A 72,089-nucleotide genomic window follows, 5' to 3' on the forward strand; every position below is an offset into this window, starting at 1 on the left:
AGGAGGAAAACAAACTGATAATCAAATAAAGATGATTTGAGGACTAAAGAGCACTAATGACTAGACATATCACCAAAAACTTCCTAAAAGAAAGAAATGCCTCCTGACTTAAACCTTGAAGCTTCAGATTCTAAAATTTGGAGGTAAGGGGGGGGGTGAGGTCTGGTCAATTCATTCAGGATATCCTTTGCAAAGGAAAGGTTTAGATGAAATACTGGGCTCTGAAACTGCAAGTAGGTACCAATTTGACTGAATGCAGAGTAAGTGAAATGAGAATAGAAATATAATTTAGAGTGAAACTATGAAGGGTTTTAAATGCTAGATTGAAGAATTTGTATTAGATCCTAGCAGGAATGGGGAGCCATTTATGATCCTTCATCAAGGGAGAGAGAGAGGTAGTCTGACTTTTCTTTAGGAAGATTACTTTGGCAGATGTGCAGAAGTTCTGACAATTCATCTCATTGGCTCAGTCACTGAAGTAATACTAATACAATAGTGGTTATCATAAACATCCTTGTATTCTCATTTCCATCTAGTTCTTATCTCTGTGATAGGGATGGGGGCCCCCCAAAAAGGAAGAAAAACCATTCTATCAAAAGTATATGTTAGTCAAAAGACTGTAAGAATTTATTAAGTACTTATTATATGAGGTTATTTGGGATATTCAAGGAGGATTAACGTTTCTGGTGTGAGGGCTTGCCCAGTCCTTTTCAGTAATGCCCATCCACCTCTGGTGTTCTATCAACTCAATTCTCATCTATGGTTCCAAGAAGCTATAGCATATACAGCAACCACACCTCTATAAAACCATATCAGCAGATGGGCTAAACCAGGAAGTGGGCAACCAGTAGATCTCAAACCCTTCAGTAAGTTAGGGAGATGTCTACCCCAAGCATGTGAAGATGGACAGGGTGAGACATTTGTTCCAACCTCCTAGAAGGCAGTTGAAGCAGTCTCTATGGAACACTTAGAGTTTGGTCAGACAGCAAAGATTGCCAAGGTCATCATTTGCATCCCAGGCCACAGTCAGCCATCCTAAGATTTTTGTCTTGCCATTGTCCTTCAATTACTCTTGAAAAGAGGCTGTCAACTTTATGCAGTCTCACTTAAATCCAATTCATATCCAAGTCCAAAATCAACCAATTATGTTATTGGTCCTCTTTGAAAACAAAGGATGACCCACAACTATGTATCAAGTATACTTTTTTTTAGGTTTTTTACAAGGCAATGGGGTTAAGTGACTTGCCCAAGGCCACACAGCTAGGTAATTATTAAGTGTCTGAGGTCAGATTTTAACTCAGGTACTCCTGACTCCAGGGCTGCTGCTCTATCCACTATGCCACTTAGCTGCCCCTCAAGTATACTTCTTAAGTAATTGCTAACCTCTTTTCCTGTGAAAGGAGGGTAATGGGTAGACAATGGAAAATCCTCTGAGTTCCTCAATTAAAGGAAAGGGTCCCCTGGCAGTCATCCCATCATTTCTCAAACTCCAGGTTTTAACTGTCTGATTCTTGTGAAGCATGTCTATCCAAGCATCAGGAGTGGTCAAGGTGTCCTCAGTTTTGTGGGCTGCTCAGCATAAGATGGAAATATTGGAAGGGAAGGGAATTTAATAAATAGAATAAATAAAATATTATCTGCTGAGTCACTATAGCAAGGACTCTAAATATGCTGAAGTAATTAGCATTAATTTCAAGAATAAGGAAAGCTATTCTTTAATTTCATTTATTTTAATCCTCCTTCCTTTATGATAAACAAGATCTTATCAAGGAGCACCATGTACTTCTCCTCCCATTTTGTAGTCTTTAAATCTTTACTTATTTTTCCAATTACATATAAAGGAAGTTTTCAACATTCTTCAGATTTATAAGTTCCATCCACATTTTTCTTCTACCCTCCCTTCTCCACATGACGTCCAAGAATCTGGTAAAAGTTGCACATATACTGTCATGTTTAGTACGTTTCCATTTTAGCTCTGTTGTGAATGAGGAAGTAGAGCTAAGGAGGCAAAAACTATGAGTAAGAAAGAAAAAATATGAAAGAAGTTTTTAAAGAAGTGAATATGTTATGCTTTCCCCTACATTCAGACTTCATAGTTTTTTCTCTGGCTTTATATACTGTTTTCCATAAAAGATCTCTCTAAATTGTCCTTGATCTGGGCAGTTAGGTGGCACAGTGGATACAGCACCAGCCCTGGAGTCTGGAGGACCTGACTTCAAATCAGGTCTCAGACACAAACTAGCTATGTGACCTTTGGCAAGTCATTCAATCCCATTGTCTTACCAAAAACAAAACAAAAACAAGATTGTCTTTGATCATTGAAATGCTAAGAGGAGGCTCATCCACCATCATCTCATAATGTTATTGTAAATGTATACAATGTTCTCTTGGTTCCACTCCTTTCACTCAGCATTGGTTCATGCAAGTCTTTCCAGGTTTTTCTAAAGTCACTTGATTTCTTACAGAACACTAGAACTCCAATACAATCATATGCCATAATATGTATTGTCATTCCCCAATTGATGGGTATCCCCTCAATTTCCAATTCTTTGCCACTATAAAAAGAGCTGCTTTAAATATTTTTGAACATGTAAATTCTTCCCTTTATTCCATGAGAATTCAGTTTGAGGATAAATCTTGAGGATAAACCAGTGTAGTATAGTGAATAGAGTACTAGACTTGGGGTGAAGAAGTCCTAATTTGAACATTACCACAAATATTTATTATCTTCCTGACTCTTGGTCAATCATTTGACCTCTCTAAGTCTAAGGTTTCTTATCCATAAATGGAAATAAATATAGTATTTTCCTCATAAGACTATAATATGACAACATGAAATTGTACATGTAATTGCCCTGCCTTGGTACTGCCCAAGATGCTGGAGATGAATAGGTGGGTCATTCTTCTGCAAAAGTAGTCCAACATTTTCCCTTTTTTTGACTGTGAAAAATTGCCCTAATTTGTGGACTACTTTTAAGGAACTGTTGAGACATGAACATTATTACCCTTTGACTCCCAGGTTAGACATTGTGGCAAATTTGAGACACTCAAGAGACAAAGTATATGCCAGGTCCATCAGAAAATGAAATAATGGAAGAGAAGGGAATAAGGATAAGGACTTACACCAACAAAAGAAGAGTTACAGACCAGGAGCTTACAGTTACAGACTGTCCCAAACCTCATACAATAGCAAAGTTGAAGTGACATCCAAAGAAGAAGAGAGAAATTCATGAAAAAAAATGAAGAGCTGGGCTACAAAGTAGATAGTATAGCAGTTGAAGGTTTGAGACATCCACCAGGCAGGACACTAGAAGGGTATATAAACCTTATTTCTTTGAACAAATCTCAGCCCCAGTTGTCTGTGAATGACAGGCTGTAAGAACAATTCTATGAGGTGGCCTACAAGAAGTGATATAACAAGAAGTAAGACAATGATACTAAAAAGTTAAAGTGTAAGCTCCTGGAAAGCACCTATTCTTAAGACAATGGCAGAAATCAAAAGTATGTAGTGGAAAGTTGTTGTTGTAGTTGTTGCTGTTGTTGTTTTTTCCCATCCCCAACACAGAGCTAAGGACTAGATCAGAGGTAGGGAAACTTTTTTCTGACAAAGGCCAAAACTTAAAAATTAGTCTCCTATATTTGATCAAACATTTAATTAATCCCCCCCCAAAATAAGTTCCTAGATTTATTGAATTTCAGGTCCTACATGTGGTTGCCTTGGAAACTCTAGACCACATGATTTTGAGGGTTTTAGAAGCCCAATTAGCTTGAGGTTACCCACTCCTGACCTAGATAGCACAGTGACTTGTTTTATCAGTAACAGTCAGTTAATGGTTCCACATGTTGTACCAGGAAGCAGGGTATTGATAACAAGGCATATGAAGACCTTTTGGCCATGAAAGTTTGACAGGATGTCTTTGGACAAGGATCAAGAAAGGACCTTAGATTAAATAAGAAACTTTTACTGATAAGAAAATTTTACTGATTCCTGATGATTGCAGATACCACTAAAAAGTGTGAAGTAGGGGCAGCTAGATGGTACAGCAGATAGAGCACTGGCCCTGGAGTCAGGAGGACCCAAGTTCAAATTCAGCTTCAGACGCTTAATAATTACCTAGCTGTGTGATCTCGGGCAAGTCACTTAACCCCATTGCCTTAAATAAATTTTTTAAAAAGTGTGAAGATGCTTCCAACTTAAAGGTAAACATTGGAAAATATAAGAACTAAGAAACCTTAGGAACTTGTTTCCATTCACTTGCTATCACTATAAGAAAATAAGAAGAATATTAACTATGTTTTGGTGATGACTATTTCTTTCATATATATTTAGGCATGACCATTCTGGAGTTCAAAAATTTCTAGGGAACTAAAATATATGTGGATTCCCACCCAGATCCATTTGACTGAGGTAGAAACTGTGAAAGAATTCTGGTTAGATATTTGTTTTGACTAGCCTCAAGAAGTCTAAAAGTGTACCTTACAATCTCAAAGATATCCATAGTTTCAATGTTTTATCCCTACGGAGCATGTTGTGGACTCTGAAACTGGAACAAAAAAACTCAGTGGAGCCAACATATGATATCCTAATTCATATGTACAATTCCAACAGGAATGTAGCCATAGACTTCATATTGTATCTGTATCTGTATCTGTATCTGTATCTGTATCTGTATCTGTATCTGTATCTGCATCCGTATCTCTATCCGTATCTCTATCCGTATCTCTATCTGTATCCATATCCGTATCCATATCTGTGTCTGTATCCGTATCTGTAACTGTATCTGTATCACCTGTTGATGTTGATGTTGATGCTGATGTTGATGTTGATGTTGATGTTGATGTTGATGTTGATGTTGATGTTGATGTTGATGTTGATGTTGGGTAAGAACCAAAACCACCTATTGGCATGTGCACTGGAGTCTAAAAGATTAGAGAGAACACAGATACAACCAAGAAATCTTTTGCCTGAGAGAGACTACCTACCTATGACTTGACTTCAAGGGAGCTCTGACAGCAAAAAATGAAGGTATAGTGACAAAAATTCATTGTCAAATATTCAATAAGTGCAAAGTTTGGCTAAAAAACCTGGATGTTTGTGGTATTGCCAAGGATGCTGAAGATAGATACATGGGTCATTTTTATGCAAAAATGATCCAGCATTTTCTCTTTTTTTCTTTTTTCTTTTATTTTTTAACTGTGGACTGGTTTTAAGAAGCTGCTAAGACATGGATATTACTTTTTGACCCTCAGGTTAGGCATTATGGAAAACCTGAGGCAACCAAGAGATAAAGAACATGACAGCTTTGATGTAAAGCTACTTTATTCCTAACCTAGCCTTACCCAATTATAGAGTAATAAACTCTTTTCCATCATACTACTAGCCAACTTGGATCTGCTAAAAATTCAAATTTAGATATCCATGATTAGAGTTCTATTGGAGAATTGTAACCTTTCTGTGCTAGTGTCATGCTGATATATCTGTTAAGTATTTCTAATTTTCCAGTTTATTTCATAATGTTACATGCAAAGTACCATTTGTGACTGACTTGCTTTTTTATTATTCTGTAAGCCTACTGATGTTGCTAATTACTTGTTTGTTTATTTTTATGCACATTTTCTAGTGTCCTGTGGAACTGCATGGACCACTGGGCTATGTGCATGTAACACACCCTGATTTTAATTTAGACCTAAATTAAATTTAGATACTGAAACAGTCTGCCAAATGATGCTTTATCTTGTGCTATGTATATTGAATGAATTGTTGAATTTGAGATGATTATCTGGTCTACTGAGTTAATCATCCTTATTCTGTTAAGGGCTGGTGCTTATTTTGATGATATGATGCATAATTGTAGATGTCAAGTGTACTTGTAATGATTTTTCAAGGGACTATGAAATTTATGACCCTGGGAAGAAATATAATATTGCATTAGTTTTCCCAGAAAGATCAGGGCACTGGCAATGAATGTGTGATGGTTTTCAAGCAAGAGTGTCCCAATACTTTATCTTCTCTTGACACCCACCTTCCTCACCTCTCCCTTTCCTCCAGGATTTGCCCTAAACTAGGGGTTGGTTGAAAGGAGATGGACGTGACTGATATACCTACTCTCTCAGCAAGAGACTATGAATAGATGAAGTCATCTAAGAGAACAAAAATATACAAGCACCAGTGTGCCAAAGTAGGAAAGGAACAGGTGTTGCTGGGATGAGAGCTAACAAGCAGCAGAGCTAAAGACAAGAAGATCAGATACCTCAGAGGGGAGCAGCAGTCATAATGCTACCTTGGCAGATAATGTACAAAATGTTTTTGTATGAATGCTATGCCACTGAAATGATTCCATGGACTACAGATCAGCAAGAGGTAATTCTTTCATATACTGCTAGTCAAACTTTCAAATGCTACATAAATGCCATAATATATTATAATGTATTAGTATGAAAGGCAACATGGTATAATGGAAAGATAACTAGTCTGACAAGCAGAAGACCTGGGCTCAAGTCCTGCCTCTGATACCTACTGGTTCTGTGATCCTGAATAAATCATTTAATGTCTTAGTGCCCCCAGGAAACTGTTAGACTTTAATTTACAGAATAGGTTCTGATTTTCATTGGTAGAAGATTCTTCACCAGGAATTCCCAAACCAATAAAGTCACCAATTAAGTCTCAGCTTCTCCATTAGTATTTTGACAGAATTATTCAGTATATGTACCTTTTTTTTAACAGGTGCATAAAATGAAGTAGTTTATTAAGAAAGATAATTATGTTCCTTATTTTTCATACACATCTTCTTCATCAGTTGTAGAAATAATGTGGAAAGTATAGACACATTATCAGAGTAATATTAACTGACTTTTTTATAACTTGTTACAGTTTGTGAATCGCTCTACAATCTCATTTGAACTTCAAAACAATGCTTGGAGATAGGTATTATTTTCCTCATTTTTACAGAAGAGAAAATTGAGGCAAACAAAAGCTAAATTACCTGGGGTCATACAGTATCTGGGGTCAGATTGCACTACCTCTCCCGTTCACCAAAAAAAAAAAAAAACCAGAACCTTAGAGAAGATGAATAAATGGTCCACAATTCATGAGGCAAAGCATTTTCTTACTTTCTTTCCTCCAGATAAAAAAGTCTTTGCCCCTCTACCATCCTCTCTAGCTGATAAAGATAGCTTCTTACTTGTTTTAGGGCAGTCCCTCTCCCAGTCACAGCTCTGGGAGATTTGTCCTTAATCTCACTTACTCTCAAGCCATGTAAGACTCTGAACTGAGATTCCCCTCCCACTTCTGAGTTTAAACTTGAGCTGATATCTCTGCTTGAGGCATCTTCAAAAATACTGCAATTTTCTCTTCAGTCATCTGTACCCAATGTAACTTGGTTGGTTTTTTTAAAGGCAGATTTATCTCCAAAATTGTTATTAATGGAGGTACTAAGAGTAGCTCTGCCTGAATAACTGTATTATCATTTAAATTTTTCTTATCAAAACAGAAATCTGACTGCTTTCAATGGGAAGTTAACAAATGTTCAAGAAATCAAAGGGCTGGCTACTCTGGTTAAGTATATACTAAATAAATTATGATCAATTATATAATTTAGAGCCAGATCACTAAGAGAAAGAGGAGATACCAGCATGTTATCTGCTACCCCTCCTTGGGAGGACAAGAGGAGAAAAGGGAAAGTAATCCCACCAAACCAAAGAAAGGCCATTTCACAATCACATTTCCTTTAGTATAGCATAAGGCTACAAGGGATGAATGGTTTTTCTTAGTAAGTAATTTAAATGATGTATTGCTTGCTAAATTGTTTATAGTTTTTAATGGGTTATTGTGAGATATTATGCAAATTAAAAGTTATTGGTCTCCTGTAAATAACAAAAAGGTTCTCAAAATATTTATCCAGTGATTTATAACTCCTCAGGTGATCGAAGAAGGTAATTTGGTTCATTCCTTGAGTTTTATGAATTGGGACAATTTTTTTAAGTTGGTTTTTACATGCCAAAAATAGCCAAAAATGAAAGTCATTCCATCCTTGTATATTATGTTCCACTGCTATTTCAAATATTCAGGATATGCTTTTTATTTTATTTGTAATGCAGCTCAGATCAATGAAATAACTTTTGCTTGAAGGTCATTTGCTGGTAATGCACAATAAATACTACTAATCAAAAATCTTTTTTAATTTGAACCCACAAAATGTAATCTCAAGTAGTTGGAAATTTCAGGTTTTTTTAATGCTTTACTTTTTAAAGGAATTTGTTTTATTTTATAACATTGACTTCTATATCACTGGGACACAGTTTTCCAACAATACCCTTGATTTTTTCCTCTGCTGTCCTAACAAACAACCTTACCTTCATAGTGACTGGAAGATGATTGGTTGCTTAGTGAACTTCCATTTATCCAGGACTTTGTAAAACCCAACCTCATGGCATCAATAAAGGAAGGAGTGCCTATTTTTTTGACATTAGCCCTTTTCCATTCACTGAACAATGTCTTCAGGTTATCAGAGCTGACACCTGGACAAAAAGGATGTTTTTCTTCTAGTATTAATACTGCATACCCACCTTCCCAAAAATATAGAATATCTAAACTAATTTGATGATAGTGAAGACCCACTTACATTGCCTTGACCCCCAAAATCTTTTAGATGCTTGCCCAAAGAGTTCATAGCTATGGCAGATATGCCAGGAAACTTCAAACTCTTCTTTAGCTTTTATAAATGATGGTGTCCACATCTACCTTATTTCATCTTAATCTTTATAACCCCATGCCTACCAAATTGTCCCACAAAGGATCATATGTAGCACTTGGTATTGCTAAGTAGACAGGATACTGAAGATGGATGCTCATGGACTTCGAACAGAAATGGACTGGTGGAATCTGACTTTGACTGATAAGATAACCCCTCCCATCCTAAATTATTGGAAGGTGGGAGGATGAGAAGCCAAGGTGAGGGAGGTCAGGATGCACAGGAACTAGAGAAACAGCATTTGGAAGCCAGGAGAGTCAAGAAAGTAGAAGAAATATCAATTCAGGAATTAAAAAAAAATCACTGAGAATAGTTTCCATGGCAGCAAAAAGATTGCTAGCATGTGAATCTGGAGACCTGAAGCATGCCTTGGGTGATCCTGTTTTGTGAGGTTTGAACCAAGGTGGAATATTTCTTTTTACCTTTTTTTCCCTCCTTCTCTTTTTTTTTTGAGAAGTGTGTGCCTGATATTTCCTGATGACTTATCTCAATTTCTTAAAAATTTGTTTACCTTACTTTTTACTTTGTCACTTGAGCAGTGAATTGTGATTAATAGTGCTAACATAATCTATGTGTGGCATTGGTCAAATATAGTAGATAGACAATTGTGTTGAGAAGGGTAGATAGAGGGAAAACTTTTCCAGAATGTTATCTATGGCTGAGGGCTCAGAGATGTAGTAGAATACTATTGTTGCATTTTTATAACTTCTCAGGACAGAAAGCTTATAACACTAGAACTCCTTTAGGTCAAGACCTCTTAACCTTTTTTTATGTCATGGACCCCTTTGACAATCTGGTGAAGCCTGTGGATTCCTTCTAAGAATCATGTTTTTAAACTTATAAAATAAAATAAAATAGATCTCAAAGGAAAACAATTATATTAAAAATAATTATCAAAAAAATTTTTAAAACAAATTCATATAGATTGTAAGTTGAGAACCCCTGCTCAATGATCCTCTGATAATTTCAGAAAAATCTAGGAAAACATATGAACTGATGTAAAGTGAAATGAGCAGAAAAAGAAAACATTGTGTAGCAGCAATCTTGCAACAAAAATTAATTTTGGAAATGAACTACTCTGATCAAGACAATGATCCAAGACAATTCCAAAGGACCATGATGAAAAATGCTTATCCACCTCCAGAAAGAGAACTGATGAGCTTTGACTACATATCAAAGCATAATTTTTAAACTTTTTTTCTTGTTGTGCATATGTACTTTCTTTTGTAACATGGCTAATATGGAAATATGTTTTGCTTGAATTCACATGTATAATCCATATCATATTGCTTGCCTTCTTAAGGGATGGGGGAGAGATGGCAGGTCATTAATTATACTTCATTCTCACAAGATAACTTGTTCACCTCATTTTTCCAATCACATATGTCTCTGATTAAATACATACACCACACATAAAATATACTGTGGTCTAATCACATCCACTATATACTTCTCCATTGTCCTTTGGGTGACATTCTTCATTCTATTCCATGACTCAAAGCATCACCACAATATTGATGTTTAAAAAGTGGACCTTTGTTTCAGGGAAAAACTTGGGAGGTTATTAAAAGTATAATGAAATTACCAAAGGGAAGCCAAATTGTTCTTTTGCTATATTAGAAGGATTTCAGTGTCAGCTAGGTGGCGTAGTGGATAGAGCACTGGTCTTGAAGTCAGGAGTACATGAGTTCAAATCCAACCTCAGACACTTAATAATTACCTAGCTGTGTGATCTTGGGCAAGTCACTTAACCCCATTGCCTTGCAAATAAAAAAAAAAGATTTTGCCATCTATAAGAAATCATTCTTTCATTTGGACTATACACTGAATATTCTCCAAGACTTTGTCAAGCATATATTTCCCTGTCTTATACCTTGTTTTAAATCAATCAACAGAAGACCATTGATCAAAATTACCCTTGTTATATTTCCAAAGGATCTTTTATAGTCAACATGTTTATAACGGGATGTACTATGGTCTTTATCAGTCATGACCATACTAGAATCTATGGGTCAATTCTGACCTGCTGCCTATTGCCTATACAAAAATAGATGGAAACAAATCTCATGTGGTGGGTCTTATGAGAACAAGCAGCAGTTTGGATTTGGCCCCTGGACCATAGTTTGCTGACCCCTAGTCTACTTCTCTCAGACAAATTGCATGACAATAAAAATCTGGCTTTTTGCAGAGTATCGTTTGAGAAAATTGCCCAGTTTCTTCTCAGTTCATCTTTAAGGAAGCCCAAGATTCTGCATATGTATAAATTTATCACAGACTCAATAAAGATGGAAAATTAAATATGTGAGTTCTTAATCAGGGGTATTTTCTCAGTCATCTTTTTTGAGCAATAATAAAGGTTATTTTTTCCCCCAAGAATTCAATGTCATGTCATCTTTCAGACATCTGGGGAACTGATCCCCAGATTTTTATGTCCTCAAAATTTTGTTGCTTCCTACATAGCAATTCTTCTGGGTGTAATTGGTCTGATTTAGTTGCTCCTTTTCTGGTTTCTTTAGTGCAATTTCTACTTTTTCATGGTTTGTAAAGTTTTTATTACATAAGCTCTTGAACAAACACTTCTTGGCTCTGTTAGAGCCATGATCCTTTAAAAATTGGGATGAGAGATGACAAAGTAAAGAGGATTTCTAAAAGGCCCTTTGTTAGGAAAAAAAGGACTTCTTTTTCTTCTGGAAATTCAGGAATCACTCAGAAAAGAGATTCAATTGTGAAACTTTCTATGATCCTGAGTATGCAATAATAGCTGAAATTCTACTCACAAAAGTTCCTCAAAGAAGATGAAGAAGTCACGGAGTGCCTTTCCTGCCTCTGAAGTCTGACATTTGTTTGTTCTACAAAGGCACAACAACTAAAGTAAACTGATAGTATCACATTTTAGCTTGAATGGTAGATTTGCATGCATTTGTCTCATTCCCCCCCTTCTAATTCTTTGAAAATATCAACTATAATATATCTTTCAATAATAATAAGTGCTAGTATTCATACAATGCCTGAAGATTTATAAAGTGCTTCACAAATATCATATTTGATTCTCATGACACCTCCAGGAGACACGACTATAATTTCCTTTTTACAAATGAGGAAACTGAATCAGTCAGTGTCTAAATGACTTGCTCAGAGTCCCACAGCTAGTAAGTATCTGAGACCAAATTTTACCTCAGGTCTTCCTAACTCCAGACTCAGTTCTCTATCTACTGTACCCCAAAACTGCCTCCTACCACCCATCATACTAAGCCTTAAAGAGAGTAGTAACTTAAATGTAGTAGGCATACACCAAGAATTTATTGAATAGAAGAAAATTATTTTCTCAGCTTCAAGACTGAAAAAAAAAATCTGATATTCTGTTACTGGTATAAGTCCTCTTTTAATTGAAGGTAGATGAGATTCCCCTCACACACCTGCCTAATAATTTTATGAAAAGTCTAGAGAGCTGCTGTTGCACCCACCACCACCAAAAAAATTAATCCCTGCTGTCAATGCACTGAATTTAGCCAGATTTTATTTTTGACAACACACACATACACACACACACACACACACACACACACACACACATAAACAATCCATCACCTGGCCCATACTTGAAATCTTTCTAACCTGGTAGGCCCTCTAGCAAAAACTCAGAGAACCCAACATCATCTCCACACCAATAAGAGGCATTGTAGAAGGTCCTTAGGGGAGAATAATCTCCAAATCAAGCCCATTGCCAATTACTGAGTCCAAAATTTATCTTCTCAATTAGTATTCTTATGTTTTAATTACTTTGCCTGACTTTGATTTTGTAAGCCCTCCAGTCAGGGATCAGATCCAGGTCTCTTCTTAACATCTTATAAGTAATGCTCATTAGATGCTATTCCTTTTTGTTATTCTAGAGATTCTCAGGTTGAAGATCTATAGTGAATACTTCACATCCCTCTACTATTTTGGCCTTAGCGGTTGTGCCCAATTCTTGCAGACCTCAACAGAATGTTTGAGTTTTTCTAGTGGTTTATTTCCATTCTAGAATTAATTTGGCAATAGTATTTGAGGTGTTCACAGCTATCTCAGCAAAACATGCTTCATCATCAACCCTTTTGAAAGCCAAGTTGACACTATGCTGTACCTGCTTTAACATAATTTTTAAATAACTTATACTATTTGAAAGTTAGGAAAAGATTATATTTTAAGTATTTAAGAACTGACACTCAAAAGGATCAATATTTTTAAGCTAAAAAAGGATGTAGAAACTTTTTTTTTAAAGCATCAAGTTAGGAGCAGCTAGATGGTGCAGTGGATAGAGCACCATACCTGGAGTCAGGAGTACCTGAGTTCAAATTTGACCTCAGACACTTAATAATTACCTAGCTGTGTGAACTTGGTTAAGTCACTAACCACATTGCCTTAAACAAATAAAAAAATTTTTGTAAAGCATCAAGTTATAAAATGTGGTTAGAGCAAAAGCTACATGTATATGTATGTGTGTGAGTATATAGAGATATATACAATATGTTTTATATATAGTATGATGTGATATGACAACAAAATATGTCATGACATAATTTATATAATAATATTAATAGTAATGATAATTATAATAGTAAGATTATATTATGCTATATTATTTTGTTGTTATATTATACCATATTTATAATTATATATAAAATACATTATGAGTATATGTATGTAGGATGCTTGCCTTCCTCATATCTGACTCCTGGTTTCCCTGGTTTTCTTCAAGTTCAAGATAAAATTTCACCTTCTATAGACAGCCTTTTCCAATGCCCCTTAATTCTAGGATCTTCTCTTTATTGCTTATTTCCAATTTATCCTGTGGACACCTATTTCTCTCCCCATTAGACTGTGAGCTCTTTGAAAATAAGTGACTCTCTTTTCCCTTTCTCTATATCCCCAGTGTTAATCACAATGGCTAATACAAGCACTTAGTGATGCTCATTGACCAGTTGACTGATAGATAAGTAGCCTTGGAGTAAAGTAGACTTGGATTTAAATTCGACCTCTGGCACAAAAGGGGCAGCTCAATGGTATAATGGAGAAAGCACTGGTCCTGAAGTTATGAAATCTCATTTTTCTGAGTTCAAATCTGACCTCAGACTCTTACTAGCTGTCATTTAACCCTGTTTTCCTCAGTTTCCCCATCTGTAAAATGAATTGGAAAAGGAATTGGCAAACCAGTCCAGTATCTTTGCAAAAAGTCCCAAATGAGGTGATAAAGAGTCAGACACAACTGAACAACAACTAAATTTAACACAAATGTGATCATGTGTAAGTCATTTAAGTTTTCAGGGTTCCATGTAACTATAAATAAATGAGCATTTTAAAGTATATATTATTGACAAAGCATTCTGCCAGGAATAGAGGATACAGATACAAGGAAAATACCTGCCATGAAGAAATCTACATTCTAATAAAGGAATATAGAAGAAATGTGGATCTATACAAGGAGTTCCTCACACTGATAAAATTTGAATTACAAATTAAAAAAAGAAATAGTATGGATGCATGTGCATGGCTCATCCATATATGTATATGTACACGTGTACATTTGTATGCCTATGGTATGTATGTATACATACACATATACATGTATCTGTTACATATATGAATGAACTGTTTACACAAAAAGAGACATTCATATGGAATATCTTTATTTTACCTAAAGTTTACTTCACCTCTTACCTTATTGAAATGAAAGGCATCTGATGTGAGTTTCAGTTATATTCTTCCATTCTATCTCAAGACTAATTTCCAGGTCCCATACAACTCCAAGATGTTATGAAGACTAGGAAAGAAGCACTAGACTTAAAAGTCAGAAGAGTCTCTTTTTGAATTCTTGTTCTACCATTCACAACTTGTGTAGCCATGGGCAAGCCAATTAATCTCTCTGTACCTCAGTTTCTCTATCCATAAAATGGGGATAAAAATACTTACCCTATCTAACTCATAGAGTTCTTGTAATACTCTTTGTAATTATAAACTGATTCATAAATGTGAATTATTAACTAAATCACAATATCTTAACAACATAAGCTGTATAGCTAGTAGAGAGACTTTAGAGGTCATTGTATCAGAATCTTTTATGCTTTAGATGAAGAAATTGAAGCTTAGAGAATTGAAATGACTTTAGCAAGGTCACACAACTAGAAAAAGAGACAGAACTAGGATTCAAACCCAAACCATTACATTCCAAATCCAATTCTCTTAAATATTTCCCACCATGGTTTTTAAGTTCTCTGCTTGATGTCATGAGCCATAATCATAAGAGGTAGAATGATTTCCACTCTGAAGAGATGCTATGGTTAATAGAGGCACCTAATCCTGGGAAAAATAATAATAATAAATCATAGCCAGACCAAAGTGTGAAAAGGGTAGAAAATGGAGAGTAGAGAATTTCTCCCAGATCATCCATTGAGAAGGGCACCCCCAGAAACCATCTCAGAGTTTCCTAGGTAGTGACATTTATTATGTCCTGGTCAGGTAACTTCTCCCTGACCCAACCCCAACTACCTTTCAATTTCCTCCATTAGACTATGAACCCCATAAGAGCAGGGACTTACTTTTGCTTTTCTTTAAATCCCAGGATTTAGCAAATTATCTGACCCATATTACGTTCTTCATAAATGATCATTAATTGACTGACTATAATCAAATCAATTGTTCTTGGATAGGTTCTGTCAGTCTACCCCCAACTAAGGTTTCACTCCTTAAATTTTCAACCAAAATACTACAGTCATGTCTCCCCTGTATATGCACTCTCTCTTTCTTAGAATAGAACTTCCTTAAGTTCAAGTACTAAATTTGCTTTTGGTTTTGTATATTCCTATCTCCACTGCCCAGTGGTAAGGGCATAAAAACACTGTGGAAGAAGTAAATGGTGAGTTTACTCCTCAGAAAAAGGAAGTTTGGAAGGTCAAGAAAACTGGATTTTATAAATACCTTCAGGTTGTATTTTATTCAGTCATAGAATAAGCCTGTCAGAATCTAGCTTGAATGGACCAAGGGTGAGACAGATTATTTAATGAAGAATTACTCAACAACATTTAATAAATTTTTTTTCATTCATCATCATATAGGTCTCTCTGGATTGCTCTCTACTGGTTCTAACTGGTCATTCTATCATATCATATGTTTCTTATTGGATATTGCACCTTTGAGATTTCCCTCCTTTCTTTTCTGGACTCCAGATGTACTCAGCAAAGAGATTCTTCCTCTGAAAAGGGACAAAGGGTTCTTACATCTTTCTTTTAGTTTTACCACCCTACCTAAATTTCAGTCCTCCTAGAAAACCTGAGTTCTCATACATTGTCAACAGATTATGAAAGAAAAAAATGAGTCTTTGATTCTCAAAATACAAAATAGTCATAGGGTCTAAAGGCTTTCTTTAAAATTAATCTTTAAAATCCTCTCTCCTTTTAATAGTAGCAATATTGATATCCCAAACTTCTAGCTATCTTGGAGTTAGATAGTTCTTAATTCTTTTTAAGTTCTTGATTACCAACCTATATCTCCCTCAAATAATTTCAGAAATTTCAACCATATGCTAAGTTGATCCAAAAGGGTTGCTGATATTGTTGTTGTTGCTATTGTTATTTCAGTAATGTTGGATTTTTTTATTAGCCCTTTGGGGAATTTTCTTGGTAAAGATATAAAATGGTTTGTCATTTCCTTCTCCAGCTTATTTTATTCAACTATACATAAAAATATCATATCATTAAAATAGAAGAATGAATAAAAAAAAGTCTACTGTCTCTTTCCTGGCTTATTTTTTTATCCCTTCCTTTATTATATGCAATTATATACATTTATAGATATTTACATATATACACATGCACAGATATGTATATAATGTTATATCTAATACTATAATATTATATATTAAAATACATAATATTTTATGTGCCAATAGATAGATAGATAGATAGATAGATAGATAGATAGATAGATAGATAGATAGATAGAGATATATTTGGGAGATACCCTGTTACCTGAAGACCAAACATGTGACACTTCATCACTCCTCTTGGGATCCAAACCAAGTTTGGGAGTGCCTAGTTCCTTTGCTCTTGCTCTGGCCCTTACTGATAGTATTCCATCAATTCCCAGAGATCCATTGCATCTCAGTTCTATTTAACTACTTAAAATATTTATTATTTTGGAATATCAACTTATTGGGAATTCATGAATTTTGTATGTATAATATCTTTAATATACCCGAGCTAAATGGCAACCACAAAAGTTCATCACCTACTTGACTTTCAGACAATGACACTAATTGTAGAGAGAGGATGAAAATGAATACTTCGAAACCATATATCAATTTATAAAATTAGCTTTTACTACTGCATGGCTAAGAGATGATTTTTTCAATATATCAACAAGTATTTATCATGTGCCCCCCCATATTTCTAGTGAATATTCATATTGAATCCTCTGGGGGATTTAGAACTGTTTAACATGGTCATTGCTCTAAAGACACTTACAATCTAAGGAAGCAAAATTAGAATATATGGGGGGGGCGGAGAATAGAACCAGCCTCACACAAAGTTTGGATTTCTTCTTTCAGTAGGATCTTGAGTTTTCTCTAAAGTTTCTTCTAGGTCTAGGATCCTCTGATGTCCTGAAGCAGGAATCACCTTCCTCCCTTATAGCATCCTCCCCCAAAAGAAACTTTTCCAATATTTGAAATTCCTTTAACAAGAATCTTTTATTATTATTATTATAATCACAGAGAAAACATAATTCCAGCTCTGGTTTTATACTGACTAGGTTCAATCTTGGGAAAAATATCTCAAATCATATTCTTTAATGCATACCCTCTATAGTCTGGGTTAACAAGAATGAAGGAGGTTATTGAAGATGTCTCCCTAAAGAATATCTTCATGAACACTATATTTGGGATTTTGATGGTGTTTCCTTGATAGAATGTGAGCAAATGCCCTTATCCTGTGCAACCAAAGGCCTATGGACATCATATTTAAGACAACGAATTGAACCAGTGGTAACTAAGACAAGGATATTTTTTCATATCCTTTCAAAAAGTCTTCAAATTCTCAAATAAAGCTTCAATAAGGATATTCACACCCTAAGGAGAAAGTGAGATATCTTATCTGTTAACTGTGTCAATCCAGATCAGACTCTTTTTTTGGACATACCTTCTACTCTCAAAATGCAAATAATTCTAGAAAATGAGACACATTTAAAACTCATTCATAGGGTGCCTAGGTGGCTCAGTGGATAGAGCACAGGCCCTGGATTCAGGAGCACCTGAGTTCAAATCCGGCCTCAGACACTTAATAATTGCCTAGTTGTGTGACCTTGGGCAAGTCACTTAACCCCATTGCCTTAAATTTAAAAAAAATCATTCATACTAGGTTAACAATGACTGATACTGGGGGCAACCAGGTGGCACAGTGGACAGAGCACCAGCCTTGGAGTCAGGAGGACCTGAGTTCAAATAAGACCTTAGACACTTAAGAATTGCCTAGCTATGGGCCTTGAGTAAGTCACTTAACCCCATTGCCTTAAATAAATAAATTTTTTTGGAATGACTGATATCAGATCTTTGGGAGACAGGAAAAAAGCAGAGGGAACAAGCTATCAGATAAAAGATATAGGAGGTGTTAGGGAATAAAAAGAAGAAAAAAAGAGTAGATTGGGAGCACTGATGTAACATCTCATCTATTTCACAATTTTGTTTGAGTACTCAAAATTAGAGAACAATAAAGTGATCAATTGTGTTTAATTAAATCCTTTCATGCTTTCAAGTGACAAGACTTTTCAAACTGTCCAAACTGTCTTCCAATTCACTTTCCATGATTGACAGTTTTTACTCTGAGCTCTCTTTCCTTAATAGCATTCTCTATTTCATTAATTTCCATTCTTCTATTTTGTCCTTTCAGATTCCTTTCTTTAGTATTTGCCCTCCACACCCTCTCCATTATTCCTTCTAACTACATTCTGACTGGCTGTTTTCAGCAGCCTCCCCTGCTGCCATATGAAGGCCTATGGACAGTGTCTGGCCCATAGTAGGTACTGAATAAATGATTATTGACTAACTGACTAAAGAAAAATCCATATGTTTGCCTCTATCACAAGCTCAGCAACTAGAAAATAAGTAGCATTTGCCCAGTTTCTTTTAGCAAAGAACCTTAAAAGGTTAATGATCAAGGCAGCTAGGTGGCACAGTGGATAGAGCACTGGCCCTAGAGTCAGGAGTACCTGAGTTCAGGTCTGGCCTCAGACACTTAATAATTACCTAGCTGTGTGGCCTTGGGCAAGCCACTTAACTCCATTTGCCTTGCAAAAAAAAAAAAAAAACCTAAAAAAAAACAAGTTAATGATCAATTAGAATTTATTAGTTAACTTTTTCTGTTGCTATTGTTTAGTCTTTTCAGTCATATCAGACTCTTGGTTATACTATTTGGGGGTTTTCTTGGCAAAGATACTGAAGTAACCTGCCATTTCCTTCTCCAACTCATTTTACAGTTGAGGAAACTCAAGCAAAAATTGTTAAGTAACTTGTCCAGGGTCATACAACTATTAAGTGAGGCCATAGTGCAGATAAGTCTTATTAACTCCACATCCTACATCCTATGCACTGCACTATTAAAAACTGTGTTTCGTAGAGTTTTGGAATATGAAGACAAAAACAAAATCATTCCTGCCATTGAGGAGCTTACATTCTAACATGGAACTCACCATACATATACAAAATATCGATCATTTTATTAGAGTGTAGGGAATATGAAGGAATGGGGGGGGTATTGAAAGACATTGTGTGATGAAATAATTTCATTCTTTTTAAAAAAGGTCTTTTTTCAACAAAAATCAACAAGAACAACTTTGTAAGGAAATGCTTCAGATCCCAAGCATAGAGAAGCATGAAAAGAAAAATCTCTGTTTGTTCTGTTAAGTCAATAATAATCAGAATGTGCTGGCCTAAGGAAGTGGCAAACCTTATGGGGCTTTCTAGGGATATCATTCTCTACAGGAGTTCCTCTTCTAGTTTTGTGGTTTCTAGATGCTGACTCTTGTGATCTAGAATAATCTATTATCAAAGCAGTCTAGAGGACAGCAGAGCTTTGGAGAGAAGCTCAAAGAACTGGGAAAGGAGTGTTAGAAAAGAATCCTAAGCCTCTGGGAGCAATGCCAATATCTGCTTTTAATAAGCAGTCTTAGTGACTGGGAAACAGAAGTTAGAAAGCCAAATTTTCCCCCACTCTCCTGATTTTTTTTCCTCTGACCTTCATTTTTAAAGTTTCATTTTTTATTTTTCCCCTTAGTTAGGGATATTAAAGCCACCTTGACACCTTAAGAAGCTATGGTGATTTAGTGAGCACATAAATCTGAGCTTAATAGCCAAAAGAACAGTTTTTTAAAGCCTTGGGGATTTAAGACTAAAAATGACAGTACATCTTTTTTGCTTGCTCTTCCACTACCGCCTGGATGAGAGACTGACCCCTCAGGATTAGGTAGGTGGTAGGGAATGTTCAACATTCTCCATAAAAATCCAAATAGATATTAGACCTCAAGATTAATCACTGAACCAAACAGGGAGATTAAATGATTTTTGATCATATTTTAGAAACCAAACATCCTCAAAACTTCTTCACATTGTAGACTGTATGATGTACAATGAAAAACACATAGTATCTTAATTGTGGGAATATTAATTAATTCTCATTAATCTTATATGGGAAATATAATTAATAGAATAACATGCAAAAAGAATTCATCATAATGATGACAGGGAAATTGATAGTGCCATCATAACAATGAGAGTTCTTTTGAAAGTGAAAAACTAGGCATAGATCCACATCTTACATCCTATACCAAAACAAGGTCAAAATAGATACAGGATTTGACATAAAGAGCAACATCATAGATAAATTAAAAGACCAAGAAACACTCTTATCTATCAGATCTATGGAAAGGGGATATATTTTGACCAAACAAGAATTAGAGCACATTATAAACTGCAAAATGAAGGATTTTGACTCTACTAAATTAAAAAGCTTTGGCACTAAATAAAATCAATGCTGCCAAAATCAGAAGGAAAGCAGACAACTGGGAAACAATCTTCACAACTAGGAGTTCTGATAAAGGTCTCATTTCTAAAATATAGAGAGAGTTGTATCAAACTTTTAAGGTCACAAGTCATTCCCTAATTGATAAATGGTCAAAGGATATGGAATAGACAATTTTCAAATGAAGAATTTAAAGTTATGTATAATCATATGAAAAAATGCTCCAAATCACTACTGATTAGAGAAATGCTAATTAAAACAGCAATGAGATATCTTCTCACACCTATCAGATTGGCCAAGATGAGAAAAAAGGGAAATGATCAATGTTGGAGAAGTTGTTGGAGGATTGGGACATTGATGCGTTGCTGGTGGAGTTTTGAACAGATCCAACCTTTCTAGAGAGCAATATGGAACTACGCCCAAAGAGCAATAAAACTGTTCATACAGAAATTATAAAAATATAAAAATTATAGAAAAAAGAGAAAATTCCTACATGTTCCAAAATATTCATAGCAGCTCTTTTTTGTAGGGGCAAAGAACTGGAAATTGAGGGGATGCCCATCTATTGGGGAATGGCTAAACAAGTTATGGTACATGAATACTATGTAATATTATTGTTCTATAAGAAACTATAAATGGTCAGACTCTAGGGAAGCATGGAATGACTTAAAGGATCTGATGTTGAGCGAAGGGAGCAGAACCAAGAGAACAATGTGCACATTAACAGCCTTATGAGATGAACAACCTTGATGGAAGCAGCAACTCTCAGCAGTTCAGAGAGCTAGGACAACTGTAATAGACTGACTATGGATAATTTTATCCCCCTCCAGAGGAAGAAAAACAAAACAAAACAAAAAAAAAAACCTTCAAAAGCTGATGAACACTTTATAAACATTTTCTCTTATGTATCTCTTTCCCTTAATCCTAATTCCTCATACCAAAAATAACTAATCTGTAAATTTATTTACCAAACTATGTATATACAATGCTAACCTGACTGGAGGGAAGGGAGGGTGGAAGGAAATTTTGTAACTTAAAAATATACATAAGCATATGGATGAAAATAAAATTTTAAAATATTAAATTAAATTAAAAATTAAAAAACAACACCAAGATCAAAAAAAGAAAAAAATTAAAATTAAAAACTCACTGGTAGCCCTGGAGGTAAGAAAGTTCAGGATTTTTATTTCATAAACCTGCAAAATACATAGATTAAACTTTTTCCTGGAGAGACAGTAAACTGCTTGAGGATAGGTTGAATAACAAAGGATTAGGTGAGAATGCCTGAGGGGAAGAGAAAAAGGAAAACAGCCACAAAAACTGACTGGGCTTAAACTGGAGTGGGTCTAGCCACATGGAACTGAGGTCATATCACTCCAGTAGCATAAATCACATAGTTCTAGCTTAGCAAGAGAAAATGACCATCCTGCAAAGAAGAAAAGAGAGGAGAGAAAGAGCCTCTCCTTCTGGAAGACCTTGCTTAATTATATTTCCATAGTGGGTTGGACAAGGGTAGTGCTTGGGGAATGGTTGAGCACCTGGCTCTAGGTATTCTCCCATGCTATGCCACAGGGGCATTTTTCCTATCATGAAGGCTGTGACCTTCTGGTTCAATATGGACATTTCCTCCATGGCTTTTAAGTCCAACATGGCTGTTTCCCTGTGCCCTGCCTCAATAAGGTCACAAAATTTAGTGTTTAAATGACATCTTTCTTTTACAGCAGTTTTTAGACCTTCTAGGAAAATTAGTCCTGTCCCTATTCCATAGAGCACTAGGATGATGAAGGGGCCAATCACATGCAAAACAGCAGCAAAAATTGTAATATCAGGGATAGAATATCAAGACTTTGGCTATTCTCAAATTTAGCACAGCAAGATAGTTCAGTTTCTGCTATACAATATCTCAAGTTCCCTAGTAAAATGGGGTGAATTCTTCCCATTTCAGATAAGTTAATGGAGTAGAAAGAAGGGCCACTACTGAGTACAATGATGTTTAGAAAATAGAATAAGACAAATGTGATACTAAATGCCTTAGTTTCCCATTTTGTTATAGAATAGGAAAAGATGGGTTTTTTTCCAAAGCAATATGAAAAAGGGCAAAGAAAAAAACACATAGGAATGATGAAAAGAAAAACCTGGGTTTGAATCCTAACTCTGACAATAACTCTGTGACTGTGGGCAAGTCTCTGAATCAGATATCATCTATAAATGGGAACAGAGTCAACAGTCAACAGAGTCCTAAGCATTTGGGAATACAAATACAGAACAGACTCTTCCCTCAAGGAGCTCACATTCAAATGAGGGAAGAAAACAATATAAACTGAAAAGGTGGAGGGGAAGAACAGGAAAGGTATTGAGTCCCTGTTCAGGTGCCATATGTTGAGTCCCTTTCCGGACATCATATGATGAGTCCCTTTCTGTACTCCCTCAATCTTTCCCCAGGTGAGTGTTGAAGGGGAAACAAGGAAGACAAGTTCTCCCTTTGTACACCAAGGTCTCCATTTATTCACCAAAATATAAGTGCTTAAATATCCTTCCCAGTCTTTAATCCACTTCCACTCCCATGGCACTTAGTAAAATAAGGTTCCATTGCTCAAGGACACCAGGTAATGAAGGTATACAACACTCCCACACACAACAGTCCCTACCAGAAAGGAAAGGTACTCTGCATTGGGGACCATAATGTAGAAATCCAAAGGAGTGAAACTAGGTGGGAATGAAGACATGGCTGGTTTGGGAGCCTCCTTAAATGGAGGTTCATAGAGATGCTCTCAACATTCCATTCAAAGAGAGGGTCTCCTGAGTCAGGTCATACTGATGAGATGTGATTTCCAGAGTTCAAGTGATATTCCAAGGACATGATAGAGAAGTTGAAAGGCATACATCCAAGATGGAATAAATAGTTAATAATAAAAGATAACATCAATAGTTTCTATCTCTCATGAGACTCAGAATCAAATAAGATAATAAAATATATATATATATATATATATATATATATATAAAGTCCTTCATAAATTTAAATCACTACTAATAATGCAAGCCAATTATTACATTTGTGGGTTTTGCATTTTTTTTTAATTTTCCTTTCAAATCTTAATTGACCTGAATTCACACTTAGTTTCGATTAAACCTTCCCAAATGAAATAGCTGAGTGGTCAACTGTAGTGGTAAGTGGTAAGAAAGAGAGAGAATAAAACTATTAAAAATCCATTTAATGAAATCAGGAATTCAAACCACAAGAAAGTTGCTCTTTTGTGCCTAGTGAGGGAAGTTCATAAGTTCATACATTTAGAAGTATGCACTTCAACCCTTTTAGCTAGGTGGCCCACTAAATAGATTGCTAGACTTAGAGTGTGAAGGACTTCCCCTAGAAGTAAAGTGTACTCCACCTGTAGACTGCTCACACTGGAAGTACCCTACCCTCCTGTGATGTCTCCCTCTGACTGACTGATTCCTAACAGCACCCCCTAGTCAAAATGAACTCAACACTGCCATGTCTTTATTCCTCTCCAGGCTGCACCTTAGTCTCTATGCTTTCTCTATAATTTTCTATCCTCCACTCCTTTACCAGTATTCTCATTGCCATCTCCTATTCAGTTCCTTTTCTGTTGTCTTTCCTCATTCCATTGTAAGCTCTTTGAGTGTCAGGATCTCTTTCTTTTCACTTATTTTTGTATCCCTAATGATTAATAATGTGCCAGACACATAATAAGAATTTAAAAAAATATTCGCTGGGGTTGTTATGCTGCTGTGGTCTCACTCTAGACTATTTTACAGTTTAAAAAATGCAAAAACACTCCTAAAAATTTTGCCCAATAAAAGTGAATTCCTATTTCTAGTTGTCCTGAGACAGCAAGAATTTCCAACATTGTCTTACCATTAAAATATAATTCAACTCAAGAGGAAGCCTGGAAACTCTACAGTGTTTTGAAAAAAAAAAACGTCATCCAACTTCCATTTATTGAAAATGAAAAAAATCCTTTACCCTAAAACTCCCCTGCCCCATGAGTTGACATATGTTACCATGCAGTGCAATTAACCACAGGAAGAGATGAATAGGATTACAGGGAGATCAAGTTTGAGATCTTTGAGGAAGATGATTTAACTGACATTGTATAAAAATCCAACCTATACTTAACAGTTTGGCTGTATACAGGGGAGAAAGGAAATATACAGTAACTTCACAAAAAATTTAAAAAAGACAAATCTAGTCTTTATTTACTACATAGAAATTCAGACTGAGAAAAGGAACATTGGGAATTGAGAAAAAAGAAAAGGCAAGACCATCTCAGTCTACATGTTCCACTTTTTTTGTCCTAAAACAGACTTTATATGTATCCATTAAAAATTTGAAAAGAACTTAGCTATGTTTTTAAATGCATGTGTAGAATACTTAAAGTAACTCAAAAAAAAGGCAAGGTTCAAACAAGTATGTAGTTTGGTGTCCTTCACCTATTATTTAATTTTCCCTTCAAATATCCTTTAATAAAAGTGCTGTGGTGTTAATTAGTTGATTGAAATTGAAGGCAAAACAACTGATCAAATGGCTAATTAATATTTGAAGTAGTAAACACTGGCTGGATGATGTTAGAGAAATATGTAATAGTTCATTGGCAGGGAGGAAGCAGTAATATACCAGAAGAAAGCTTGAGAATTATGTTATTAGACAGAAAATTCATAGTCCCTAAGACCTAATAGAGTCTAAAGAGAGCATTAATAGTGGCCCTCTGAGCACCCACCTCCTTACTGGGGATTGGAAGGGTAAGCCTGTAGCTTATGTGCTGCAGAAAAATTTTCAGTAACCAATAGATAGTATCCAGTGGTTAGATTTCTGCCTAATATATCAAATAATACAAAGTACAAGTTAGTATGTCTTAAAGAAGACACTGAAATAATTGGAGGGGGACAGCTAGATGGTGCAGTGGATAGAGCACCATCCCTGGAGTCAGGAGGACCTGAGTTCAAATCTGACCTCAAACATTTAATAATTACCTAGCTGTGTGACCTTGGGCAAGTCACTTAAACCCATTGCCTTAAATAAATTTTAAAAATTTAATTTAATTTAAAAAAGAAATGATTGGAGGAACATATTTCTGTTCTTCAAGTTATAAAGAAGAATAACAAATTCCTAAAAAGAATTAAGAAAGAACTTAAAGGAGGCAGAAATAAAAGAAAGTCATATGAAAAACAGAGGAATTATGACCTATATCAGAATACTAGAAGGTCTTAAAATGTGACACAGAGGAAAAAAGCTAAGGGCGGGGGAAGTTGTAGCTTGTATTCCACAAAGTTATGGTTTTTATAAAGTAATGGTCAGAGGGTGACAAAATAAGTAGAGAATGGTTATTCTCTGCTGAGAGGTACTGAGACAGTCATATATCAGACTGCTTTTGAGAAGGGTGCTATCATCATCAGAAATGGAGAGCTTTCCAATGAGTATCAAACTTGGTGACCTCTACCCACACCTAGTGATGAAGGGAGTGATAAATGATGCTGTAACAAAACAAAACAAAGCACAAACTAGAAAATATTGTTAAGAATTACTGTATAGGGGCGGCTAGGTGGCACAGTAGATAGAGCACTAGCCCCTGGAGTCAGGAGTACCTGAGTTCAAATCTGGCCTCAAACACTTAAAAATTACCTGGCTGTTTGGCCTTGGGCAAACCACTTAACCCCATTGCCTTGCAAAAACTAAAAAAAAAAAAAAAAAAAAAAAGAATTACTATATAGGGGAGTGGAGCCAAGATAGTGGCATGAGGACAGCATTTACCAGAAAGTCCATCCCCCCAAAATTCCAAAAGCTGTCAAATTATGATTCTAGTCAACATTTAGAGGGGCAGAACCCACAGAAAGACTGAGTGATACATTTTCTCAGTCCAAGATAACTTAGAAGTTCCACTGGAAAGGTGTGTTGCAAGGACCAGGAGTTGGAAAAAAGCCCTGGCTTCAGCGCAGCCCAGTCCAGCCCAGACCAACCCAGGGATCACTGGGAACAGCTTAAAGGGACAATGAAAGAACTCTGCTACACCAGAATGAGTGTGGAGTGAGGAGTACCGGCTGCAGAACCTGCAGCAAAAATCTGGGGAAACCAGCCTGTACCTCCAGAGCACAAGTCCACAGATGGTAAGGGGCTCAAGGGAGACTGCAGAAATCTCTCTGCTCTCCCTGGGGCAGGACTGTGCTGTTTACCCACACTCATTCAGGTTACAGTTTGAGCTTCCATACTAAGATAGCCCAGCAGGAATCCCCATCACAGCTCCAGGGCAGAGGGGAGCACCTGTGGTCATTCACATATCAAAGCACAGGCAAGAGAGCATAAGACCTTGGAGAAATAAAGGTCCCAGTGGGGTAACCCCCCCCCCAAAAAAACCCAAAGCCTTGGAAGTACTGTAAATTAGTCTTGGGCTGAGGAAATGAGTAAACAACATAAAAAGAAGAATCTGGTCATAGAAAATTACTTTGGGCCATGGAAAATCAAAACACATACTCAGATGATGACAAAATCAAAGCTTCCATATCCAAAACCTCAAAAAAATAGAAAATGAGTTCACACTATGGATGAGCTCAAACAAGCCTTTGAAAAGCAATTAAGGGAAGTGGAGGAAAAATTGGGAGGAGAAATGAGAGCACTGCAGAAAAATCATAAAAACCAAATCAGCAGCTTGGTGAAAGAAATACAAAAAAATGTTGAAGAAAATAATATGTTAAAAATCAGTTTAAGGGGCAGCTAGGTGGCATAGTGGATAAAGCACCGACCTTGGAGTCAGGAGTACCTGGGTTCAAATCCAGTCTCAGACACTTAATAATTACCTAGCTGTGTGGCCTTGGGCAAGCCACTTAACCCCATTTAGCAAAAAAAAAATCAGGTTAGTCCAAATGGGAAAATCAAAACAAAAGGCAAATGAGGTGAAAAGTGCCTTAAAAAACAGAATTGGCCAGCTGTAATAAGAGATAAAAAAGCTCTCTGAAGAAAATAACTCCTTCAAATGCAGAATGGAACTAAAGGAAGCTTATGACTTTGCAAGAAATCAGGAAGAAATAAAATTCTTCCCAAAATAGCCAAAATTAGAAGAAAATATGAAATATTTCATTGGAAAAACAACCAACCTCGAAAACAGATCCAGAATAAATAATTTTAAAATTATTGGGCTACCTGAAAGTCATGACCAGGAAAAGAGCTTAGACTTCATTTTTCAAGAAATAATGCAGTAAAATTGCCCTGAGACCCTAGAAGCAGAGGGTAAAATAGAAATTGAGGGAATGTACCAGTCACCTCCTGAAAAAAATCCCAAAAGAAAAACCTCCAGGAATGTTATAGCCAAATTCCAAAATTCCCTAGTCAAAGAGAATATACTAAAATCTGCCAGAAACAATTTAACTACCATAGCTCCATAGTCAGGATTACACAGGATCTGGCAGCATCTACATTAAGGGCTTGTAGGGATTGGAATAAAATATTCTGGAAGGAAAAAGATCTTGGTTTACAACTGAGAATCAACTACCCAGCAAAACTGAATATCCTCTTTCAAGGGAAAAGATGAACTTTCAATGAAACAGGGGACTTTCAAACTTTCATATTGAAACAATCAGAGCTGAACAGAAAATTTGATCTTCAAGTACAGGACTCTGGTGAACCATAGAGGGGGTGGAGAAGGACTAACTATGAGGAACTTAATGATATTGAACTGTTGTCTGACTAAGATTTGTATTTTTGAATGATGACTTAAACTATAGGATAGATAACATGGACCAGTGAAAATATATTTAACAGAGTTTTAAACTATAAAGAGAAGGCAGTAGAAAACTTTCATAAAGATTTTACAAGTCAGATAGCATTAACAATAGCAGGTACAACATAGGAAGAAGAATAACAGAAGAGAAAATGAAAAATTCCTGGGAAAGGATAGTCAGGGAGAGAGCCATCAATAAAACCTATGGCTTCAGATAGCTCCATACAAATCAACAATGTATGAGTAAAAGAGTGAACTAGAGATTTACAAAGAGCAAAAATACCATCTTTTCCAGAAGGATACTCGTAACTAGAATATGAATTTTGAACAGTAAAATTTATTGAAAAGAAATAGAATTTATTAAAAAAGCAATGGTGGAATAGCACTGTATATTAAGCAAATATACATATTTCAAGGAATTCAGAAAGCTAATAAGGATTTGATGGAGATTATTTTTAGTTAAGCTCAATGAAAGAAGAAACAAAAATAATAATATTAGAGTATACTACTGACCAAACTATATGGAATAAGTAATTAGATGGGATATTCAGAAACCATTAACAAATGTGACACATGATGATTAATTGAGAACCTGAATTATTCTCCTTGTCTTTCCTTCTCTTTTTCTCTTTTTATGCTCCTGTTTCTCTCTTACTCTCACTATCACTGTCTCTGTTTCTTTCCTTGTCTGTGTCTCTGTGTCTCTATACCACTGTCCACACACACACACACACACACACACACACAAATTTTGAAAAATTTGTGATTTATGTTATGAATAATTCTATCCTTCAAAAGTTGCAAGATAGAGAGGGGCTGCTATTCTGAGCCCAATTCTAACTATCAAAAAGGAAGTAGCTGATTTAATTAAAATGAAGTACCCACTCCATCAAATAGTCCATTACAAAGAAAAGAAAAACCATACATAATTCTATGGTCAATGTCGATTTTGAGGGAATGGAATGATTTCAAGCATTCAGAGAATAATTAAGTGGGATACAGTGACCAAAAATTCTTCAAGGATGTCAGGCCAGAAAAAAATAGAGACTTCTTGAAGTTACAAGTAGAAAAAAAAAACAATGTGGCTAGAGAAGGAACTGATCTGCCCACTCATATTTTTAAACATGTATAGAAGTTAGAAGCAAGAGTAGATAAATAATTCTGAGTACAAAATAGTAGCAAGATCCTATATAAATAATATCAAAAGACTAGAATAAGCTGAGACTGGTGAAGAATGTTAAGAATAACAAATAGAGGTTTTTAAACGGTGTTATAGGCAAGAAGATCAAAGAAGAGAGAATTGCTGCTCGGGGTGGAAAAATAAATAATAATAGATGAGACTGAGATCAAACTACACTGCTATTTCATTTGTGTTTTCTCTTCCACTGAAACATAGATTTATACTCAGAAGCACTGAACAAAAATGGTTAACAGAAAATGCATTTAAACCTAATGGTTAAAGAATACTCATCAAACTCAATGAGCAAGTTACTAAGTCTGGACAAACTTTATCTTATGATATTGGGAACTGGAAGATTATGCTTATTGAGCTTTTATTTTTCATTTTTGTGACATTGTGCATAAAAAGAGAAGTGTCTGTGTTTAGTTGTATCTTTATGTCCAAATCTTCATGAACTCATTTCTGGCTTTCTTTGGCAAAAAAAAAATATTAGAATTGTTTGCAATTTCCTTTCCCATCTCATTTTGCAGATGAGGAAACTGAGACAAACAGGATTAAGTGACTGACCCAGAGTCACACAGCTAATGTCTTACACCAGATTTTAACAGGAAAATGTCTTTCATTCAGGAAGATGATAGTTACCCCTGTCACAAGAATACTATGATTTACATAAAAGGGAGAGGCAGAAAATGATTAACCAGTGAAGCTGTATTAGGGATCAAATTTTTGACACATGATTAAAGGAAAATTTTATGTGGATTTAGAATGTTAAGCAATATAATCACTAAAAGTCAGCAGACTTCATCAAGATCATTATACCAGACTAACTCCATTTTCTTTTTTTGATAGAGCTACTAAACTGCTAAATTAAAGGAATAATGAAGACATAAAATACTTAGGTTTCAGCATAGTATTTGATTAAGTCTCTAATATTATCCTTATGAAGAAAATATGGGCATGTGAAGTTAAGACAATTAGGACCTAGTTGAAAAACTAGACTCAAAGAGTGCTCATAAATGGATTGTTGTCAATTTGGAAGGAGATCACCAATGAATAGTTCAGGAATCTGTTCTTAGTGGTGTTCTGATTATCATTTTTATCAATGATTTAGTTAAAGGCATAAAAAATAATGCTTCTTAAATTTGCATATGATATGAAACTTGGAGGAATAACATACTTTACATGACAGAGTCAGAATTCAAAAATGTCTTGACAGGCTACTCAAGATGGATAAAAATCTATTAAGATGAAATTTAATAGAAACATAGAGTCATATAATTGAGTAAAGATAGCAAATTATACAAAAGCAGTTTAGCTTTATTAAATAATATTTCCTGAAAAAAAGATCTAGAGGTTTTAGTGAACAAGCCTAGTATAAATCAGCAGTGTGAAACAGTAAATTAAAGCTAATGCTATTTTGGGCAATATTTAGAGATACACAGTATACAAATCTCCAGAGAACTTCTGTATTGATTCATCAAGATGTGGAAGTGATCATTGAATCTCAAATACAGTGTCAATATACTATAAGGTCAGGCAAATTCTACCATTCTAAACAGACTTTGAGTTCAGTCACAATATGCCAGGCTAATTAAATATGACAAAACTCATCACCAATAGGCCAGTGATAAATTATTTTATTGTGGCTACCTATGAATCAAGGAAAAATTCAAACTGGTCCTCAGTTTTATGCAGTCCTCCTTCAACTTTTGTAAGAATGATTGCAGAATGTCAGAATAAGGTATTAAAAATGCAGAGTATTAAGAATTCCAAATTAAGAATTCCAAAGATTTTAGATGATTTGTAAGCACTAAATTAAGCATCAATATAAAAATGTAAAATTCTTCTTCATTTTTTTTCTTTTGAGAAACTTTGTCCATCTCTTTTCACCATTTATCAAGTAGGTAATTATTTTTATTTTAATAGTTATGCTAATTCCTAGTGTAGATCATATTCTGAGGAGCTTTGGTATTGATTGTGAGACATGACAGATAATGGCACAGTATCATCCAGTATGGCAGGCCTGCATCAAGGAAGGCCCTGTCCTTTATGAGCAAAACAAAATTGCGGTAGCTCAAAAGGAATATGAGATGCATAAATTTAGAGATATCTCCCTACCAAATGGCCACACAGACTATTTGTACTCAAGCTGTGATAGAACCTTCCATGATCACAGACAGACATACTGTACATGGACCCCAAAATCATCATTTTGGTAGTCTACAAGCACAAAGGACAAACAATATATATCTTTAATATCATACCCTTATTGAAAGATATTTGAAGGGAGAGACTTCTGGGGCAGAACCAAGATGGTGGCATGAAGCTAACATACTCCCAGAGCCTTTCCACCACCAAAGATAAATGAAGCCTCTACTCTGACATTTGCACTACAAATACCACCAAGTAAAAGAGAAGATCCAAAGAAGTTTTTAATTGTAGACACTGTAGAGGACCTTCAGTGAAGGTCCGTCTCTTTGGGGGGACAGAGGAAGAAAAGTCAAGGAGGCTGGAGAGCAGGGAACAACAGCAGGAGGCTTTTAGCCACAGTGCAATCCAGGTCCTGACGGTTTAACAACAGTAGAGGTTCCAGCAGCTAGATAGCAAGCCAGCAGGGAGGATCCCAACCCCAAGCAAAGTCTGAATGCTGAGAACACCAGGGTAAAAGATAAGACTGAGTTGGGCAAACCACTGTTAAGTCAGAACCTGGACATAAAGGAGGAAAAAATCCTTTGCAAAGGCAAGGCTTGGGCTGCATAGGCAACATCTTGGCCAATGACAAGCCAGGGATCAGACCCCAACCCCAGAAAAAAAAAAAAAAAAACCTTGTATCTATACTCCCTATACCCCAGGAACAGAGCTAAATCAAGAAAGATGAACAAAAAAGCTAAAAGAGTGCTCACTATAGAAAACTACTTATAAACAAAGATGATACAATGCCATGTCTGAAGAACAAAACAGTGAAAAAAATCATTCACAGGGAAAGTATCAAAACAGTTTACAAACTGGACTCAAATACAAAAGCTCATCAAAGTGTTTAAAAAAGAATTTAAAAACCAAAGAAGTGAAAAAGAAAAATGGAAAAAAGATATGACAGTCATGCAGGAAAATTATGAAAACTTGACCAAAAAAATCAACTCCATTAAAAGTTAAAAGTTTAAAAAAAAAGCAGCTGGAAAAGGAAACACAGAAGCTAATTGAAGAAAATAAAACCCCCCAAATTAGAATTGAACAAGTAGAAACCAATGAATCTGTGAGATTACAAGATTCCATCAAACAAAATAAAAAGGCTGAAAAAAACTGAAGAAAATGGAAAGTACCTTTTAGGGAAAATGGATGACCTGGAAAATAGATCCAGCTGAGACAATCTATGAATCATCAGACTATTAGAAAGCCTGGATCAAAAAAAGAGCCTGGAAAAATCATACAAGAAATTAAAAGGGAAAACTATCCAAATCCACTAGAACAAGATAACAATATAACCATTGAAAGAATCCACAGAACCCCTCCAGAAAGAGACCCCAGGAGCTGTAATAATCAAATTCTAGAACTCTCAAAGAAAGGAGAGAATATTGCAAGCAGCAAAAAGAACATAATTCAAGCACAAAGGAAACACAATCAGAATCAGGCAGGATCTAACAATATCAACACTTTCTCATCTTTCGGAGGGCATATTTTGGAGATCAAAGGACCTGGGATAACAACCCAGAATGTATTACCTTGCAAAATTCAGCATAAACTGTCATGGGAAAATCTTAGAAAAATCTAAGTTTTCTCATGGTGGGGGTGGGTAGAGCCAAGATGGCGAGAGGAGAAAAGTCTCTCTTAGGTGCTCTCTCTAAAACTTACAAAATAAGGACTCTAACTCAATTTTTAAGAGTCAGAACCCACAAAGGGATCCAATGAAGCAGTTCTCCAGCCCCAGGTAACCTGTAAAAGAGTGGAAAGGCTCCACTCCATGGGGTTAGAGGGGCAGCAGCCAGAGCAAAGGAACTTCAGCCTCCTAGAGGCAGCCCCAGGGCACTGGGAGCAGTGGCTCAAGGCAGGGGGGCAGTTCCCTGACCAACACACCAGCGAGCACTGGGCACTACTTGGAAGATGTGGGGGGGGATGAGGGCCTCTGCCAGAGAAAGCACATGAAGCTCAGCCCTCAGGGCACTCAGCCAGCAGTGTGACCATTGCAGCCCAAATCCAGGAATAGGAAGCAGGTGGAGCTGGTAAGTAGGAGCCCCCAGGAATAAGTAGGAGCCCTCAGGCCACTCGGCCTTGAATACTAAACCTAGGTAGGGGAGTGGAGAAACACTTCCAAGGTCTGCCTTCTGTACCTGGAACAGGACTCTGGGGCTCTGACTGCATTCAGATCCTGATCACAGTCTAGACCCCTCATAGAACAGCAGGCCCCCCCCACCTCAGCCCTGTGGCAGAGGGGTGCACTTTTGGTCATTCACAGTCCAGGAGGGAAGACAGAGCCTCACACACTGAGCTCCTTCTAGGGGGGATGTCACAATAATACTCAAAAGCTCAGGAAGCACCCCAAAACTTGGCACAGGCTTGGGAAATGAGTAAACATAGAGAAAAAAAGAGGAGCACCATTGAGAAATACATTGTCTATGATCCCAAGAGGGAGCAAAATATTCAATCTGAAGATGAGGAAGTACAAGTTCCTACATCCAGACTCCAAGAAAAACAGAAATTAGGCTCAGGCTGTGACAGAGATCAAAAAAAAGTTTGAAAATCAAGTGAGGAGAGATAGAAAAAAAATTGGGAAAAGAAATGAGATAGATACAGGAAGAACATGGGGAAAGAAGTCAGCAGCTTAGTCAGCAAGATACAAAAAAAAATGCTGAAGAAAATAACATGTTAAAAACCAGCATAGGTCAAGTGGATAAAACAGTTCAAAAAGTTATTGAGGAGAAGAATGCTTTAAAAAGCAGAATTGGCCAGATGGAAAAAGAAATAAAAAAGCTCTCTGAGGAAAACAAATCTTTCAGATCTAGAATGGAACTGAGGGAAAGTGTTGACTTTCTGAGAAATCAAGATACAATACTTCAAAATCAAAAGAATGAAAAATTAGAAGAAAATGTGAAACATCTCATTGAAAAAACAACTGATCTGGAAAACAGATTCAGGAAAGATAATTTAAAAATTATTGGGATACCTGAAAGTCATGATCAGGAAAAGAGCCTTGACATCATTTTTAAAGAAATCCTACAGAAAAATTGCCCAGATATCATAGAAGCAGAAGGCAAAATAGAAATTGAAAGAATCCACCGATCTCTCCCAGAGAATGATCAAAAAAAAAAATCTCCAGGAATATTATAGCCAAGTTCCAGAACTCCCAAGTGAAAGAGAAAATATTACAAACAGTCAGAAGGACACAATTCAAATATCATGGAGCTGCAGTCAGGATCTCACAGGACTTAGCAGCAACTACATTAAAGGGCTTGAGCTTGGAATACAATATTCCAGAAGGCAATAGAGCTCGGAATGCAATCAAGAATCAACTACCCAGCAAAATTGAACATCCTCTTCCAGGGAAAAAGATGGACTTTCAGTGAACCAGGGGAATTTCAAATGTTCCTGTTGAAATGACTAGAGCTGAACAGAAAATTTGATCTTCAAATACAGGACTCAGATGAAGCATAGAGAGTGGAGGAGAAGGGTAAAATATGAGGGACTTAATTATGATGAACTACATGTATTCCTGCATATAAAAATGATAGTGATAATACTCATGAGAAACTTCTCATTTAATAGAGCAGGTAGAAGGAGCTTTTACAGATGAAGCACAGGAGAGAGCTGAATTTGAAGATATAATATATTGTAAAAATGGAGTCAATGGCTAAAAGGGAAATGTAATGGGAGTAAGAGAAAGGAGAGGTGGAATAAGCTAAGATATTTCATATAATAAGATTTTTTAATTACTATGAGCTATTGCAATGATATGGAAGGGGAAGGCAAGGGGGAATGAGGGAACCTTTGCTCTCATCAGAATTAGCTCGGAGAGGAAACAGCAGATATATATATATATATATATATATATATATATATATATATATATATTCAATGGGGTATAGACATCTAGAGTAAAAAAGGAGAGAAGGGGGATGGAGGAAAGGGGGGGTGTGAGTCATGGAGGAGAGGGTGGACTGTGGGGGACAGTAGTCAGACATAATACATTTCCTTTTTTACATCTTGCAAGGGGCTGGGATTGGATGGCCTGTCTGGGACCACAGGGCCGGGTGGTTGCTGGGCCTAAGGGGTGGTATGTGGGCTCAGTGCCTCTTAGGCTCAGGGCCAGTGATCTGTCTGCTGCACCACTCAGCTACCCTACAACACATTTAAGAAGAGGGACAGAGTCAAAGGAGAGAGCAAATATAGTATATGGTAGTGGGGAAATACGAATGGCAGGAGTTGCAATCAGCAATGACAATGGTGGAAAAATATGGAAGTAGTTTTTGTGATGGACTTATCATAAAGAATGTGATCCATCTGCAACAGATCTAGAGGTGTTGGAATAGAGACTGAAGCACATTTATTATTATCATTATTATTATTATTATTATTATTATTATTATTATTATTATTATTATTTGGGGGGGAGGTGTTGCAGGGCAAATGGGGTTGGGTGGCTTGCCTGGGGACACACAGCTGGGTGATTGTTGGGTGTCTGAGACTGGATTTGGACCCAGGTACTCTGGGCTCCAGGGCCAGTGCTCTATTTGCTGTGCCACCTGGCCACACCTACAATTATATTATTATTATTATTATTATTATTATTATTATTATTATTTTATTTTATTTTATTTTATTTTATTTTGGTTTGGGTTTGGGGGGTTTGCTGGGCAATTTTTATTTTCATTTTTATATTTTTCCCTTTACTTTGTTGCTCATGAGGGTCTATATTTTTGGGGGGGAAAGGGTATTATGTTTATTCTTAAACAAGAATATTTTAATAATGTATAAAAAACATCATTTGTGCAAAAAATATAAATAAATGAATAAATGAATGAATGAATAAATGAATGAATGAATGAATGAATAAAAAAGAAAGGACCTATATGTGCAAAAAAGAAAGAAAGAAAGAAAGAAAGAAAACAGATATGATAGACCTCTGGAGAAAACCTAGTGGGGATAGAAAAAAATATACCTTTTTCTCTGTAGTACGTGGCACCTACACCAAAGTTGACCATGTACTAGGGCACAAAAACTTTATAATCAAATGCACAAAGGCAGAATAATAATAGATTCACACTTCTCAGACTATGATGCAATAAAAATTACATGTAATAAAGGGTCATGGAAAGAGAAACCAATGGGGCAGCTAGGTGGCACAGTGGATAGAGCACTGGCCCTTGAGCCAGGAGTACCTGAGTTCAAATCTGGCCTCAGACACTTAATAATTACCTAGCTGTGTGGCCTTGGGCAAGCCACTTAACCCCATTGCCTTGCAAAAAAAAAAAGAAAGAAAGAGAAACCAAGAACTTATTGGAAATTAAAAAAATGTTATCATAAATAATGGGGGAATCAAGCAGCAAATAATAGGAATAATCGATAATTATATCCAAGAAAATGATAATAATGAGACATCAAACCAAAATTTATGAAGCCAAGGCAGTTTTGAGGGGAAATTTTATCTCTTAATGCCTATATGAATAAAATAGAGAAAGAAGAAATCAATGAATTGGGTGTGCAACTAAAAGAGCTAGAAAAAGAACAAATTAAGGATCCCCCATTAAATACCAAATTAGAAATACTGAAGATCAAGGGAGAGATTAATAAAATGGAAAGCAAGAAAACTATTGATCTCAGAAACAAAACTAAGAAATAATTTTATGAAAACCATTAAAATAGGCAAACCTTTGTTTAATCTGATTTTTTTTAAAAAAAGAAGATAACCAAATTATCAGTATCAAAAATGAAAAAGGTGAACTAACCACCAATGAGGAAGAAATTAAAGAGATAATTCAGAGCTACTTTACCAAACTGTATGCCAATAAATTGGATAACCTGAGTAAAATGGATGAATATTTATAAAAATACAAACTGCTCAGATTAACAGAAGAGGAAATTAATTACTTGAATAACCCCATTTCAGAAAAAGAAATTGAAGAAATCATTAATAAACTCCCTAAGAAAAAGTCTCCAGGTCCAGATGGATTTACAAGAGAATTCTACCAAACATTTAAGGAACAATTAATTCTTATTCTACATAAACTATTTTTAAAAATAAGAAAAGAAGGAGTTCTGCCAAATTACTTTTATGACACCAGCATGGTGCTGATACCTAAATCAGGAAGAACCAAAACAGACAAAAAAAACTTATAAACCAACCTCCTTAATGAATATTGATGCAAAAATTTTAAATAAAATTTAACGAGACAAGAGCAAGCATTACTAGGATAATACACCATAATCAGATAAGATTTGTACCAGGTAGGCAGGGATGGTTCAACATTAGGAAAATATTCAATATAATTTAATATATCAATAGCAAAACCAGTTGAAACCTTATGATTATCAAAATAGATGCTGAAAAAGCCTTAAAACAAAAGAAAGTTTAAGAATAGAGTTTTCCTTAAAAAAAATAAATAGTATCTATCTAGAACTATCAACAAATATTATATGTAATGGGAATAAACTCGGAGCATTTCCAATAAAATCAGGGGTAAAACAAGGATGCACATTATCACCATTACTATTACTAATACTATGTAGTATTAGAAATGCTAACAGTAGCATTAAGAGAAGAAAAAGAAATTGAAGGAATCAGAATTGGCGATGAAGAAGCAAAAACTTTCACTCTTTGCAGATGATTTAACGGAATACTTAGAGAACCTAAGAAGACCATCTAAAAAACTACTTGAAACAATTAACAAATTCAGCAAAGTAACAGGATAGAAAATAAACCCACATAAATTATCAGCATTTCTATAGAGGAACAAAGACCAAGAGCAAGAGATAAAAAAGAGAAATTCCGTTTAATAACTGTAAACAACATTAAATACTTTGAAATCTACCTCTCCAGACAAACCCCAAAACTGTATTAACACAATTATAAAGCATTTCTCACCCAAATAAAGTTAGATGTAAATAATTGGGAAAAATGTCAAATGCTCATGGTTAGTTCGAGATAATATGATAAAATGACAAATCTACCCAAATTAAATTACTTATTTGGTGCTATCTACCAAATGACTACTTTACCGAGCTAGGAAAAATGGTAACAAAATTCATCTGGAACAAGAAAAGTCAAGAATAGCAAGGGAAGTGATGGGAAAAAATTGTAAAGGAAAGTGGCCTAGCTCTATCAGATCTAAAACTATACTATAAAACTGCAATCATCAAAACTGTCTGGTACTGGTAAAGAAAAGAGGAATGGGAGTCAGAAGAATCTGAGTTCAAATCCAACACCAGCTGTGTGACTTTGGGCAAGTCACTTAACCCATATTGCCTTAAATAAATAAAAATTTACAAAAAAAAGAGAGAGAGAGAAAAGGATCAGTGGATTAGGATAAATTCTAAAGAAGTCGCAGTAAATGACTACAGCAATTACTATTTGACAAACTCAAAGACATAAGCTTCACTATTTGACAAAAATTGTTGGGAAAACTGGAAAATAGTATGGCAAAAAACTAGACATAGATCCACATCTCACACCCTATGTCAAAGATTTAGACATAAAAAGCAACACCATAGATAAATTAATAGGCCTAGATATATTCTGTTTTTCAGATCTATGGAAAGGATAAATTTGTGACCAAACAAGAATTAGAGCACATTATAAACTGCAAAATGAAGGATTTTGACTCTATTAAATTAAAAAGCTTTTGCACTAATAAAGTCAATGCTGCAAAAATTAGAAGGAAAGCAGAAAGCTGGGAAAGAATCTTCATAACTAGGAGTTCTGATAAAGATTTCATTTCTAAAATATACAGAGAATTTCATCATATTTTTATTTTTTTATTTTTTTAAATTTTTTTTGCATCATATTTTTAAGGTCACAAGTCATTCCCCAATTGATAAATGATCAAAGGATATGATCAAACAGTTTTCAAATGAAGAAATTAAAGGTATACATAATCATGTGAAAAAATATTCTAAAACATTATTTATTAGAGAAATGCAAATTAAAACAACAATGAGGTATCATCTCAAACCTATCAGATTGGTCAAGATGAGAAAAAGGAAAAATGATCAATGTTGGAAAGGTTGTGGGAGGACTGGAACATTGATGAGTTGCTGGTGCAGTTGTGGACAGATCTAGTCTTTCTGGAGAGCAATATGAAATTATGCCCAAAGAGCAATACATCTGTTCATACCCTTTGACCCAGCAATTACAACTCTAGGGTGTTAGGTGCCTGCTGGCTAAATTATACTTTATTCCTTACCTATTATTTTATTCAGGTGAACACCTCTTTATCCCTGGTTTTCCCCCCAACTCTTTAAGTAGCCAATCAAGCAGGTGTTTACTCCCTCAGGCTGGTACTGCCATACAATGTTGCAACAGTCTCTTACACTAGGGCTATATCCATAAGAAATTATAAGAAAAGGGAAAAGTCCTTCGTATTCCAAAATATTCATAATTGCTTTTTATGTAGTGGCAAAGAATTGGCAATTGAGGGGATGTCCATGTATTGGGGAATGACTAAACAAGTTATGGTACATGAATACTTTAGAATACTATTGTTCTATAAGAAACCATAAATGGTCAGGCCCTAGAGAAACATGGGATGACTTACAGCATCTGATGCTGAGTGAAGGGAGTAGAAACAAGAGAACAATGTAAACATCAGCAACAACATGGTGAGATGAATAGCCTTGATGGAAGCAGATCCTCTCCTCCAGAGAGAAAGGACAACTGTATTAGACTGGCTATGGAGTATACTATCCAGAAAATTACTAATCTGTAAACATATTTTAACAAAATATATATGTACAATGCTAAACTGACTGTTCATCACTGGGGGGGAGGGGGAAGGAAATTTTATAACTTAAAAATATACATGTGCATATGGGTGAAAATAAAAAAAATTTTTTAAAAAAAGATATTTAAAGAAAAGATTGTTTTCCCAATCAACATTTTGCCTTCTTATCCTAACTTTGTTGACTTTTATTTCTACAATAACCTTTACATATAATCAAAATTATCTATTTTATCTTTTGTGACATCCTCTATCCCTTATTCAGATAAGAATTCTCTCTCTAGAATAACACAGATTTAAAGATTAGGTAAAAAAAATAATAAAAAATAGAATTCAAACTCAAAATAGCTATGCAACTCAGTCACAGCATAAAAAATTAGAAAGGACTCAAGATCAGGTATTTTTCACAGTACTGGTGAGGAAGAGAATTTTAAACCAAATAAGAGATAGAGGAGATTACATAAGGAGAATTGAAAATTATTATCAACCATAATAAAGACTTCTTTAAATCATAAATAACAAAAGAAATGCCCATACAAACAATTCTGAGGTTTCACCTCCTGCTAAGCAAATTGAAAAAGACAACAAAAAATGGAAATAATTACTGTTGGAAGTATGATAAGACAGAAACACAAATATACAACTGGTACAGCTACATATTGGTCTGTCTATTCAGAAAAATTAAACTATGCTAAAATATGACAGAAGATAAAAGAGAAAGAAGAAAGAAAGAGAAAAAGAGAGAAACAAAAGAAGAGAAGAAGAGGATGATGAAAGAAGGAAGAAGAAGAGAAGGAAGGAAGGAAAATATTATATGCTTACTATGTTGTAGTTGTGTAGTCATTGTGCTAGGTGTTAAGAGGATACAAATATAAATAAACAAGATAGGCTTTTCCCTCAAGGAACGAAGAAAGAAGTCAAGAGGAGCTAATGAGGAGGTAGAGGAAGAGAAAGATGGAAGACTTCCAAAGAAAAGGGGTATAATGGTTGGCAAGAAAAATATAAAAAAAGGTCTAGAGATTGGAACCAAAACTAGAGTAGAGCATGGCTAGGTCCCCCCCTCTCCCTACAAATGTTAAATTGGAGTCTGTGATGATCTATCAGAAATGCCATAAAAGTAAGACTGTCATTGGTAGGGATCTTAGAGGTCATCTTATACTATAGTTCATTAATTCATAAAATTTATAGGTGAAAAAGGCCCTGAAAATCACGTCTACTTCAAATTTCTTTTAAAGATGGAAAAACTAAGGCCTTCAGAGGTTGAAGTGACTTGTCCAAAGTCAAGGAAATACGAAATCAAATTTGTAGTGGTCTTCAGAAATTACCAGTTCAAATTTATAAAGTTGGCATGTCAGGAAAAAGAGGACATTAGACTTGAAGTCAAGAAGACTTGAGTTCAAATTCTACCTCAGATATTTATTAGTTGCAACCCCTGATAAATCTTTTAATGTCTATATGCCTTTTTTCTTTATCTGTAAAATAAGAGTGTTAGACTTGATGACCTCTAAATTCCTTCCAGCTTTAATTCCATGATGTTATACCTGTATTACCTAACCTTAATACTGAGATACTGCCACTTCCTAAAATAGCACATTGCACTTTTTGATAATTTTGGATCATGAATGCAAATAAAGTATACTGAATCTCTATTGATTATCCCCTTTACTCTCATTATGTGATTGACTGATCTAAAAAAAAAAGTTTTATTTTTTGACTAAAATGGCAGCCGTAGTTGTTTTTCTCAATTATATACTTGTACATATTTTATATATACTCTTTTCTTTATAATGTGCCCTTCTGCTCGTTTACCTTATATTTTGTCTATTTTTTGTATGTATTCATTTATTCCTATGTTGTCTATAATAGAATATAAGCTTCCTGAAGGCAAGCGTTGTTTAATTGTTTTTATCTTTGATAGCCTTGAAAACTCTTCATCATAACACTTCACTTCTATATCACTGCTATATTTGTAAAATAATTTTCAAGCATTAAGGCTGGGCAAATCCTTTACACTTTTAATGCACCAATCGAATCCCTAAGACTCAAGTATCAGGAAAGATGCTTCAATGGTACAGAATGCTTTCTTCCCTCAGAACTCTCTAGATCAATTTTTTTCTATTTATTTGCATTCATTCTATTTGTACTTATATTTGCCCTATTACAATATAAGTTCCTTGTGAGTAGTAATTGTTTTATTCATTACATTTGTATCTCCAGAAACTAGAAAAATATCTGACACATTTGTTGTTCAGTCATGTCTGAGTCTTCATGGTCCTATTTGGAGTTTTCTTGGCAAAGATATTGGAGTTGTTTTTCATTTCCTCCTTGATCTCATTTTACAGGTGAGAAAACTGATTAACAGACAGAGTTGAATGATTTGTCCAGGGTTGCACAACTAGTCAAGTTGGATTTGAACTCAGGAAGATCAGTCTTTCTGACTTCAGGCCCGGCACTCTATCCATTATGCCACCTAGCTGCCCTGTCTGACACATAGTAGGCACTTATCATTTGTTGATCAAGGAATTTATGAGGTATTTATGCAATATGAAAGGTTTGAATTTTTTATAAAGATATGAACAGTTGAGAATATGTATATCACTTTCTATTTCCATTCAGTACTAGTCAGATATCAAGAATATTTAACTTCTCCTAAAATCTTATTTAGATCAGGACAATGTTTGCTTTCAGCCTCTGGAGTATTCCCAAGCAAAGACCTGAAGTTTCACCTATCCCAACTCCAAGGTGTCCCTAGTTAGAATGCTGTTTTGAGCATCAGGACATTTACTTAGACTCATTCTGGACTTCCTGGCAGGAACATATTTTACATGGTTTCTGGTTACCTTTTAAAATTTTTTTTGAATTTTTTTCTCCCACCCTCCCTTCCCTTCCCTCATCCCCGCAACAGAAGCCTGTCTGCTAGTCTTTACATTGTTCCCATGCTATACATTGATCAAAATTGAATGTGCTGAGAGAAAAATCATATCCTTAAGGGAAAAAATAAAAGAAATTACAAACTTACATAATACATAAGACAACTTTTTAAAAAAAAAAATTAAAGGTGATAGTCTTTGGTCTTTGTTTAACTCCACAATTCTTTCTCTGGATACAGATGATATTCTCCATCACAGATTCCCTAAAATTATCCCTTAATATTGCATTGATGAAATGAGCAAGTTCACTAAGGTTGATCATCATCCCCATGTTGCTGTTTGGGTATATACTGTCCTTCAGGTTCTGCTCATCTTGCTTAGCATTAGTTCATGCAAATCCTTCCAGGCTTCTCTAAATTCACATCCCTCATGGTTTCTAATAAAACAATAGTGTTCCATAAGTACATAAGCCACAATTTGTTCAGTCATTCCCCAGTTGATGGACATTCACTCAATTTTCAATTCTTTGCCACCTCAAACAGAGCTGCTATGAATATTTTTGTACAATTGATGTTTTTAACCTTTTTCATTATCTCTCCAGGGTATAAACCCAGTAGAGATAATTCCAAATTGCTGTCCAGAAAGGCTAAATGAGTTTACAGTTACACCAAAAATGTATTAGTGTCTCTGGTTACCTTTTGTGGGCTGGATGAAGGAACTTACTTTTTACTGTTATTTAATCTGGTGCACTTTTAGAGCTAGGAACTTTCCTATTGCCATCTTAACTGGAAATCATGTATTAATATATTTTGTAGAAGGGATAATACAGTGAAAAGAGGTGTCAGTAAGAAAAGGAGTAAGATATAGAAGACAGTTAGACATACATCCTTCTAGCACCTATTCCATAGATCAGTAGAGAAAGGGATCATAATCTCTTTAATACCTTAACAAGGGTTGGAACCATGGGACAATAGGTTAAAAGCAATGTAGAGAAGACCCTTGGGTATAGTGAAAAAAACCAAGAGTCTTACTCCAGAAGAGAAAAGGAAAGAATATCACTAAAATATATGCTAAAAGAAAGGATATATATATATATATATATATATATATATATATATATATATATATATAATATATATATATATATATATACATATACATAGATGTGTGTGTGTGTGTGTGAATGAAAAGCAGTAGGCATGTAATGAGATTTGTTTGCTTTCTTGTTGTTGTTGTTGTTGCTTAAGGGGTGGAATTTGCACAATAGGAAACCACCTTTTCTGAGAAAGGATTATGTTTTTCAGAGCTACATTTCTATTTGTGATTTAGATAGAATAAAGAAGGAACAAGTAAAGAAATTGCCAATGAATTAGAGAATAGAATTCAGAACAGACTAGAGACTAAGTATGAAAAAATAAATAAATTGAAAAAGGCAAAGAAAAAGAACTACTGGACCTGAGAGATTAGAGGAGAGAAGATGATGAAAGAGAGGTCTTAGTGGTTAGTAAAAAAGAAAGTCACAAAGTAGGGAGAAAAAGGTATGCATAAAAGGAAAGAAAGAAAACTGGACAATTTAAGTAAAGTCAAAGGGCTTAGACTAGTAGGAGACATAAAAGAGAACAAGGAGAAAAAAAGACATGGAGCCAAAACTGATCACAGGAACAAAGGGGGGGAGTGGGAAATCAGTACACAAAAAAAGAATGGGGAGGCGGGGCAGCCAGGTGGTGCAGTAGATAGAGTATGGCCCTGGAATTAGGAGGACCTGAGTTCAAATCCAGCCTCAGACAATAATTACCTAGCTGTGTGACCTTGGACAAGTCACTTAACTCCATTGCCTTGCCCAAAATAAATAAATGAATGAATGAAAGAATGAATAAATGGAAAAAGTACAAGCATAAAAAATCATACTCTTGTATATAAAATTAATAAATGACATGATAGAAAGGGGTAGATGAAAAAAATCAAACCCTTAAAATCTGCTGTACAAAAAAACAAAAATAAGTATTAATATAGAATGCAAATGAGATTCTGAAAGCAAATTTACCAAACATTACATGATTCTTCAAAAGGCAGATATTTCAATCATGCAATTAGACAAAGCAAAAATTAAAAAAAAAAACAATTTCAAGAGAAGTGAACAGGGAAACTATGCTTAAAGTTAAGATAAATCAATAATGACTTTAAACATTTTTAATGGTCATACTCAAGCAAATCTACTGAGATAACCATTCTTTCTGTTGGTTTTGTTATGAATATGGTCAACCATACTGATAATTTTCCTAATATTGCACCATCCTGCATTACATTGTCTTGTATCTGGAGCTCAAATTTTTTATTCACATCTGATCTTTAATTAGAAATGCTTGAAAGTCCTATATTTTGTTAAACATTCAATTTTTCCCTGAAGATTGTATTCAATTTGACTAGAAAGGTGATGCTTGGTTATAATCCTAACTCTTTTGCATTCTGGTATATAATATTCCAAATCCTCCAGTTCTTTAATATAGAAGCTGCCAAATAATGTGTAATTCTGACTGTAGTTCCCACAATATTTAAAGTATTTCTTCTTGGTTGCTACCAATACTTTCTCCTTGATCTGTGAGCTCCAGAATTTGGCTATGATGTTCCTGGGATTTTCCATATTGAGATTAGTTTCAGACAGTGATGAATAGATTCTTTTGATTTCTATTTTGTCTTCTGGTTCTAATGTATCAGCACAGTTTTCTTTGATAATTTTTGAAAGATGATGTCTAGGTTTTTGTTTTTCATCTTGGCTTTCAGGCAGTCCAATAATTCTTATCTTATTTCTCCTGGATCTATTTTCTAGGTCAGTTGTTTTTCCTATGTGTCATTTCACATTTTCTTCTATTTTTTTACTTTTTTGATCTTTTTCTTATCATATCTTGATGTCTCATTGAGTCATTAGTTTCCACTTGTTCAATTCTAATTTTTAAGGAATTATTTTCTTCATTGAACTTTTCCAATCCTAATTTGTGGTCAGTTAGTTTCCTCAGAAAATTTTTGAGATAATTCCTTTTAAGCTTTTCCTACTCAATTTTGCTTTTTTTAGAATCACCTCATCATATACAACTCCACTCCAACCTTTCTTTCAAACAATCTTAGCATTGATAACAGTTTTTAACAACTATTTCTAATAATACTCATATTAATAACATTTTAAATATGTCATAAGTAAACAGTTTGACTTCAATTAATGTTTTATAATTAATTCATCTTTAATGATTTCCTTATATTATTTCTGGATCTTTTATGCCAAATTTTCCACTGAGTTCTGGTATTTTTGATACAAATCCCTAAAAGTTTTCTCATTACTTATTAAGCAATCAAAGTTGATTTCCACCCTTAAGAACACCCATTCCTCTAAGAGCACATAAATGTTGAGTGGGTTCCATGAGGGTTCTTTGTTCCATTGATGCTTTTATTAATTAACTGCTAGTATGATTAATAAAATGATTAATAACCCAGAAACTATATCCATCAAACATTTTATATGTCACAATATCTTAGTTGATAATAATCAATCTCAGTCTTTTTTCCTTAAACATCCTCAGTTAATTTAACTGTCTTTTATAATTTACTTATTCAACAAAATTAATAATTTTTAAAACATCATATTGTATTATATAATTATGTGCCACATAAAATTATACCTAATATTAAAATAACAAAATAATTTATTATTAAATTTGATGCAAAGTGATTTACACATGCCAGATTCTGTTCTATATACTGAGAATACAACAAATGAACTCTATTCTCAATACTTCATCATCCTAGTGAATGATGAATGAATGAATGAATGAATGAATGAATGTATAAATAATTTGAGAATTCAATGTTAACCTAAAGATTTGTCTGGGCTTTAATAAAAGGACAAAAAATGCCCACACATAACTCTAACATCCTTTCTCCAAAATCAACTTTCTTTTGGATAGGAAATAGACTAACAGTTATTTCTTCTTTCCTTCTCCACCTCTGTCTGGAACAGACAGACAGACAGACAGACACAGACACACACACACACACACACACAAACATCACAGATCAATGTCCCCAAACTCAAGAATGGAGAAATTGTATACTAATGAAATGTTCTTTGAGGTAGGGAACCCTCACAAATACTAGTCCCACTACCTGACTCTTTCTAGTTGTATCTATATATCAAACTAAGAGATATTCCCTATGTGAGCCTCAGTCTGTGTACCTGAAACTCTTTTGTATTGACTTTTTAAAAAGACCCCACAGGCCCTTGAAATGGTCTCTGAAAAAGAAAAAACTGGTTTTTTCAATGACAGCTGGGCCTATTTCCAGACCCTGGGACTGATTAATTAACATGGTTGCCACCCCTGCTTCTTTGTCTAACTCCTCACTGGCCAAGTTTACTGGCAGAAGTCTGACTGCATTCCTCTGAAAGGGGCTGATTTCATGGCTCACCAAGCAGCCTGGTTGAACACAATGATCCAAAGTCGGAGAGGGCAGAGCAGTAAGCAAAACAAAAAGCTGCCCCTTGCCTAGGAAGATGCTTTTTCCTCAATTCTTCTCAGATTATTTTCTGCTATAGTTCTCTGGTTTTGCTTGCTTGAAATACTTATGTCCCCTTATAAATATCTAGAATTTTGTGGGGATAGACTGGGCATCAGAACCCAATACCTATTTCTTTCACTTTCTTAGCCCAAGTAACAAACACTCTTGTGGCACAGTAGGCAAAGCACTGGCCTTGGAATCAGAAAAACCTGCATTCAAATCTGGCCTCAGAAGCTTGACAAGTTGTGACCTTGGATAAGTCACTGAACCCTGATTGCCTCGCATCCAGGGCCATCTCCAGTCATCCTGATCCATATCTGATCATTGGACCCAGATGGCTCCAGAGAAAAAAAGTGATACTGACTTAGTATAGCAGCCCCTCACTCAAATCCAATTCTCCTGCTTGTCATAGCATCATCTCCCTGATGTTGTGGTCGTCTCCAAGAACAAAGGACAAGCATCATACCATAGCCAAAGTGACAGCCCCTCTTGTAATGAATGCATACAATAAGTCCCCCAGATAGAGGCTAAGTATTGCTGTCACTGGTGCATTTGAGAAGGAAGCAATGATTTCATTCTTGTGTTTCCTATGAATCCATCCCAGTAAAGCTAATGATCTGAGAAGTTATACCAGAATCAGCAATTCCAACTTGTGTTATCATTAAGATAAAAGCTTACTGACCATACCCAAACTATATGGCATTTTGCTATTTAGGCTCTTGGGAGGAGTGACAAGTTTATTTCATTATCCTATCTTAGAATCTGTCACCAGCTTCAGCATTCCCAAACTGGAACATGTTATCTCTCTGCAACAATCACCACTCAGTTTCTCTGCTCTTACTCCAGGCCTACTGACCATCTCTAGGGAAACAATGAAAGTATATTTCACCCACATGAGAATTATTGCAAAAAAAAATCTCTACTGGGCTCTTTCTGCTATCCAACAAAGCTTCTACTCATATCTCATCCTACACAGCAATTGTTTCAAATTATCTTATTTCCTCTCCCAAAAAAAGCACCCCAACTCATCATACTTAAAATAGATGATTTAGCTTCTCACTCCACTGAGAATATTGAGATTTTCTTATGGAATTCTCCTTGACTTCTTTGTTCCATTCTCAGAAAGTTTTAGCATCATCATCTACTTTCTTCTCCTTTAAGAATAGCTTGTTTCTACTTCTCACAAACCTAATCTAACATCCTTCATCCCATTTCCTCCCAGAATTTAGCCCAATAGTCGTTCCCTTTCATTCTGGCACCCTTAATCTCACTCTCTACACTGAATCTTTTCTAACTGCCTGCAAATATTTCAAAATACCCAAATTAAAAATAAAAACAAAAAGTTCCTCTTGGTTCTTCTATTTCATTCAAATACTCTTAATTCTGTATACTTCTTCACAGCAACATTTTGAGAAAAAATTATCTATACTTTGCAGCTCCTCTTTTTTTCTTGTTCATCCGTGTGAGTTATGTTCAACTCTTCATGATTCTTTTGGGAGTTTTCTTGGCAAAGATATTGGAATAGTTTGTCATTTCCTTTTCTAGGTAATTTGACAGATGAGGAAACTGAGGCAATCAGGATTAAGTGACTTGACCAGGATCACATTGCTAGTGTCTGAGGTCAGAGTTGAACTCAGGAAGATGAGTCTTTCTGACTCCAGGCCCAGCACTCTATCCATTGCACCACTTAGCTACCCCTGTTCTTTCATTAACCCTTTTCACTATGACTTCCAAATAAACCACTCTCCTGATAGGTCATTAAAATCTTATTGTTGCCTCTATTGATTTCTATTCAAATTGTATCCTCAATGACCTTTCTGCAGTTCTCCAAAATAATCAGTTCCAACTATTGAATATTTTTGAGATGTTCATGTTTGAATATAACATTATAATTATCACATAAAGTCATAGAACACTATAAATTCCTTAGCAACATCCATGGAAACTCAAACAAAATTCATCTAACCATTTGCATAGATAAAACCAAGTGGATGAAGAATACATGTTAACAAGATAATGATATGCAGCTAGATGGGAAACTCATTTAATTAATCCACCCATCAATCAATAAATGGGCCAGATATAGCTGACTGCTGGGGTTACAAAAAGAACCAAAAGGCAATCCCTGTCTTCAAGAAGCTCACAATCTAATAAGAGGATAAATATTTACAAACAAACTATATACAAGATAAATTGGAAGCAATTTACAGAGAGAAGGCACTAGAATTAACAGTGACAACGTGGACAACAGGAAGCTGTGGTTGGTCTGCTTCTACCAGTTCTTCCCAGAAGAGATTCAGCATCATATTGCCCTGGAGATTTTCTACCTTGGCCTCAAGCAGGACGGCAACACCCTAGGACAAGGGGGGAAGGGGAATTTTGATTACCCATGTTGACTAGAAGTTGATTTACTGGTACTTTGCCACTTTCTATTTTGTATATTGTGTGGAATCATTCAGGTTTTTATGGATACACGGAGAAGTGGTTTGAAAATGTCTGTGAGTTGACTTGATCTTCCTCACGAATAAGGTTCATTACATCCTGCAAGAGGTGGCAGTGGGTGGTAAGGTGCTAGAAATGAACATAAATGATATTGCTCAGATTGAAGCTAAAAACAAATTGGAGGAATCAGAGGATGGACTTTCAGCAACTCCTGCTCTGGCTGTGTCTGCAGTGAAGACCATTAATCTCCCTGAGATCCCTTGGAACATCAGTATTGGAAATATCCATATCAAAGTTCCCAATCTCTCTCAGTTAGTCTGAGGACTAAAGAAGCATCAGACAGATCAAAAGGAACTGAATCTCTTTGAAAACCCAAAGCCAGGCTGATCATAGATCTGAGTATAAATTCAGCTTTAACAGCATTAAGACTTAAGATCTGGTCTCTTTTTTTGGGGGGTAGCTTCATGGGTGAGGGATTAGAGAAAAGTCAATTAAATCACAATCTATGTGCGCATGTCCAAAATGATGTTCTTCATTGCCTACAGGTATAACATTCATGTAAGGATATAGATCCCACTTAAGTAAATGAACTAGCATTTCTCCTGCCTCATTTTCTTCTGCATGCTGAATCATCCTGATGGTGGTGGTTGTTAGAGTTAGATCCCACATGTTCTGGTGTGGCAAATTTCCAGAGAGTAAATATTCTGCTAGGTGCCAAGAATTGGGTCTTTAGATTCAGATTCAGAAATTTTGACTTTCCAATGAAGTCTATCAGAAAATCATAGGGGAAAGAGTTAATTTCATAGATGTCTGATTTAGGTGATTTTAATCAATATTCTTCTGCCTAACCATGATCTTTTATATCAAATAACATTTCTTGCACCAAGAAAGTATCTTCTTATCTGTCAAGAATCCAAGATCTGTTTTCTTTGGTGTTTTATGAAAAGTACATAGTCAGGAACATGAAAGCAGCTACATGTTCCATGAATCCATAACCATTCAACTTCTCAACAGATGATAAATCTAATAAGCTCTTACCCAAGGAATAACCCTCACTGAAAGAGTACTTTTAGGGCTGGAAGTCTTACTTTTGTAGCAATTAATGTGAGATGATATTTTGATTTTTTTTAGGCTTGCAATTCTATTGTGGTCTTTTATGAGGAGTCATCCCTTGGTTTAACTTCAGTTGGGAGTTCTAAATTCAGAGCTGAATGTTTCTTCTACCTTCTCTATGCCATAAACCCTTTCATAGAAAAGACCAAGACAAGAATCAGATAGAATAAAGAAGCTATATGTTTGTGCAGGGTCAAGGTGAGAAGTGATGTTCAAGGATTGAGGAGTGTCAACTGAATTTCAGGTTGAAAATAATTAAGGGGGGGGTGGCTAGGTGGTGTAGTGGATAAAGCACTGGCCCTGGAGTCAGGAGTTCCTGAGTTCAAATCCGGCCTCAGATACTTAATAATTACCTAGCTGTGTGGCCTTGGGCAAGCCACTTAACCCCATTGCCTTGCAAAAACTGAAAAAACAATTAAGGATAATGTATTAATGAGTTTAAGAGGCCCTTTGTTGAGTTCCATAACAGGATATATCCCTTTCCTCTCTGGTAATAAATACTCCTCTATGACTTGCATATCTCTTTTTTTAAGTCAGTTTATAGCTAAACTACTTATAGTAATATTTCAATTCATCTTCTTCCCATCTTGATCAGAGACTGCAAAGCAGTTATTTCAACAGCATAACATGCTACCTGGATGGTCATATACTTTCTTTAATCATAGAAATAAATCTCCTCAACCTAAGTGGAAACTCTGTTTTGTACAAAATTGTATGTGCTGTCCTCTTTTCCTCCAGGGAAGGGTATGGGGAACTGAGCTGTCATTTTGCTTCTTAAGTTTCTTGAGAAGGTAAGTTTACTTGACTCATAGGAACATGATTGAAGAATATTTTTGTCCATATTTGAATTGTGTGACTCATGACTCTTAGTCTTTTCACTCTACCACATTTTTCATTGAAAGGAAATCACTGTCATTTCAAATTGACTTTCCCAAATCTCTTCCCAGAGCTCCCTTTAGTAATAAAAATATATAATTGTGCAAAAAGAATCAACAACAATGAAAGAATGATTGGGAAAGATCGCCTATAAAAGATGAGATTTTAGTTGGGGCTTGAAGGAAACCTGGGTAGTTAATAAGTGCATTTGAAGAGATGAAGCTATTCAAGCATGGAAAATAACCAGAGAAAATGTCCAGAGTCTAGAAACAGTGTCTTGCTGGTAAAATAGCAAGAAGTCAGTGTCATTGGATCAAAGAATATGTGATGAGGCATTAGGTAAGAAGACTGGAAAGATAGGAGGTGGCTAAGTGGGGCTTGAAATGCTTACACATGATTCTATACTTGCAGACAATGGAAAGCCACTGTAGTTTCTTGAGTATGGGGATAGATGATGTTGTTGAACCTGTACTTAAGGAAAATCATTTTGGGAGGACTTCCAGGAGCCAAGATGTTGGCATGAAGCTCATGGAGCCTTTCCCTACCAAAGATAAATGAAGCCTCTACTCTGACATTCACACTGCAGATCCCACCAAGAAAAAATAGAAGACTCAAAGAAATTTTCAACTGAAGATGTTGTGGAGGATCTTCTCTTTGGGAGAAAAGGGTAAGTAAAGTGCAGGAAGTAGGAGAGCCAGGAAAGCCAGCAGAAGACTTTCAGGCACAGTGCAATCCAAGTCCTGACAGCTTAACAACAGCAGAGGTCCAGGAAGCTATAGAGAAAGCCAGTAGGTAGGATCCCAACCTCAGACAAAGTATGAACCCTGAAAACACAGGGGTAAAAGACAGGACTGGGTCAGGAACAATCCTCTGTTAAGTTATAACCTAGACATAAAGAAGGAAAAAACCTCTGCAAAGGCAAAGCCTGGACTGTGTAGGCAACATCTTGGCCAACAACAAGCCAGAGATCAGACCCTAGCCCCAGCAAAATAAAAGCTTGGACCTATACTCCAAATACTCTAGGACCAGAACTACAACAAAAATGAACAAAAACAGCTAAAAGAGAGCTCACTATGGAAAAATACTTCACCAATAAAGATGACAGCAAAGCCATGTCTGAAGAAGAAAGCAGTTAAAAAAATCATTCACAGAAGTATCAACACAGTCTATAAATTGGACTCAAACATAACTTAAAAAAGAATTTTAAAACCTAAGAATAGAGGAAGAAGAAAAATGGAAAAAAGAAATTAAAGACATGCAGGAAAATTGTGACAAGTTGACCAAAGAAATCAACTCCATTAAAAGTAAAAATAACCAACTGGAAAAGTAAAGACAGAAAATAATTGAAGAAAATAAAATCCTAAAAATTAGAATTGAACAGTTACAAGCCAATGAATCCACAAGACTACATGATTCCATCAAACAAAATTAAAAGGCTGAAAAAAACTGAAGAAAATGTAAAGTACTTTCAAGGGAAAATAAATGACCTGAAAAACAGATCCAAGAGAGACAATCTACTTATCATTGGACTACTAGAAAGCCTGGACCAACAAAAGAACCTGTAAAACATCATGCTGGAAATTATAAGGCAAAAAAGCCCCAATCTACTAGAACAAGATAACAATATAACAATTGAAGGAATCCACAGAACCCCTCCAGAAAGAGACTCCAGGATAAAAACTTCAAGGGCTGTAATAGCCAAATTCCAGAATCCTCAAATAAAAGAGAGAGAGAATAACACAAGCAGCAAAAAGAAAGCAATTCAAATAGAAAGGAAACATAATCAGGCTAACACAGGATCTATCAGCCTCAACACTGAAGAATCAGAAGAACTAGAAAAACATATTTTGGAGAGTTAAGGATCTGGGATTACAATCCAGAATATATTACCCTGCAATATTCAGCATATATTGTCAGGGGAAAAGATAGAAATTCAATGAAATACAGGACTTCCATAATTTCCTGACACAAAGAGCAGAACTGAACAGAGAATTCATTCACCAAATACACAACTGAAGAGTTACATAAAAAAAAAAGGTAAATGAAAAAAGGGGACTGAAAAAAACAAAAGTGTTTTAAACAAATGTTGGTCCCTAAAAGGGAAGATATAACAATTCAAATTCTATAGAACTCTACTTCTCTAAGGAAAATTAGAGGGTAGAATATAATTGAAGAGAATGAACCTAAAAGATATGGGTATAATTAGGTCTTGTCTATCAACTGAAAAGGTTCAAGATCATATCACTATGCTTGAGACAAAGAACCCTGAAAAAAAAGCAGGGTGTTAATTTTAACTTAAGTGTCTCCATTATACTTTGACTCACTTTAATCACAAGGTCCTTGTCTTTTGAGGGAATCATAAACTGTGAGGACCTGAGACAGTGCCACTGTTACTTACAATCATTTGTAAAGTTTTCAGTGAAATCTCCAGAGCCTCCCAGGATTAGAGATCTTCAAGATTCTTACACTTAATTAGATCAGTGTATGGTGTTTCACTTAACAAGTAATTAAGTACCCTGGGGTGGGGGTGGGGGTAAAAGTGTGAAAGAAAATAGGCCTGGAGGAAGGGGCACAGATAATTCAAGAAATGATATGGCTTTGGATGATACTTTGGCTCATGAAGAGGACTGTGTGTACTTGAGAGATACTTGAAAGGGGGGTTAAGGTAAAAAATGATTATAATTATAATTTGATGCAATTTTAATCAATGCTGTTTATCAACCAATCAAGTAAACAATAAATGATGATATCTTTTTTTTTTTAGTTTTTACAAGACAATGGGGTTATAAGTGGCTTGCCCAAGGACACACAGCTAGGTAATTATTAAGTGTCTGAGGCCAGATTTGAACTCAGGTACTCCTGACTCCAGGGCCAGTGCTATATCCACTGTGCCACCTAGCCACCCCCAGTAATGATATCTTGATAACAATAGGAACTTATCAAGCAATCAAATAATCAAATTATGATTGATTACACTTGATTAATAATATTAGAGCACCAAAGGAAGAGGCACAAAGATTTATAATTTTAGAAGGAAAGAAGAGAGAATGTGAATGCTGAGTAAATTCTATTCTATAGATTTAGCCCAGTGATGGAATAAGATACATTCCCACTTGGGTTTAAAAATCTAGCTTAATCTACAAGGGGGGCAGGAAATGGAAAAGATAAGGGAAGAAGGGACTGATAACAGAGAAGGGAAGGTCTAAGTGAAAATAAACTGAAAGTGAAATTTCTAAAAGAAAAGTCAAAGGGGAAAGGTATTAAAATCTTGGTGAGAATAAGAGAAAAGGAAAGAGATAAATATAAATGGAGAAAGCATGGAGGGGAAACTTGGAAATAGTCATCTTAACTGTAAAAACTGCAACTGTAAATGGGAATGGGATGAACTGTCCCATAAAACAGAAACAGATAGCAGAATGGATTAAAAACAAGAATCCTACAATAAGTTGTTTACAAGAAACACATTTGAAGAAGAGAGATACACACAGGGTAAAGGTAAAAGGATGGAGCAAAATATCTGGGGTAGTGATACTACAAAAAAATCTGGGGTAGTGATACTAAACTCAGACAAAGCAAAAGCAAAAATCAATCTCATTAAAAAGGATAAAGGAGGGAACTACATCTTCTTGAAAGGCACCATTGGTAATGAAGTTATATCATTACTAAACATGTATGCATCTAGTGGTATAGCATCCAGATAACTAGAGGAAAAGCTGAGTAAATTACAGGGAAAACTAGACAGCAAAACTAATAATGGGAGACCTCAATCTCCCTCTCTCAGAACTAGATAAGTCTAACAACAATATAAACAAGAAGGTAAATGAAATCTTAGAAAACTTAGATATGATAGACTTCTGTGTAGAAGGCCAGCTCCTGGGAGTGATTTACATATCTCCTTGGTGACCTTTTTCCATCAGAGATGCATATGCATTATTATTTATTGTATATATTTGTTGGCTCTCCAGTGAACCCTGACCTGTGATAATCTGTGACTCAGGAGGTAGTTGTAAGTCTTTTCTGATAGAGAAGTATGCAGATTTCTAAGAACAAACACTGTAAATTTAACCAGGAAATTGTGAAACTGGGTCTCCTTTAACCAGTCATTTCTGAGATAAGTTTTTGTTATAAAAAGTCTGAGTTTTGTTATAAAAAGTCTGATTTTCCATGCTTACACATGATTCTATACTTGCAGACAATGGAAAGCCACTGTAGTTTCTTGAGTATGGGGATAGATGATGTTGTTGAACCTGTACTTAAGGAAAATCATTTTGGGAGGACTTCCAGGAGCCAAGATGTTGGCATGAAGCTCATGGAGCCTTTCCCTACCAAAGATAAATGAAGCCTCTACTCTGACATTCACACTGCAGATCCCACCAAGAAAAAATAGAAGACTCAAAGAAATTTTCAACTGAAGATGTTGTGGAGGATCTTCTCTTTGGGAGAAAAGGGTAAGTAAAGTGCAGGAAGTAGGAGAGCCGGGAAAGCCAGCAGAAGACTTTCAAGCACAGTGCAATCCAAGTCCTGACAGCTTAACAACAGCAGAGGTCCAGGAAGCTATAGAGAAAGCCAGCAGGTAGGATCCCAACCTCAAACAAAGTATGAACCCTGAAAACACAGATTTCTAAGAACAAACACTGTAAATTTAACCAGGAAATTGTGAAACTGGGTCTCCTTTAACCAGTCATTTCTGAGATAAGTTTTTGTTATAAAAAGTCTGAGTTTCCAAAATTAAATTTAGTAGATTCTTGCAACAAAACTTTGCACATGTGAGTATGTTTCTACTCTACCTGACTCTCGTATGTTCATGTCCAGACCCACACCAGAGCTATCACTGGCAGTACCTCTGGAGAAAACTTAATGGGGATAGAAAAGAATACACCTTTTTCTTGGCAGTACATGACACCTTCACCAAAACTGACCATGTATTAGGGCACAAAAAAACCTTAAAATCAAATTAAATGTAATAAAGGGTCAGGAAAAGATAAACCAAGAACTAATTGGAAATTAAATAACTTTATCTTAAATAATGGATCAAACAGCAAATTATAGAAAGAATCAATAATCATATCCAAGAAAATGATAATAATGAGACATCATACCAAAATTTATGGGATGCAGCCAAGGCAGTTTTGAGGGGAAACTTTATATCTCTAAATGCCTATATGAATAAAATAGAGAAAGAAGAGATCAATGAATTGGGTATGCAACTAAAAAAAAGCTAGAAAAAGAGCAAATTAAACAGCCCCAATTAAAGACCAAATTAAAATTCTGAAAATCAATGGAGAGATTAATAAAATGGAAAGCAAGAAAACCATTGATCTCATAAATAAAACTGAGAGTTGGTTTTATGAAAAAGTCAATAAAATAGACAAACCTGGTTTGTTAATCTGATTTTAAAAAGAAATAAAATAACCAAATTACCAGTATCAAAAATGAAAAAGGTGAACTAACCACCAATGAGGAGGAAATTAAAGAGATAATTCAGAGCTACTTTGCCAAACTGTATGCCAATAAATTTGATAATCTGAGTGACATAGATGAATGTTTACAAAAATACAAACTGCCCAGATTAACAGAAGAGTAAATAAATTACTTGAATAACCCCATTTCAGAAAAAAGAAATTGAATAAACCATCAATAAACTCCCTAAGAAAAAGGCTCCAGTTCTAGATGGATTTATAAGTGAATTATACCAAACATTTAAAGAACAATTAATTCCTATTCTACATAAACAATTTTAAAAATAAGAGAGGAAATAGTTCTGCCAAACACCTTTTCTGACCAACATGGTGCTGGTACCTAAACCAGGAAGAACCCCAAAAAAGAAAATTATAAACCATAATCCATAAGGATTATTGATGCAAAAATCTTAAATAAAATTTTAGCAATGCGACAACAAAAAGTTATTTCTAAATTTCTAAAATATGTAGACAATTGCATCAAATTTATAAGATCACAAGTCATTCCCTAAATGAAAATGTTCAAAAGATATGAACAGTTTTCAAATGAAGAAAAGCTATATATATATATATATATATATATATATATATATCATTTGAAAAATGCTCCAAATTACTATTGATTAGAGAAATGCAAATAAAAAAGCAAGGTGTCATCTCGCACCTATTAGATTAGTTCAGATGAGAAAAAGGGAAGATAATCAATGTTGGAAAGGATGTGGGAGAATCAATGCATTGCTGGTGAAATTGTGAAGGGATCCAACCTTTCTAGTGAGCAATATGGAACTACACCCAAAGAGCAATAAAACTGTTCATACCCTTTGACCCAGTAATTCCAATTTATATCCAGAAGAAATTGTAAAATATGGGAAGAGTCCTACATGTTCCAAAATTTTCTTAGCAGCTCTTTTATTTGTAGTGGCAAAGAATTGGAAATTGAGGGGATGCCCACCAATCAGGGAATGGCTAAACAAGTTATGGTACATGAATACTATGGAATATTATTGTTCTATAAGAAACCATAAATGGTTGGACTCTAGGAATGAGACTTAGGGAATTTGATGCGGAGTGAAGGGAGTAGAGCCAAGAGAACAATGTACACATCAACAACATTATAAGATGAACAATCTTGATGGAAGCAACTCCTCTCGACAGTCCAGAATGCTAAGACAACTATATTAGACTGGTAATGGTCTATTTTATCCCCAACCAGAGGAAAACAAAACAAAACACAGAAAAAACACCCCTACTGAATCTGATGAACACTTTATAAAAATTATCTCATATATCTCTTTCCCTTAATCTTAATTCCTCAGGCCAAAAATTACTAATTTGTAAATATGTTTAACAAAATATGTATGTAAAATGCTGACATGACTATTCCCTACTGAAGGGAGGGGTTGGGGGTGGGAGGGAAAAGTGGAGGGAAATTTTATAACTTGGAAATATGCATGTACAAATGGATGAAAATTTTAAAAAACTAAATAAAATCGTTTTGGTGGCTGAATGGAGGATGGATTAGAATGGGGAAAGATAAAGGCAGGTAAGCCATCAGTTAGACAAAGACTGTGAATGAATGAATAATAGACCCAGAGAGAAATATTGTTGACTGAAATGCAATTGGGAAATTGTGCTATGATTTCAAAGATTTTGAGAAGCTTCTAGATACAGAAATGCAATGTTTTAATACAAATAATGTCCTGCTGGAGAAGTATAGTGGTAAGGTCGAAATAATGGTGTTCTCTCTTATTAGCTAGGTGACCAAGTCTCTTAATATCTCAAGAACAGAATACATACTTCTCTGTTGACATTTAATACCCTTCAAATTGAACTCCAATCTGCATTACCAGTCTTTTTTTGTATGGGCTCCCTCTATATTATAGACTAATTGACCAACTTGTTATTCCTTCTATATAACATTCAATCTCCTTTCTTTCTATTCCTATGAATAATTAGTCTGAGAAGTACCATGACACAGGAGAAACAGTGCTGACTACATTAAGATGAGTTGGATTCAAATTCTGCCTCTGATACTACCAGAATAACTTTGGAAAGTCACTTCATGTCCCCAGACCTAAGTTTCCTATTTGCTAAATAAGAACAGTGGACCAAAAGGTCATAAGTTCCCACTGTGATTTCTGTCTACAAGGTACATCTTCTTTATTTCGAATCCCACTGTTCTTAGAATCTCCAGCTTCTTCCAAAGCTCAATTCAAATGTCATTTCTTAGATGAAGCTTTTCCCAAATCCCCTCCAGTTGTTAAGGGCTTGCCCCCCTCTTCAGGATTGTTACTTGGTATTCACCTGATTGACATATATACATGAAATCAGAATTGTGCTTTAGGAAAATCAATGAATGAGGGAATGAGGAGAGACAAGGTAGGCAGATCCTCCATCAGGCTATAGCAAAAATCCAAGCATGAGGTGATGAAGGCTTAAACTAGAATGATGAAAGTGTCAGAGGAGAGAATGGAGCACATTCAATAGATGTTGCAAAAGTGAAATCAACAGTCTTTGGCAAGATAGTGAGAAATCAAAGATGATTTGTGGATCTGAACCTAAGATACTGGAAAGATGCTGTCGCCCTCTAAAATAATTGGGAAAGTGGGGGAGGGAGTTGGATGAAGGTAAACACCAAAGGAGAATGAGAAGCTCTGAAAAGGGTTCAGCAAACTTTCACACCAGAGGTGATAGTCCTCCCTGAAAATCCCATGCACACCAAGTGAAATAGAGGAAAAAGAGAAAAGGACTAAGGACAGAATCCTGAGGGTCACCTAGAGAATCACTTAATAGTCTATCATTTATCTTTGAGATTTACAAACATTACCTTTACCCTCACAACAACCCTAGGAAGCAGATACTATTATTATTATTATTATTATCTCCAGTTTACAGATAAGAAAACTAAGGAAGAAGTTTAAGGGTCACACACCAAATAAGTATGTGAGATTGAATTTAAACTCAGTTCTTCCTGACTCTAGGTCAACCAATCTATCCAATGCACCTTAAAGCTGTCAATTAACCTCAGTCTTATCTCATCTGTAAAATAGAGATAATAATAGCAATAACCTCTCATAGTTATTGGGAGGATAAAGTGAGATATTTCTAAAGTATTCACAAAGTTTGAAGTTATTTACAAATATCTCATGCTAGCTATCATCATCGTCATCATCATCAGCAGCAGCAGCATCATTATGTACACAGGAGATAAACTTAGAAGTTACAAAATGAATCAGCCCTTAATCCTTCATTCAAAATTATCTTGAATGAACCCAAATAATTAGTTAGTGTGTCTTCTGAGTTTTCCCTATTCCCCATCCCAATTTCATTTAAGCCTTTTGAACCACTTGGTGAAGACTTATTATTCAACTTATTGAGGATTAATTACTTGTGTGTCTCCAATCTACACAGGTAAATTGAAAAGGATAAAAAGGTCTTTTTTCCCTCTATTAGTGTAAATACATTCAAGGAGCCACTTCACTGTAGGGGTCTGCAGATCTGCTAATTCTGCAGTTTTGAAGCTCCTACTTTGTATCTGGCACTGTTATAAATATGGAAAGCAAAGTTACAAATATGAAAAAGAAAGACAATCCTTGCTCCCAGGGAACTTATAATGTAACCAAAAAATATAGAGAAAAGAAAACTGAAAGTGGGGTAGGCATTGTGGAAAAGTCAAAGAATTCCAAAATGAGTGCAACTAGATGGGAAAAGAGATATTTCTCCTGTCTCTCCTCCTTAAAAAGGAAATAAAGTAATTTCTGGTTCACCCTACAATCAGAGGACCAAAGGGTACTAATGAGGTGTGAACAGCAAGACTTACAAAATCCTGCAAGATAATGAGATTTCCTGATGATGAGTTTCCTGGGAGTATGGTGAAGAGGTCAAAATAATTAAAGAGGAATGTAACTCAGTGGGAAATGAGGCAATGTTTGAGGGGTAAAAAAGCAAAATATATTTTAATAGAGTAAGGTTTTCAAACAAAAATATAAAAGGATTTCCTTGCAGGACCCTGTCAGAATCTTTTGGTTGAAAGCTGGATTTCTAGCTACCAACACTTAGGCATTATTTCACTTGTTTTTTTGCTATTGGGAATTCCCAGTGTGGAAACTTCCTCCAGTGATATAAATCAGAAATTCCAATAACTTTAGTTTTGGAGCATTACTTGGGATAATAGGAGGTTTATGACTTGCCAACAGTCTCAAAGATAATATGTGTGTGTGTTTGTGAATGTACATATGTGTGTGTGTGTAGGTTTGTATATATATATATATATATGTATATCAGAGATAAGATCACTTCCATTTAATTATGCACATAATTTCTTAGCTCAGTTGTGCCATGTGTGGTGTTTATGTGAGGTTTTATAAAGACAGCAGTGAATTGGTCCCTCTTTCCAAAGAGTATCCATTCTATCATCTCCAATTCTAGTTGGGGCAGGGCAGTTAGGAGGTGCTGTTCACTGAGAACTGGGACTGGAGTGAGGAATTCTAAGTTCAACTTCCACTTCAGACACTCACTAGTAGACTCTAGGCAAATCACTTAATCTTTGCCTCAGTTTTTCTCAGCTGTAAAGTGGAGATAATGGCATCCAGTTCCCAAGATTGTTATAAGGAACAAATGAAATAATATTTGTAAAATTCTTAACATACTACCTAATTCATGAAGGTTCTTAGTAAATGCTTATTTCCTCCCATCTTGCTGTCTCCAACCCCACCTAATGAGATGTCCTGAGCTATATCTGACCACTGGACCCAAAGGACTCCTGAGAAGAGAGTGACTTAAGTAATAACTTAACACATCCCTCCCTCAATTAAATCCAATTCACTTTCATGTCTTGGCATTACCTCCCTGATAACATGATCTTCTTTGAGAATGAAGGAAAACCCCTCCAAATAATCTTAATATAAAAAAGGAAAAAAGCAGGTCTAAAGAAGTGCTCTATAATAAAAATTTTAAGTGTCTCCTTAACTAAAGCCCTCTTCTGATGCCTGTATGTGAATTAGAGGTGACAACTAGAGGAGCACAGACCTTAGCAAGCCCTACAAATATGGAGGAGGGTGAAACATGGCACAGATTTGTCATTGGAGAACCAGCCTGACCAAGGTCACAGAAGCTTTTTGCTAGTTTGCCATTGGGTGATCACTTTGTCAATCACAGAAATTTATAAAGGCTAGCTACTAAGATAGAGTTTGTAATCTGCATCAGCAGAAGGAATACTCTTGCAAAGGGAATCAGAGATTCTTAATGAACTGAAGTATCTAGAAGCTGCTAAGTGCCAAAGTGTGCCAGCCTCACAGTGCCAGAAGTGAAAGATCTTGTCTTTTTCCTTATCAATCATTGGTTAGAACATTTTATTCCTGGACCAGAGTTTTTGCACATTTATTCTTCATGCCTCATAATCATCTGTATTTCCACAAGTAATATGCAGTTCCCCAGCAGATTGGTGCACTGCAGTAATCCTTTATGAATTTGTATCCTAGCGACCTGGAAGAGCATCACTCCCAAAGCATAATAAAATGCCCTAGAGGAACCCAAGGCAAGTCACACAATCTTCATTATCATCAATCATCATAAATAGAAATAAAACCTATGGATATTTTTTCAATATTCTTTCTTTTCCTTCCTCCAATATTTCTTCCTTCAGCCTCCAACCCAAACCCATACATTTTGGTTTTTTGCCATAATTAGTACATGTAACATGTAGGATAGACCTAATTCATAAGTTCTATGACTCAGGACCTAGCGCTTAGTTTTTGGGGGTTTTCCCCTTTTTTTCAGAGGGAATGAGTTCTAAAAATGGGATTCATTGTGTTTGGAAGTGAAAATATGGGAACTTTCTCCACTGATGCAGGTCAGCAAATATCCTGTATCTTAAACAATCTTAAAGAGTTTCCATGGGGTTGCTAGGTGGCATAGTGGATAATGCACTGACCTTGGAGTCAGAGTACCTGGGTTCAAATCCGGTCTCAGACACTTAATAATTACCTAGTTGTGTGGCCTTGGGCGAGCCACTTAACCCCATTTGCCTTGCAAAAACCTAAAAACAACAACAACAAAAAGAGTTGCCAGAGGAATTGTGGACTTGCCTGTAGGTACATAGTTAATATACAAAAACAAAGTCAAAATTGGAGCCCAGATCTTTCTGACTCCAAGACTAGCCATTGCATGGTTCAGTCTTTCTTGGAGCTGTCTTTTAACAACCAAAAGAAGAAGAAATATAGATTTGTAAATGTAAACCATAGGGATCCATGTAGATATTTGTGAATTATGTACTCTTATGTTAGAAAAATAATCTGAAGAATTCTTGCATTAAAAAGGAATCAGATCTTAAAATATAGAACTGACCCTAAAATATAGAACTAGAATTTTTATGTTGCTCATTTTTATTACTGTATGACTCTTCATGACCCCATTTGTTTGGGAATTTCTTAGCAAAGATATTGAAGGAGTTCGCCATTTCCTTCTCCAGTTCATTTTACAAATGAGGAAACTAAAAAAAGTATTTTTAAGTGACTTGCCCAGGGTCATGCAGCTGGTAAATGTCTGAGGCCAAATTTGAACTCAGGAAGATGAGTCTTCCTGACTGCAGACCAAACATTCTATCCACTGCACCAGTTTGGCTGAACTAGAACACACACATGGGAATTTCAGAGAAACAGATTTCTGCTCAGTATAAAGAAAAACACATTGACAATTAAAACTACCCAGAAGAGAAATAGGCTGCCTCCAGGATGTAATACATTCCTCATCATTGAAGTTCTTGACACAAAGACTAGCTGACCACTTGCCAGGGATGTTGAAGAGGGGATATTTGTCCAGGTACAAGGTGGACTGGACAGTCTTTGAAGTCCTTTCTGACTCCACTAAAATTCTGTGGTTTCTGCATCCTTTGTAAATGCTTCTGACTCACCTACATACACCATTCTGTATTCAGAAATTCCTCACTACAGAGACTATCTGACAAACTAATCAATCAAATAAAAGATCTCTAAACACCTCACTGATGTGACCTCAAGACCAGCTTCTTTTTAAAGAGGTAGTCATTTTTATTTTAAGGAAAGAAAAAAGGTGTTAAAAATAGTTTACTTTGAGGTACTTCATCATTCCATTGCTTTAATAGACAACTCAGAACAAAGGGATTTATGGGACTATCAGATTATCTAGAATGCAAACATGTCAGGTATCCATGAGGGCACCATGAATTGAGTTATTCATAACCAGAATGGGTAAAAAAAATGAAACAGATTTTTTTTACATCTCTAATTTCTATGAACCGTAGAACCATCCAACTCAAATTGTTGGCTAATGTTCAAATCAGGTCTTATTTTTCTCCTTAATTGTTGGGATTAAAATTAGTTTAGAAGTGGGTGGGGTCCCCAAAGCTCCTAAGAGGACTTTTTGCTTATGAAGAGGGTAATATAAAGCTGGTGAGCTCCGGGTTTTATAAATAAGTTGCATTCTAATTTTGAACAGTCTCTTGCTTCAGTATTTTCCATAAAGGATGCAAAGATAAATACAATCCATTCAGGTCTAAATTGACCACAGAAGCTCTGTTGACATGTGAGTCTTAAAACTGAGGTCTTGCCCTGTGAAGCCTTTACTAGCACTCTCCCAAGCAGATGGAATAAAGAGAGGTCTGTGCTTTAATTTCAGTGCTATTTATACACCTTGATAATTAAAGCCGTGAAAGTAGTGTCTTGCTCATGAAAATTCTGGCTAAAGCCATAGTTTTAAGAGCAAGGATAATCACTCCCCAGTAAGCTCTTTGTATTTTTCTTCAGATTCTCCATTAACAGTGTCTTATTTTTTACAATAATGTGTTCCACTCACAAAAGTAAATGTAGGACTATTACACTTCAAGAAGCAGTTTCTGGAAGCTGTCAGAGGATTATATATACTAATCCCCTCTAACTTAAAACAATTTTCTAGTAAATACATCACAATTAAACCACAATTAATGATAGTGAGGTCTAGTAGGAAATAACCTCAGAGTCAAGAAGACCTGGATTCAGTTTCTGCACATATGAGTCTGGGCAAAGTCTTTAAATCTCTCAGGCTCCTCAGGTAACTCTCTAAACTCTGAATTCTAGAGTAATTGTTCATTTTCATTGTTAGATAGTCCATGGAAAATTTGCTATAACATTGAAATCACAGGTCCAGACCCCTTCCCCTCTGAGTCACTTAATTAAAGGGAACCATAAAGCACTTTATAAATCTAAAATCTTATGTTCAGCAATAAACATATTTCCATTTAGAGTCTGTTTCTGTGTCAGTTGGGATATGAAAATATGGGCTATTTCCTACCTCAGAGCTGCCCATTGAGACTTTATTTTTATTTTCATTATTGATTTTAAGTGCCTACTGTGTTCCAGTACCATCCTAAACATTCAATGATACAAAGACAAAAATAAAATAGTCGTTGATGTAAAGAATTTTGCATTCTGTCTGGAAAGTTTACATGCACATAAATAAGAATATACCCATTATATACAAAAGAAATATGATCTAGATGGAATAGGTCACAAGTAATAGGTAGGAGGAAGAAAAGTTCAAAATGGAAAGTGTTGCTTGAGCTGAGTCTTCTTTGAAATCAGGAATTCTAAAAGATGGAAATCAAGTGAAAATAACAGAAGATCAAAGGACAAGAAGGCTTGTAAAGTGTGGAAAAGAGGGTAAGGTAAAATAAGGTAGATTGGAGTCAAGTTTCAAGGGCTCTAAAAGCTCAGGAAAGGAGCTTATTTATATCTGATCCTAGAATTGGGAACCACTGGAATTTGTTGGGTAAGGGTCAGATTTGCACTTTAGGAAAAGGACTTTGACAACTATTTGAAAGATAGATTGAAGAAGAGAGAGAGAATTGAAGAGAGACCAGTTAAGAGAATATTGCAAATAGTTAATTTAACAAGGTAATGAGGGACTAAACTACTGTGGCAGTCATCTGAATGGGTAGGAGGCAAGAAGGGTGAAGAGGAAACATATAGGAGAAATACTGTAGAGATAGAAAGATTTAGCAATTGGTTAAAATGCAAGAGGAGAGTAAGGAGTCAAGGATAACTCCAAGCTTACAAACCTCTAGAACCTATAAGAATAGTGGTAGCACACTCAACAGAAATTGAAAAAAGTTTGAGGAAAAAGATAATGAGTTCATTTTTGGACATGTTGAGTTTAGGATACCTACAAAACTTTCACTCTGAAATACTCAATAGACAGATGGTCATGCCAATGCCAGACTGAAGATCAGGAGGAAAAGATATGAACCTGTAAGTAATTTGCACAGAGAAGATCAATAAGCCTGTGGGAACTGATGATGTCACCAAAAGAGAGGGTACAGAGGGAGTAAAAAAAGGTAGCCTAGTTCAAAGCTTTGCGGGTACAGTAAATAATTAGGAGCATGAGGAACCACCAAAGAAGAATGAGGAGTAGTCAGATAACAAGGAGAAGTAAGAGATAACAGAGTAGTGAAAATCCAGTACCTACTATGTGCCTGCCACTATACTAGGCAAAGGGGTCACAAAAGCAGAATAAAATAGTTCTGTCCTCAGGTAGCTTCTTATATTTTATCATGAGAAACTATGCATCTGTGTACATAAAATATATATAAAATAAATGCTTAAATACAAAATAATATGGCCGGAGGTGGGGGGGGTGTTGCTGTTGAAGGAATCAGGAAAGTTTTCACATAGGAGGTGATAGTTGAGCTAAGCTTTCCCTGATAGAATCTAGGATTTCAGGATGTAGAGGTGGAAAAGGAAAATAATTTTTCAAACTCTGCCAATGTCTTCTATTCCAATGAATTCAAACAAGGCATTATCATTCCCTTTCCCATTAGACCTCCTGAACAAAAGAAGCTTGTTTAGTTATGGACTCAGGGGACCACTAGCCATCAGAGAAATGCAGGGAAATTGTCTTGAAAGGAGGATGTCTTTCCAATTGAGATCTGGGGAGAAACAGAATGTGTAAGGTTGTGAGCCACAGAGAAAACTAACTTAGAAACCAAGCCTGCTGCTCAGCCTTCTGGCAGAAGAGCAGGAATTGCCAAAACCTGGAGCCTATGAGAAAATGGAAGTATTTCCCAAATATCTATGTTGTTAATAGCTATACACAGAGAAGAGAAACTGTGAACTCAATGAATTGAAAGGGAGGCAGGAGAGACAAACAGTAACTAAAGAGAAAAAATTACATTTGATATCAGATCATGCAGAGTGAGAGAGTATTCTTGGGTCACAGATTCATTCAATATATAAGAAATACTTATTAAGTAAATTTCTATGGTATTCAAGGAGCTCTAATTTTTTAAATTATATTTATTTTTATTTTTGTACAAATTTTTTTATACATTACTAAAATATTCTTGTTTAAGAGTAAACATAATACCCCTCCCCCCAAAAAATATAGACCTTCATGAGCAATAAAGGAAAGAGAAAAATAATAAAAATAAAAATTTGAAAAAATAATAATAATAGGGTCAGCCAGGTAGTGCTGTGGACAGAGCACCAGCCCTGGATTCAGAAGCACCAGAGATCAAATCCAGCCTCAAACACCCAACAATCACCCAGCTGTGTGCCCTTGGGCAAATCACCCTAACCCCATTGCCCTCCAAAAACCAAAAAATAAAATAAAATAAAATAATAATGATAATGATAATGATAATGATAAGAAGAAGAAGAGGAAGAAGATGAAGAACAAGAAGAACAAGAAGAACAAGAAGAAGAAGAAGAACAAGAAGAAGAACAAGAACAAGAAGAACAAGAAGAAGAAGAAGAAAATGTGCTTCGCTCAGTGTTCCAACACCACCAGCTCTGTCACGGGTGTATCACATTCTTTATGATAAATCCATCACAAAAGCTACTTCCATATTTTTCCACTGTTGTTATTGCTGATCGTAACTCCCTCCATTTGTACTTCCCCACTGCCCTACACTGTATTTTCTCTCTCCATTCACTCTGTCCCTCTTCTTAAATGTGCTGTAAGGTAGCTGAGTGGCGCAGCAGACTAATCACTGGCCCAGGAGCCAAGAGGCCCCGAGCCCACATACCACCCCTAAGGCCCAGCAGCCACACTGACCTGTGGTCCCAGACAGGTCACCCAATACCAGAACCTTGCAAGGAATAAAAAAAGAAAATGTGTTATATCTGACCACTTTCCTCCATGGTCCACCCCCTCCTCCATCACACACATCCTTCCCCCAGTCCCCCTTCTCTCCTTCTTATTCTAGATGTCTATAACCCATTGAGTATATATATATATATATATATATATATATATATATATATATATATATATATATGCTGTTTCCTCTCCGAGACACCTCTGATGAGAGCGAAGGTTCCCTCATTCCCCCTCACCTTCCCCCTTCCATATCATTGCAATAGCTCATTGCAATAATAAAAAAATCTTATTATATGAAATATCTTAGCCTATTCCACCTCTCTTTTCTCTTATTCCCATTACATTTCCCTTTTAGCCATCGACTCCATTTTTACAATTTATCATATCTTCAAATTCAGCTCTCTCCTGTGCTTCATCTGCAAAAGCTCCTTCTACTTCCTCTATTAAATGAGAAGTTTCTCATGAATATTATCAGTATCATTTTTCTATGCAGGAATACATGCAGTTCATCATCAAGTCCCTCATATTTTACCCTTCTCCTCCCCCTCTCTGTGCTTCACCTGAGTCCTATATTTGAAGGTCAAACTTTCTGTTTAGCTCTGGCCATTTTAACAGGAACAATTGAAATTCCCTAGTTCATTGAAAGTTCATCTTTTTCCCTGGAAGAGGTTGTTCAGTTTTGCTGGGTAGTTGATTCTCAGTTGCATTCCAAGTTCTTTTGCCTTCTGAAATATTATATTCTAAGCCCTATGAGCCCTTAATGTAGTTACTGCTAAGTCTTGTGTGATCCTGACTGCAGCACCATGATATTTGAATTGTGTCCTTATGGATGCTTGTTATATTTTCTCTTTGACTTGGGAGTTCTAGAACTTGGCTATAATATTCCTGGGGGTTGTTTTTTTAGGATCTCTTTCCAGGGGAGATTGGTGGATTCTCTCAATTTCTATTTTGTCCTCTGCTTCTAGGATATCTGGGCAATTTTCCTGTAGGAATTCTTTAAAAATGATGTCAAGGCTCTTTTCCTGATCATAACTTTCAGGTATCCCAATAATTTTTAAATTATTTTTCCTGAATCTGTTTTCCAGATTAGTTGTTTTTTTTCTTTTTTTCTTTTTTTTTAATTTTAAACAAGAAGTTTATTTAAACAAAAAGATGTTTGACTTAGAAGGGAAAAACTATCTAGGATCAATTTCTTTATAGTAATTTATCTCTACTGAGAGACAGAGATTGCCCTACATGTAACAGCTATGTACAAAAAAGTTATAAAATCATCCTCGGTTTTACAATGATAAAAGAAAAACGTTGAAATTATCCAATCAAACAAGGTATGCAGGGATGTTTTGTGGGGTTTTTTGGTTATTGTTAAACAGTGAGAGCAAAATAACTTACTGGAATATAAAGATAAAAGTTGAACGAGCATGCCACTAATGGAGAAAAAGGGATATTTTCACAGAACCAGTTTGGTTTCCCCCCTCCCCATCTCCATTTGATGTTGATCAAAACATACCATCAGCCATTTAGTTTAAAAAAATGCACATTATGCCTGTGCACATACACCAGTTACTTTATGTACAATAAAGGAATGGGTGAAGGGAATCAAAGATAGAAAACTATACTGCAGTAGTCAGGATGTGGATGAACCAAATCTTAGTTTTCTAATTGTGAAAGTATTGTTTTCCTTGGGAGCACACTTCTGGAGTACAGTTGCAGGTTCTCTTTTTAGTAAACACCTCCTGTCTGCTGCTGGAATCAATTGTATCTTCATCCTCCGTTTCCAACTGTGCAGGTGTGTCTGTTTCATTGATTGGTTGCCCATCAAATCAGAATGTGATCTGCCTCATTGACAAACCCTGTCATTCATAATAGGCTTTCATTAGTTGATTAATTGGTATGTGCCTCTTACTATTAAATTATACCACCAAAACATCTTGCCTGCCACCTTCAAATTAATGTGATCATTGTTTTCAGTCTTTACTCCTTCCTTTGACTTTTCATCCACCATGGTGAGTCCGGGGATCTCCTCAGCCACGGTTTCACAAGAGGCACCAAGAGGGTCCATTACAAGAGAATGGGGGGGGGAGCAGCAGCAACAGGAGGAAGATTATGGTGGTGATGGTGATGAAGAGGAGGAAAAGAAGAACTCAGTTGTTTTTTCAATGAAATGTTTCACATTTCTAATTTTTCATTCTTTTGGTTTTGAAGTATTGTGTCTTGACTTCTCATGAAGTCAGCAGCTTCCTTTAGCTCCATTCTAGATCTGAAGGATTTGTTTTCCTCAGAGAGCTTTCTTATCTCTTTTTCCATCTGGCCAATTCTGCTTTTTAAAGCATTCTTCTCCTCAATAATTTTTTTGAACAGTTTTATCCATTTGACCTATGCTGGTCTTTAACATATCATTTTCTTCAGCATTTTTTGGATCTCCTTGACTAAGCTGCTGACTTCTTTTTCATGGTTTTTCCATCATCTCTCTCATTTCTTTTCCCAACTTTTCTTCTATCTCCCTTACTTTATTTTCAAAATCTTTTTTGAGCTTTGTCATAGTCCAAGCCAATTTCCATTTTTTCTTGCAGGCTTTAGATGCAGGAGCTTGTACTTCCTCATCTTTAGACTGAATGTTTTGGTCCTTCTTGGGATCATAGACAATGTATTTCTCAATGGTGTTCCTGTTTTTTCTCTGCTTACTCATTTCCCCAGCCTGTGCCTGGTTTTGGGGTACTTCCTGAGCTTGTGAGTATTATTGGGACACCTCCCCCGACAAGGATCTCAGTGTGTGAGACTCTGTCTTCCCTCCTGGTCTGTGGATGACCACAAGTGTACCCCTCTGCCTCAGGTCTGAGGGCAGGGGGGCCTGCTGCTCTATGAGGGACCTAGACTGTGATCAGGATCTGAATGTGGTCAGAGCCTCAGAGTCCTGTTCCAGGTACAGAAGACAGACCTAGGAAGTCTCTCTCCACTCCCCTACCTTTGGTAAGCTGAGCACTCAATGCTGGGTTGCCTGGGGGGTCCTACTTACCAGCTCCACCTGCTTCTGGTTCTTGGATCTGGG

General features: G+C 35.7%; 1 pseudogene; it reads left to right on the plus strand.

The window, feature by feature from the left end:
• Positions 1 to 8,839: 8,839 nt before the first annotated feature.
• Positions 8,840 to 50,807, plus strand: LOC141489317 (AP-3 complex subunit sigma-2 pseudogene; annotated as a pseudogene).
• Positions 50,808 to 72,089: the final 21,282 nt, after the last annotated feature.

This window comes from Macrotis lagotis, chromosome 5, assembly GCF_037893015.1.
Source record: "Macrotis lagotis isolate mMagLag1 chromosome 5, bilby.v1.9.chrom.fasta, whole genome shotgun sequence".
Lineage (NCBI taxonomy): Eukaryota > Metazoa > Chordata > Mammalia > Peramelemorphia > Peramelidae > Macrotis > Macrotis lagotis.